Here is a 72,089-nt window from a genome sequence, read left to right on the forward strand (position 1 = left end):
TCAGTGTGTGTGTGTGTGTGTGTGTGTGTGTGTGTGTGTGTGTGTGTGTGTGTGTGTTACCTGGTTGTCTATCTTGATCTCAGTCAGTGTGTGTGTGTGTGTGTGTGTGTGTGTGTGTTGTGTGTCTTGTCTCAGTGTGTGTGTGTGTGTGTTACCTGGTTGTCTATCTTGATCTCAGTCAGTCAGTGTGTGTGTGTGTGTGGTTGTGATCTCAGTGTGTGTGTGTGTGTGTGTTGTGTGTGTGTGTGTGTGTGTGTGTGTGTGTTACCTGGTTGTCTATCTTGATCTCAGTCAGTGTGTGTGTGTGTGTGTGTGTGTGTGTGTGTGTGTGTGTGTGTGTGTGTGTGTGTGTGTGTGTGTGTGTGTGTGTGTGTGTGTGTGTGTGTGTGTGTGTGTGTTACCTGGTTGTCTATCTTGATCTCAGAGGAGAGGGTCAGAGTGGGCAAAACCTCGTTGTCTCGGAGACAGTCCACCAGAGCAGCAGCACCAGCGCTGGTGATGAAGTTAGACTCCAGGTTGAGACTCCGCAGCGACTTGTTCTCCTTCAGCATCTCACTCATCGCCTGGGAGGAGGGGGGGGGTAGTTAGGAGTGGGTTGGAGCAAAAACCTGCACACACTTCTTCCCCTACCCACAGACAGACAGACAGACAGACAGACAGACAGACAGACAGACAGACAGACAGACAGACAGACAGACAGACAGACAGACAGACAGACACCCACAGACAGACAGACAGACAGACACCCACAGACAGACAGACAGACAGACAGACAGAGACACCCACAGACAGACAGACAGACAGAGACAGACAGACCACAGACAGACAGACAGAGACACCCACAGACAGACAGACAGACAGACAGACAGACTGTCTGTCTGTCTGACTGTCTGTCTGTCTGACAGACAGACAGACAGTCTGTCTGTCTGTCTGTCTGTCTGTCTGTCTGTCTGTCTGTCTGTCTGTCTGTCTGTCTGTCTGACAGACAGACAGACAGACAGACAGACAGACAGACAGACAGACAGACAGACAGACAGACAGACAGACAGACAGACAGACAGACAGACAGACACCCACAGACAGACAGACAGACAGACAGACAGACAGACTTCTTGGCGTGTGTGTTCCTCTCACAGGACAGACGTGGGAGACAGACAGACAGACAGACAGACAGACTGTCTGTCTGTCTGTCTGACACCCACCACAGCGATGGGGTCGTTGCTCCGTGTGGCGGCGAGGCTGAACTTCTTGACGTGTGTGTTCCTCTCCATGGCCTTGGCAAACTCCTTCAGCGTGGGAATGGGAATGTTCTGGAACACCAGGAAAATACAGGATAATCACATCTTGTCTCATTGTGTGTGTGTCAGTGAGTTTATATATATATATATATATATAAATGTGTGTCTGCTGCAAGCGTGCGTGCGTGCGTGTGTGTCTGCGTGCGTGTCTGCTAGCGTGTGTGTCTGCGTGTGTGTGTGTGTTGCGTGCGAGTGTGTGTGTGTGTGTGTGTGTGTGTGTGTGTGTGTGTGTGTGTGTGTGTGTGTGTGTTTTTGTGTGTGTGTGTGGGGTTGTGGGGTTCATCTTTCCCCCTTTACCACGTGTGTGGAGGACTGTGTGTGTGTTATGTTGTGTATGTGTGTGTGTGTGTGTGTATGTGTGTGTGTGTGTGTTGTGTGCGTGTGAGTGTGTGTTACATTGAGTGTTATGGTTACATTGTTTTTGTGTTGTGGTTACATTTGATGTTGTTGTGTTGTTACACCTCCGTTGTGTTACATTGGTTGTGGTTACAGCGCAGCATTGTCGTTGTTTTTGTGGTCCTTGCGGTTGTGTTGTGCAGAGTGTTGTGGTTACGTTAGTGGGGTTTAGGCTCATCAAACACGGGGTTCATCTTCCCCTTCACCACGGTTGTGAAACATATTCATCTGTGTCCATCACACCTCATTTATATAGGAGGACTGGTGGTTACACCAAACAACCAGGTGGAACCAAGACCAAATATGACCCTGGTTATGTTGGGGTTAGTAGTTGTAGCGGTTACATGGTGGTAACTGTGTTTAAGTTGGGGTTGTGTTGAGGTTACATTGTGGTTGTGGTTACGTTTGTGTTGTGGTTACGTGTTGTGTTGTGGTTACACTGTGGTTGTGTTATGGTTACATTGTGTTTGTGTTGCGGTTGTGTTATGGTTACATTGTGGTTGTGTTGTGGTTACACTGTGGTTGTGTTATGGTTACATTGTTTTTGTGTTGTTGTTACATTGCGGTTGTGTTGTGGTTACATTGCGGTTGTGTTGTGGTTACATTGTGGTTGTGTTGTGGTTACACTGTGGTTGTGTTGTGGTTACATTGCGGTTGTGTTGTGGTTACATTGCGGTTGTGTTGTGGTTACATTGTGGTTGTGTTGTGGTTACACTGTGGTTGTGTTGTGGTTACATTGCGGTTGTGTTACATTGCGGTTGTGTTGTGGTTACATTGCGGTTGTGTTACATTGCGGTTGTGTTGTGGTTACATTGCGGTTGTGTTGTGGTTACATTGCGGTTGTGTTGTGGTTACATTGCGGTTGTGTTGTGGTTACATTGCGGTTGTGTTACATTGCGGTTGTGTTGTTACATTGTGTTACATTGCGGTTGTGTTGTGGTTACATTGTGGTTGTGTTGTGGTTACATTGTGGTTGTGTTATGGTTACATTGTGGTTGTGTTATGGTTACATTGTGTTGTGTTGTGGTTACATTGTGGTTGTGTTGTGGTTACATTGTGGTTGTGTTGTGGTTACATTGTGGTTGTGTTATGGTTACATTGGTTGTGTTGTGGTTACATTGCGGTTGTGTTGTGTGTTGTGTTGTGGTTACATTGTGGTTGTGTTATGGTTACATTGCGGTTGTGTTATGGTTACATTGTGGTTGTGTTGTGGTTACATTGTTTGTGTTATGGTTACATTGTGGTTGTGTACTGGTTACATTGTGGTTGTGTACTGGTTACATTGTGGTTGTGTTATGGTTACATTGTGGTTGTGTTATGGTTACATTGTGGTTGTGTTGTGGTTACATTGTGGTTGTGTTGTGGTTACATTGTGGTTGTGTTGTGGTTACATTGTGGTTGTGTACTCACTGTTGTATCCTCCGTCTTTACTGCTGGTTCCATCGTAGCTCTGGGTGCTGGTCACCAGGGTATGGACACCTAGGATGGCTGTGGACAAACACACAACAACAGGCTTAGTGTGTGTGTACCATGGGACAAGCCTGGCTGACAGTGAGTATGAAAGACTCCTGTATTTAGCATTTAGCAGTAAGTCCAGATCCTTCTAATGCAGAGAGAGAGAGACAGTAAGATACACAGATCCTTCTAATGCAGAGAGAGAGAGAGAGAGACAGGAGAGACTGGAGACAGTAAGATACACAGATCCTTCTAATGCAGAGAGAGAGAGAGAGAGATCCTTCTAATGCAGAGAGAGAGAGAGAGAGAGACAGTAAGATTCACAGATCTTTCTAATGCAGAGAGAGAGAGAGAGAGAGACAGAGAGAATGCAGAGAGAGAGAGAGAGAGAGAGAGAGAGACAGTAAGATTCACAGATCTTTCTAACGCAGAGAGAGAGACAGAGAGACAGAGAGAGAGAGAGAGAGGCTGTGTGCGTCTCTGTCCCTAAGAAGACAGCCTACCTACCCCCTCCCCCTTACCTGCCAGGTCACAGAGTTCAGTGTCGGTAGCACTGGACAGGGCCTCTTCTAGTTCCGGGTCAAGGGTCGTTACCTCTTCCTGACGAGACTCGATGGGCCGCTGCTTGGGAACAAATGCCTTGCCTACAGAGAGGCAGAGCGAGAGGGAAGATATGGGAGAGAGATGGGAGAGGGGGAAAGGGAGGAGATGGGAGAGAGAGAGAAGAGATGGGAGAGAGGGAAAGGGAGAGAGAGAGAGAGAGAGAGGAGATGGGAGAGAGGGAAAGGGAGAGAAGAGTGAGAACCTGACTAGGCAGATGTATCCAACTTCCTGTTGACCCTCTGGTCTCTTCTGTACAGGTCATTCCCCAGCTGACACAGGAAGGACCACAATGCACTGCAGAAGCGAAGGCGGTCAGCCAGAGATCCACTGTTTATTTTTCATGTCCAGAGAGACAGATAAACAATCACCCCTGCTAATAAACTCATCAATATAGTCAATACCGCATATGAAACAACAACCAATAAGTTAGTAGTAGCTGGAGTTGAAAGGGAGTCTGATGAACTCACTGATATCATTGTTATGTCTCCGCCCTGCAGTTTGAAGGAAGTTGCTAACTAGCGTTAGCACAATGACTGGAAGTCTATGGGTATCTGCCGCTGGTTAGCTCCAACTTCCTTCATACTGGACACAGAGACATAAAACTGGTATCCGCTAGTTACCCTGGGGACGTAGAAAAAAGGTCCTCGTTGTTAAAATCCCCAAGTAGCCCTTTAACGTGGAGATGGATCATTTTCTCCTCCCATCCTCAGCAGTGGTTCCAAAACTACTTGGGATGTTAAAACGCTTTCAGGGTAAACTAAAACTACTAAACCAAATGGATATATATATATATATTTTTAAATAGCCTATAATAACAATCATCTTTGAGGACTTCCAATTACCAAAATAAAAGCTAGACAATCAGACAGTCATTGAATTTGTTAATATGTTTGGAGCATAAGAACACAACATTAGCCATGTCAAAATGTGTAGAATTGTAGGAAATTAGCTTTAAAACCACTAAATGTTCTCGACCGCCAAGATGGGAGCCTCAAATATTCTTGCCCAGGGCCCTGGACAGAACTCAGCTGTACAGACGCCCCTTTTCTCTCTCTCTCTCGTTCCACCACCCTTTCTCACCCCAATTTCATCATATCCAATTCCCGATCTCGTGTCATCGCTGCAACTCCAAAACTGGTTCGGGAAAGGCAGGCAAAGCATTCATGCATCCTCCGAAACATGACTTGCCAAAATGAGCTTCATAACACCTGTCAGCTTAACCCAGCCGCACCAATGTGTCGGAGGAAACACCATTCAACTGACAATCGAAGTCAGCCTGCAGGTGCCCGGCCCGCCATAAGGAGTCGCTAGAGCACGATAAACCAGGCCTATGGGACTATGCCTATAGGACGCCAGGCCTATGGGACTCCTGGTCACGGTGAGTTGTGCGAGACAGCCTGGGATCAAACCCGGGTCTGTAGTGACACCTCAGACATTCCCTTAGACCACCGCACCACTGGGAGCCCCGAAGACCCTTTTTGCTCCAGAAACAAACTCGGCATTTTTACAAATAATGTCATAATAACACTCAATGTATAAAGAAATGGTCCCAATAGCCCATTCTCAAATCTACATTCAGTCTGATGTTTTGAAGAAGGGTTTTATTGATCTATTTTCTACTTAATCTTTAGTCTGTGTATATTCTTTCACCACATCTGGCCATAGGATGAAGGGGAAATGTTTGCAGTTTTTAATATGATATCTGAGTGAGACGAACTACCAAAAATCTAAATGGTACAGTGTGTCCTCCGGCCGGTAAGTCAACCATGATAACAAGTTTAGATAGCTGCCCGCAAAACTAGCTTAGCAGCGTAAACATGTGTGTTTGCTGACATGGGCTAATTGACTGACTATCAGTGAATGACATAAGCAGAAAAACTGCTTATGCACAACCACATTTAGAAATTGCAACTTGTGTATTCTACTTATCTAACTGTCAACAGTAAGTTGAGACCCCGACGGAGGGGTGAAATTGATCTGCCAGTTGCCCATCCCTACTTTAGAGTCTAGAGTTGCGAAACCCAAGTAACTTTCCCAAAATCCCACTTAAAAGATTCCAGGATTCAGGACCCATCTAGTGTTGAACACAGGGGAGATTCAGGACCCATCTAGTGTTGAACACAGGGAGATTCAGGACTCTACTAGTGTTGAACCCAGGGGAGATACAGGACTCTACTAGTGTTGAACCCAGGGGAGATACAGGACTCTACTAGTGTTGAACCCAGGGGAGATACAGGACTCTACTAGTGTTGAACCCAGGGGAGATACAGGACTCTACTAGTGTTGAACCCAGGGAGATACAGGACTCTACTAGTGTTGAACCCAGGGGAGATACAGGACTCTACTAGTGTTGAACCCAGGGGAGATACAGGACTCTACTAGTGTTGAACCCAGGGGAGACAGGACTCTACTAGTGTTGAACCCAGGGGAGATACAGGACTCTACTAGTGTTGAACCCAGGGGAGATACAGGACTCTACTAGTGTTGAACCCAGGGGAGATACAGGACTCTACTAGTGTTGAACCCAGGGGAGATACAGGACTCTACTAGTGTTGAACCCAGGGGAGATACAGGACTCTACTAGTGTTGAACCCAGGGGAGATACAGTGTTGAACCCAGGGGAGATTACTAGTGTTGAACCCAGGGGAGATACAGGACTCTACTAGTGTTGAACCCAGGGGAGATACAGGACTCTACTAGTGTTGAACCCAGGGGAGATACAGGACTCTACTAGTGTTGAACCCAGGGGAGATACAGGACTCTACTAGTGTTGAACCCAGGGGAGATTCAGGACTCTACTAGTGTTGAAGGGACAGATTGGCCGGATCCAGCCCGCGGGTCGTATGTTTGACACCCCTGCTCTAACCCTTCCTATCTGGACGGGTTATATTGTTCCTCTAGGAAGCACATCAACTGCTTAGCCCTGACTGTGTGTGTGTGTGTGTGTGTGTCTGTAATTGTATAATACAGCTATCATTATTCTCAATTATGTCTATTTGAACTAACACTACATTAGTCAATGTTTCATGTCTCTCTCTCTCACACACACACACACACACACACACACACACACACACACACACACACACACACACACACACACACACACACACACACACACACACACACACACACACACACACACACACACACACACACACACACACACACACACACACAGTATTCTATTTCCCATTACACACATTTTCCGTGCTCTCACTCTCTCTGCCTGCATATCTATACACCAGTCTGTAATTACTGTACCTAGGAATGACATCACCACCAGCGAACCAGAGCACACACCCCAGAACCCATATCTTACCGATGAACACACACAAGACATTTCCATTACTCATGTACTTGTCTTGTTTAGTTCATTTTCTCTGAGCTGTGTTGAGATTGATGTCATGATGTTTCTGCTCTGGGGTCTCTAGAGGTTGTTTTATCCATAATGCTAACTGCTAGCGGCTAATGTACATTAGCTGCTCAAAATCGTTCTGAGGTCGTTTTATCCATAATGCTAACTCCTAGCGGCTAATGTATATTAGCTGCTCCAACTCGTTCTGAGGTCATTTTATCCATAATGCTAACTCCTAGCGGCTAACGTATATTAGCTGCTCCAACTCATTCCGAGGTTGTTTTATCCACAATGCTAACTCCTAGCGGCTAATGTGTGTCTACTACAGCGGTCTTTAGAGAACACACCAACAGAGCCAGAGACAAGACACACAGAGAGAGAGAGGGCTAGAGAGAGAGGGAGGAGGGGGCTAGAGAGAGAGAAGAAGGGGCTAGAGAGAGAGAAGGAGGGGGCTAGAGAGAGCAAAGGAGGGGCTAGAGAGAGAGCGAGCGAGGGCTAGTACAATGTGTTCTACTGCAGGATGGACTGTATCTAAGTGGTAAATGTGTTCTACTGCAGGATGGACTGTATCTAAGTGGTACAATGTGTTCTACTGCAGGATGGACTGTAAGTGGTACAATGTGTTCTACTGCAGGATGGACTGTATCTAAGTGGTACAATGTGTTCTACTGCAGGATGGACTGTATCTAAGTGGTACAGTGTGTTCTACTGCAGGATGGACTGTATCTAAGTGGTACAATGTGTTCTACTGCAGGATGGACTGTATCTAAGTGGTACAATGTGTTCTACTGCAGGATGGACTGTATCTAAGCGGTACAGTGTGTTCTACTGCAGGATGGACTGTATCTAAGCGGTACAGGGTTCTACTGTGGACTGTATCTAAGTGGTACAGTGTGTTCAAGGATGGACTGTATCTAAGCAGGTACAGTGTGTTCTACTGCAGGATGGACTGTATCTAAGTGGTACAGTGTGTTCTACTGCAGGATGGACAGTATCTAAGTGGTACAGGGTGTTCTACTGCAGGATGGACTGTATCTAAGTGGTACAGTGTGTTCTACTGCAGGATGGACTGTATCTAAGTGGTATAGTGTGTTCTACTGCAGGATGGACTGTATCTAAGTGGTACAGTGTGTTCTACTGCAGGATGGACTGTATCTAAGTGGTATAGTGTGTTCTACTGCAGGATGGACTGTATCTAAGTGGTATAGTGTGTTCTACTGCAGGATGGACTGTATCTAAGTGGTACAGTGTGTTCTACTGCAGGATGGACTGTATCTAAGTGGTATAGTGTGTTCTACTGCAGGATGGACTGTATCTAAGTGGTACAGTGTGTTCTACTGAAGGATGGACTGACTGTATCTAAGTGGTACAGTGTGTTCTACTGCAGGATGGACAGTATCTAAGTGGTACAGTGTGTTCTACTGCAGGATGGACTGTATCTAAGTGGTACAGTGTGTTCTACTGCAGGATGGACTGTATCTAAGCGGTACAGTGTGTTCTACTGCAGGATAGTTGGACTGTATCTAAGTGGTACAGTGTGTTCTACTGCAGGATGGACTGTATCTAAGCGGTACAGTGTGTTCTACTGCAGGATAGATGGACTGTATCTAAGCGGTACAGTGTGTTCTACTGCAGGATAGATGGACTGTATCTAAGTGGTACAGTGTGTTCTACTGACGGATGGACTGACAGTATCTAAGTGGTACAGTGTGTTCTAATGCAGGATGGACTGTATCTAAGTGGTACAATGTGTTCTACTGCAGGATGGACTGACTGTATCTAAGTGGTACAGTGTGTTCTACTGCAGGATGGACTGTATCTAAGTGGTACAGTGTGTTCTACTGCAGGATGGACTGTATCTAAGTGGTACAGTGTGTTCTACTGCAGGATGGACTGTATCTAAGTGGTACAGTGTGTTCTACTGCAGGATGGACTGTATCTAAGCGGTACAGTGTGTTCTACTGCAGGATGGACTGTATCTAAGCGATACAGTGTGTTCTACTCTGCTCTGTCTAGTTGCTGCTATTTCTGTCCTGTGTACCGTCTACCCATGAACCCTTCTGCTTTGTCTTGGTGTGTGTGTGTGTGTGTGTGAGACAGAGAGCAGACATCTTTACATAACACAGCTGGAGATCTTCATCAGACTGAGGAGACAAGACAGTCTGCATCTCTCGCTCGTCTCGCTCTCTTTTCTCCCTCCCTCCCCGTCTCTCTCCCTCCTTCAGTCGGCCCCGGAGGCATTGCCATGGAAACCCAGCAGCAGCAGAAGGAAAGAGACAGGAAGTCACGGAACAGAGAGTAAAGTCTAAACTCCTCTATAGTGCTGCTGGGGGCAACTAACTTGTTGGCCAGACGTTACAACACACAGCTACATACAGAGGCTGCTATTCTCCCCAATCCCATCAGCACGTAATCCTTTACAGTTACCAGTCAACAGTCAACCAGTCAACGTCAACCAGTCAACAGTTTACCAGTCAACAGTTTACCAGTCAACAGTCTACCAGTCAACAGTCTACCAGTCAACAGTCTACCAGTCAACAGTCTACCAGTCAACAGTCTACCAGTCAACCAGTCAACCAGTCAGCAGTTTACCAGTCAGCAGTTTACCAGTCAACAGTTTACCAGTCAACAGTCAACCAGTCAACAGTCAACCAGTCAACAGTCAACCAGTCAACAGTCAACCAGTCAACAGTTTACCAGTCAACCAGTCAACAGTCAACCAGTCAACAGTTAACCAGTCAACAGTCAACCAGTCAACAGTCAACCAGTCAACAGTTTACCAGTCAACAGTTTCACCAACCAGTCAACAGTTTACCAGTCAACAGTTTACCAGTCAACAGTTTACCAGTCAACAGTTAACCAGTCAACAGTTACCAGTCAACAGTTACCAGTCAACAGTTTACCAGTCAACAGTTTACCAGTCAACAGTTAACCAGTCAACAGTTACCAGTCAACAGTTACCAGTCAACAGTTAGGACACACCTACTCATTCAAGGGTTTTTCTATATATTTTTGTTACTATTATCTAGATTGTAGAATAATAGTGAAGACATCAAAACTATGAAATAACACATATGGAATCATGTAGTAACCAACAAAAGTGTTAAACAATAAGAACAACAATATTTTATATTTTGTGTTATTTCATAGTTTATGTCTTCACTATTATTCTACAATGTAGAAAACAGCAAAAATAAAGAAAAGCCTTTAAATGAGTAGTGGTGTCCAAACGTTTGACTAGTACTGTATATGAAGTACTGTATATGAAGTACTGTATATGAAGTACTGTATATGAAGTACTGTATATGAAATACTGTATATGAAGTACTGTATATGAAATACAGTATATGAAATACAGTATATGAAGTACTGTATATGAAGTACTGTATATGAAGTACTGTATATAAAATACAGTATATGAAGTACTGTATATGAAGTACTGTATATGAAGTACTGTATATGAAGTACTGTATATGAAGTACTGTATATAAAATACAGTATATGAAGTACTGTATATAAAATACAGTATATGAAGTACTGTATATAAAATACAGTATATGAAGTACTGTATATAAAATACTGTATATGAAGTACTGTATATAAAATACAGTATATGAAGTACTGTATATAAAATACTGTATATGAAGTACTGTATATAAAATACTGTATATGAAATACTGTATATGAAGTACTGTATATGAAATACTGTATATTAAATACAGTACCAGACAACCCCATCAGTGCCCCTCCCCCTCAACACACTCTAAAAAAATATACAGTAGCCTTTTCCTTCAGTAGCCCTTCTCCCTCTTCTCCTGCCACACAACTCCCTCAAGGAGAATAACCTCTGTGCCTCTGTGCCCCCAACACCTTCACTTTACAGACAAGAAATGATAGTGACCCTTTCCTTCATGGGAATGTATTCAGTCACTACTAGAAGTGGCTCTGAATAACAGCGTCTGCTAAATGACTCAAACTTAAATCTAATTGTCCTTCGGTCCTCCCCTGCCGCCCCTCCGACAGAACACCCCCCGTGCGCCCCTACTCTCCAGTCTAAAAGGCGGTTTAGTCTCGAGGGGGCCTTGGCACTTCCTGAAAAGCCTCTAAACAGTAAATACAGCCATTACCCACAACACCCCACTTCCTGTGTCAGGCCCTCTGGAGAAGAGTCAGCTAACAGTTAGTCTACTATCCCCGGCACTTACAGCCACAGTCACAGCCTTCTTGTTAACACACAGTTCAACTGTCTCTGCATGACCTTCTCCTTTCCCTACAGGTGATATCCTACATGTCAAATATCTGCGAGGTTGTATGTACTACAGACACTCCAGGTGCAGCTTGGGTGCTTCTCTCTGTGTCTGTCTATAATGGGGGTAACTGAAACTGTTGTCCACAGGGACCGACACAGAATGGCCCTCTAAAGGCTCTTTCAGGAAGAGAAGCGCCAGAGAGAATGAGTGAGACAGAAACACACAGAGACAAAGAGAGAGAGAGAGGGAGACAGAGAGAAGAGAGAGAGAGAGCGAGAGACAGAGAGACAAAGCGAGAGACAGAGAGACAAAGACAGAGAGACAAGAGACAGAGAGACAAAGAGAGCAAGAGAGACAATGAGAGCAAGAGAGACAAAGAGAGCAAAGAGAGCAAGAGAGACAAAGAGAGAGACGAGAGAGAGAGGAGAGACAAAGAGAGAGAGACAGCGAGAGACAGAGAGACAGAGCGAGAGACAGAGAGAAAGCGAGAGACAGAGAGACAAAGAGAGCAAGAGACAATGAGAGCGAGAGAGACAAAGAGAGCAGAGACAAAGAGAGCAAGAGAGACAAGGAGAGCGAGAGAGAGAGACAGACAGAGACAAAGAGAGCAAGAGAGAGACAAAGAGAGAGAGACAATGAGAGAGCGAGAGAGACAAACAAAGAGAGCAAGAGAGAGAGACAGAAAGAGAAAGAGACAAAGAGAGAGCGAGAGAGACAAAGAGAGAGAGCGAGAGAGACAAAGAGAGCGAGAGAGAAAGAGAGCAATAGAGAGGGAGAACCACAGAGAGTCCAGTCATAGCCACATCTCAAACCCTCTACACTGTTTCTCAACTCTTTCCTGTAATTTCTCACCAGCTGTTACAGAATGGAGTCTCTCTACAGGCCGTTACAGAATGGAGTCTCTCTACAGGCCGTTACAGAATGGAGTCTCTCTACAGGCCGTTACAGAATGGAGTCTCTCTACAGGCCGTTACAGAATGGAGTCTCTCTACAGGCCGTTACAGAATGGAGTCTCTCTACAGGCCGTTACAGAATGGAGTCTCTCTACAGGCCGTTACAGAATGGAGTCTCTCTACAGGCCGTTACAGAATGGAGCCTCTCTACAGGCCGTTACAGAATGGAGCCTCTCTACAGGCCGTTACAGAATGGAGCCTCTCTACAGGCCGTTACAGAATGGAGTCTCTCTACAGGCCGTTACAGAATGGAGTCTCTCTACAGGCCGTTACAGAATGGAGTCTCTCTACAGGCCGTTACAGAATGGAGTCTCTCTACAGGCCGTTACAGAATGGAGTCTCTCTACAGGCCGTTACAGAATGGAGTCTCTCTACAGGCCGTTACAGAATGGAGTCTCTCTACAGGCCGTTACAGAATGGAGTCTCTCTACAGGCCGTTACAGAATGGAGTCTCTCTACAGGCCGTTACAGAATGGAGTCTCTCTACAGGCCGTTACAGAATGGAGTCTCTCTACAGGCCGTTACAGAATGGAGTCTCTCTACAGGCCGTTACAGAATGGAGTCTCTCTACAGGCCGTTACAGAATGGAGTCTCTCTACAGGCCGTTACAGAATGGAGTCTCTCTACAGGCCGTTACAGAATGGAGTCTCTCTACAGGCCGTTACAGAATGGAGTCTCTCTACAGGCCGTTACAGAATAGAGTCTCTCTACAGGCCGTTACAGAATAGAGTCTCTCTACAGGCCGTTACAGAATGGAGTCTCTCTACAGGCCGTTACAGAATAGAGTCTCTCTACAGGCCGTTACAGAATAGAGTCTCTCTACAGGCCGTTACAGAATGGAGCCTCTCTACAGGCCGTTACAGAATGGAGTCTCTCTACAGGCCGTTACAGAATGGAGTCTCTCTACAGGCCGTTACAGAATGGAGTCTCTCTACAGGCCGTTACAGAATGGAGCCTCTCTACAGGCCGTTACAGAATGGAGCCTCTCTACAGGCCTTTACAGAATGGAGCCTCTCTACAGGCCGTTACAGAATGGAGTCCTCTACAGGCCGTTACAGAATGGAGTCTCTCTACAGGCTGTTACAGAATGGGAGTCAGTCAGTGGATCACTGTTCATTTAGGCACACTTTAGATTTAGTCTCGACTGAAGTCACATTTTAGTCCTTTGAATAATGATTTACTGTAGTTATTGTCAAAATGAAGGAGACATTGGGCCATTTTAGAGAGGAAAAGAGAGAGCACAACAACAATACAATACATAGTGGTGGGTTATGGGTAATATCTTTTGAACGGTAAGGGCTTGAATCCAGACGTTTTCTCTGAGGAAGTGGGAGACTTGGCTACAGAACTTGGCTATGAAAACGCCGTGGGGAAAGTGGGAGGGTTGAATGAGACTACAACTGCACTACTTTTCTATACGAAAGGGGAGAGACAAACATAGTTAGACCGTTTTACTATTAAACTCACTGCTGCTATTGTTTTCAATTTTGTAAAGCAGCTTGTGTTTCATAAAGGGATACTTGGGGATTTTGGCAGTGAGGCCCTTTATCAACTTCCCCTGAGTCAGATGAACTCACTGATACCATTTGTATGTCTCTGTGTCCAGTATGAAGGAAGGTAGAGGTGGTTTTGCAAGCCAATGCTAACTAGCGTTAGCTCAATGATGAGGTCGAAGGGCCTCATTGGCAAAATCCTGAAGTATCCCTTTTCACCAGGCAAAGGGTAGCTAACCAGGCTGGTGGTGACTGGTTCACTACGGGAAGCCAGAGAGTCCCCTGTGTGATGTGTATAATCAGAGCCTGTCTTCACACTCATCGCTGGCTCCCCTGCAGCTCACCAGCTGATGTAGGCGGTGTGTGACGTGTCCTTCCCACTGCTGAACAGAACTGGGCTGCACATTTGTGGTGCTAATATTAATTGTGCTCATCACTGAAAAGCTCTCCAATCTCTCCAGAAACTCTTGTCCAGTCCACTTAGTCCGATTTTGGTGCCCATGGTGTGTTTATACAACAAGTAAAACACAAATCACTTTTAAGGTCTAATGGAATGTAAATTCCACGAGACTTATTAAAACAGCCCCCGCTGATAACAAGAGTTGATGCTATGGTCTGTCACCACACACACAGTGGGGTGAGGGAAGAGGAATGTGTGTGAGGTGATTCCAGACAGGCTTCCTCCCCGGAGATCAGGGGCCATGACATCATGGTTCTGGAATTCTACTGGAGGGGGGAACCCCAACCCTGATCTATATACATACTGGAGGTACCAACCCTAACCCTGCTCTATATACATACTGGAGGGAGGAACCCCAACCCTGCTCTATATACATACTGGAGGTACCAACCCTAACCCTGCTCTATATACATACTGGAGGTACCAACCCTAAGCCTGCTCTATATACATACTGGAGGTACCAACCCTAACCCTGCTCTATATACATACTGGAGGGTACCAACCCTAACCCTGCTCTATATACATACTGGAGGGTACAACCCTAACCCTGCTCTATATATATACTGGAGGGTACAACCCTAACCCTGCTCTATATACATACTGGAGGGAGGAACCCTAACCCTGCTCTATATACATACTGGAGGGAGGAACCCTAACCCTGCTCTATATACATACTGGAGGTAACAACCCTAACCCTGCTCTATATACATACTGGAGGTACCAACCCTAACCCTGCTCTATATACATACTGGAGGTACCAACCCTAAGCCTGCTCTATATACATACTGGAGGTACCAACCCTAACCCTGCTCTATATACATACTGGAGGGTACCAACCCTAACCCTGCTCTATATACATACTGGAGGGTACAACCCTAACCCTGCTCTATATATATACTGGAGGGTACAACCCTAACCCTGCTCTATATACATACTGGAGGTACCAACCCTAACCCTGCTCTATATACATACTGGAGATACCAACCCTAACCCTGCTCTATATACATACTGGAGGGTACCAACCCTAACCCTGCTCTATATACATACTGGAGGGGGGAACCCTAACCCTGCTCTATATACATACTGGAGGGGGGAACCCTAACCCTGCTCTATATACATACTGGAGGTACCAACCCTAACCCTGCTCTATATACATACTGGAGGTACCAACCCTAACCCTGCTCTATATACATACTGGAGATACCAACCCTGACCCTGCTCTATATACATACTGGAGGGTACCAACCCTAACCCTGCTCTATATACATACTGGAGGTACCAACCCTAACCCTGCTCTATATACATACTGGAGGGAGGAACCCTAACCCTGCTCTATATACATACTGGAGGTACCAACCCTAGCCCTGCTCTATATACATACTGGAGGGAGGAACCCCAACCCTGCTCTATATACATACTGGAGGTACCAACCCCAACCCTGCTCTATATACATACTGGAGGGAGGAACCCCAACCCTGCTCTATATACATACTGGAGGTACCAACCCCAACCCTGCTCTATATACATACTGGAGGGAGGAACCCCAACCCTGCTCTATATACACATACTGGAGGTAACAACCCCAACCCTGCTCTATATACATACTGGAGGTACCAACCCTAACCCTGCTCTATATACATACTGGAGGAACCAACCCGAACCCTGCTCTATATACATACTGGAGGTACCAACCCCAACCCTGCTCTATATACATACTGGAGGTACCAACCCTAACCCTGCTCTATATACATACTGGAGGTACCAACCCTAACCCTGCTCTATATACATACTGGAGGGAGGAACCCTAACCCTGCTCTATATACATACTGGAGGTACCAACCCTAGCCCTGCTCTATATACATACTGGAGGGAGGAACCCCAACCCTGCTCTATATACATACTGGAGGTAACAACCCCAACCCTGCTCTATATACATACTGGAGGTAACAACCCCAACCCTGCTCTATATACATACTGGAGGTACCAACCCCAACCCTGCTCTATATACATACTGGAGGGAGGAACCCCAACCCTGCTCTATATACAACCCTGCTCTACATGGAGGTAACAACCCCAACCCTGCTCTATATACATACTGGAGGTACCAACCCTAACCCTGCTCTATACCCCCTAACCCTGCTCTATATACATACTGGTACTGGAGGTACCAACCCCAACCCTGCTCTATATACATACTGGTACTGGAGGTACCAACCCCAACCCTGCTCTATATACATACTGGAGGGTACCAACCCTAACCCTGCTCTATATACATACTGGAGGGTACAACCCTAACCCTGCTCTATATACCCTAACCCTGCTCTATATACATACTGGAGGTAACAACCCTAACCCTGCTCTATATACATACTGGAGGTACCATCCCTAACCCTGCTCTATATAGATACTGGAGGTAACAAACCTAACCCTGCTCTATATACATACTGGAGGCAACAACCCTAACCCTGCTCTATATACATACTGGAGGAACCAACCCTAACCCTGCTCTATATACATACTGGAGGTACCAACCCTAACCCTGCTCTATATACATACTGGAGGGAGGAACACCAACCCTGCTCTATATACATACTGGAGGGAGGAACCCCAACCCTGCTCTATATACCCTGGAGGTAACAACCCCAACCCTGCTCTATATACATACTGGAGGGTACAACCCTAACCCTGCTCTATATACATACTGGAGGTACCAACCCCAACCCTGCTCTATATACATACTGGAGGTACCAACCCTAACCCTGCTCTATATACATACTGGAGGTACCAACCCTAACCCTGCTCTATATATACATACTGGAGGGTACCAACCCTAACCCTGCTCTATATACATACTGGAGGTACCAACCCTAACCCTGCTCTATATACATACTGGAGGTACCAACCCTAACCCTGCTCTATATACATACTGGAGGTACCAACCCTAACCCTGCTCTATATACATACTGGAGGTACCAACCCTAACCCTGCTCTATATACATACTGGAGGTACCAACCCTAACCCTGCTCTATACATACTGGAGGTACCAACCCTAACCCTGCTCTATATACATACTGGAGGGTACAACCCTAACCCTGCTCTATATACATACTGGAGGTACCAACCCTAACCCTGCTCTATATACATACTGGAGGGAGGAACCCTAACCCTGCTCTATATACATACTGGAGGTACCAACCCTAGCCCTGCTCTATATACATACTGGAGGGAGGAACCCCAACCCTGCTCTATATACATACTGGAGGTACCAACCCCAACCCTGCTCTATATACATACTGGAGGGAGGAACCCCAACCCTGCTCTATATACATACTGGAGGTAACAACCCCAACCCTGCTCTATATACATACTGGAGGTACCAACCCCAACCCTGCTCTATATACATACTGGAGGGAGGAACCCCAACCCTGCTCTATATACATACTGGAGGTACCAACCCTAGCCCTGCTCTATATACATACTGGAGGGAGGAACCCCAACCCTGCTCTATATACATACTGGAGGTAACAACCCTAACCCTGCTCTATATACATACTGGAGGTAACAACCCTAACCCTGCTCTATATACATACTGGAGGTACCAACCCTAACCCTGCTCTATATACATACTGAAGGTAACAACCCTAACCCTGCTCTATATACATACTGGTACTGGAGGTACCAACCCCAACCCTGCTCTATATACATACTGGTACTGGAGGTACCAACCCCAACCCTGCTCTATATACATACTGGAGGGTACCAACCCTAACCCTGCTCTATATACATACTGGAGGTACCAACCCTAACCCTGTTCTATATACATACTGGAGGTATCAACCCTAACCCTGCTCTATATACATACTGGAGGTAACATCCCTAACCCTGCTCTATATACATACTGGAGGTACCAACCCTAACCCTGCTCTATATAGATACTGGAGGTAACAAACCTAACCCTGCTCTATATACATACTGGAGGCAACAACCCTAACCCTGCTCTATATACATACTGGAGGAACCAACCCTAACCCTGCTCTATATACATACTGGAGGTACCAACCCTAGCCCTGCTCTATATACATACTGGAGGGAGGAACACCAACCCTGCTCTATATACATACTGGAGGGAGGAACCCCAACCCTGCTCTATATACACATACTGGAGGTAACAACCCTAACCCTGCAACCCTGCTCTATATACATACTGGAGGGTACAACCCTAACCCTGCTCTATATACATACTGGAGGTACCAACCCTAACCCTGCTCTATATACATACTGGAGGTACCAACCCTAACCCTGCTCTATATACATACTGGAGGTACCAAGGTACCAACCCTAACCCTGCTCTATATACATACTGGAGGTACCAACCCTAACCCTGCTCTATATACATACTGGAGGTACCAACCCTAACCCTGCTCTATATACATACTGGAGGTACCAACCCTAACCCTGCTCTATATACATACTGGAGGGAGGAAACCCTAACCCTGCTCTATATACATACTGGAGGTACCAACCCTAACCCTGCTCTATATACATACTGGAGGGAGGAACCCTAACCCTGCTCTATATACATACTGGAGGTACCAACCCCAACCCTGCTCTATATACATACTGGAGGGAGGAACCCCAACCCTGCTCTATATACATACTGGAGGTACCAACCCCAACCCTGCTCTATATACATACTGGAGGGAGGAACCCCAACCCTGCTCTATATACACATACTGGAGGTAACAACCCCAACCCTGCTCTATATACATACTGGAGGTACCAACCCCAACCCTGCTCTATATACATACTGGAGGGAGGAACCCCAACCCTGCTCTATATACATACTGGAGGTACCAACCCTAGCCCTGCTCTATATACATACTGGAGGGAGGAACCCCAACCCTGCTCTATATACATACTGGAGGTAACAACCCTAACCCTGCTCTATATACATACTGGAGGTAACAACCCTAACCCTGCTCTATATACATACTGGAGGTACCAACCCTAACCCTGCTCTATATACATACTGAAGGTAACAACCCTAACCCTGCTCTATATACATACTGGTACTGGAGGTACCAACCCCAACCCTGCTCTATATACATACTGGTACTGGAGGTACCAACCCCAACCCTGCTCTATATACATACTGGAGGGTACCAACCCTAACCCTGCTCTATATACATACTGGAGGTACCAACCCTAACCCTGTTCTATATACATACTGGAGGTATCAACCCTAACCCTGCTCTATATACATACTGGAGGTAACATCCCTAACCCTGCTCTATATACATACTGGAGGTACCATCCCTAACCCTGCTCTATATAGATACTGGAGGTAACAAACCTAACCCTGCTCTATATACATACTGGAGGCAACAACCCTAACCCTGCTCTATATACATACTGGAGGAACCAACCCTAACCCTGCTCTATATACATACTGGAGGTACCAACCCTAGCCCTGCTCTATATACATACTGGAGGGAGGAACACCAACCCTGCTCTATATACATACTGGAGGGAGGAACCCCAACCCTGCTCTATATACACATACTGGAGGTAACAACCCCAACCCTGCTCTATATATACATACTGGAGGGTACAACCCTAACCCTGCTCTATATACATACTGGAGGTACCAACCCTAACCCTGCTCTATATACATACTGGAGGTACCAACCCTAACCCTGCTCTATATACATACTGGAGGTACCAACCCTAACCCTGCTCTATATATACATACTGGAGGGTACCAACCCTAACCCTGCTCTATATACATACTGGAGGTACCAACCCTAACCCTGCTCTATATACATACTGGAGGTACCAACCCTAACCCTGCTCTATATACATACTGGAGGTACCAACCCTAACCCTGCTCTATATACATACTGGAGGTACCAACCCTAACCCTGCTCTATATACATACTGGAGGTACCAACCCTAACCCTGCTCTATATACATACTGGAGGTACCAACCCTAACCCTGCTCTATATACATACTGGAGGGTACAAACCTAACCCTGCTCTATATACATACTGGAGGTACCAACCCTAACCCTGCTCTATATACATACTGGAGGTACCAACCCTAACCCTGCTCTATATACAAATCAAATCAAATTTTATTTGTCACATACACATGGTTAGCAGATGTTAATGCGAGTGTAGCGAAATGCTTGTGCTTCTAGTTCCGACAATGCAGTAATAACCAACAAGTAATCTAACTAACAATTCCAAAACTACTGTCTAATACACAGTGTAAGGGGATAAAGAATATGTACATAAGGATATATGAATGAGTGATGGTACAGAGCAGCATACAGTAGATGGTATCGAGTACAGTATATACATGTGAGATGAGTATGTATAAGAATATGTTCTTAACTGACTTGCCTGGTTAAATAAAGGTAAAATAAAAAAAATAAAAAATGTAAACAAAATGGCATAGTTAAAGTGGCTAGTGATACATGTATTACATAAGGATGCAGTCGATGATGTAGAGTACAGTATATACGTATACATATGAGATGAGTAATGTAGGGTAAGTAACATTATATAAGGTAGCATTGTTTAAAGTGGCTAGTGATATATTTACATCCTTTCCCATCAATTCCCATTATTAAAGTGGCTGGAGTTGAGTCAGTGTCAGTGTGTTGGCAGCAGCCACTCAATGTTAGTGGTGGCTGTTTAACAGTCTGATGGCCTTGAGATTGAAGCTGTTTTTCAGTCTCTCGGTCCCAGCTTTGATGCACCTGTACTGACCTCGCCTTCTGGATGATAGCGGGGTGAACAGGCAGTGGCTCGGGTGGTTGATGTCCTTGATGATCTTTATGGCCTTCCTGTAACATTGGGTGGTGTAGGTGTCCTGGAGGGCAGGTAGTTTGCCCCCAGGTGATGCGTTGTGCAGTCCTCACTACCCTCTGGAGAGCCTTACGGTTGAGGGCGGAGCAGTTGCCGTACCAGGCGGTGATACAGCCTGCCAGGATGCTCTCGATTGTGCATCTGTAGAAGTTTGTGAGTGCTTTAGGTGACAAGCCGAATTTCTTCAGCCTCCTGAGGTTGAAGAGGCGCTGCTGCGCCTTCTTCACGATGCTGTCTGTGTGAGTGGACCAATTCAGTTTGTCTGTGATGTGTATGCCGAGGAACTTAAAACTTGCTACCCTCTCCACTACTGTTCCATCGATGTGGATAGGGGGGTGTTCCCTCTGCTGTTTCCTGAAGTCCACAATCATCTCCTTAGTTTTGTTGACGTTGAGTGTGAGGTTATTTTCCTGACACCACACTCCGAGGGCCCTCACCTCCTCCCTGTAGGCCGTCTCGTCGTTGTTGGTAATCAAGCCTACCACTGTTGTGTCGTCCGCAAACTTGATGATTGAGTTGGAGGCGTGCGTGGCCACGCAGCCGTGGGTGAACAGGGAGTACAGGAGATACATACTGGTACTTGAGGCTATGAAAGGCGTGTTCCTACCCAGAAGTGTGTGTGTGTGTGTGTGTGTGTGTGTGTGTGTGTGTGTGTGTGTGTGTGTCCAAGCCCAATGAAATCCCTCTGTAATGTAGTTGGACTGTACCACCATATTGCTTTTTTCTCCCTCACTATTCTTCTCCCCCAGCCCACACACGTCCTCCTCCTGCCCCAGCCCACACCCCTCCTCCTGCCCCAGCCCACACCCCTCCTCCTGCCCCAGCCCTCCCCACACCCCTCCCCTTCTCTCAGCTGTGTATTGTGTAAGACCAGAGTAGACATGCATTAGTAATACCTGCAGATGCAGTAGTGGACTGATTACAGCTGAGACCAATAACTCACACACACACACACACACACACACACACACACACACACACACACACACACACACACACACACACACACACACACACACACACACACACACACACACACACACACACACACACACACACACACACACACACACACACACACACACACACACACACACACACACACACACACACACACACACACGTCTGAAACAGAGCCTTCCCTTCAAGACCACAAACATCGCCCGCAACATCTAAACATCGCCCGCAACATCTAAACATCTAAACATCGGCCGCAACATCTAAACATCGCCCGCAACATCTAAACATCGCCCGCAACATCTAAACATCGCCCGCAACATCTAAACATCGCCCGCAACATCTAAACATCGCCCGCTGTTTATAGCTCCAACAGTGTAGTAATGCTGGTGTTTATAGCTCCAACAGTATAGTAATGCTGGTGTTTATAGCTCCAACAGTATAGTAATGCTGGTGTTTATAGCTCCAACAGTGTAGTAATGCTGGTGTTTATAGCTCCAACAGTATAGTAATGCTGGTGTTTATAGCTCCAACAGTGCAGTAATGCTGGTGTTTATAGCTCCAACAGTGTAGTAATGCTGGTGTTTATAGCTCCAACAGTATAGTAATGCTGGTGTTTATAGCTCCAACAGTATAGTAATGCTGGTGTTTATAGCTCCAACAGTGTAGTAATGCTGGTGTTTCTAGCTCCATCAGTGTAGTAATGCTGTTTTTGTGTTTCAACCTCCAACAGTGTAGTAATGCTGGTGTTTCTGTTTTAGTAATGGTGTTTCTAGCTCCAACAGTGTAGTAATGCTGGTGTTTATAGCTCCAACAGTATAGTAATGCTGGTGTTTCTGTCTCCAACAGTGTAGTAATGCTGGTGTTTCTAGCTCCAACAGTGCAGTAATGCTGGTGTTTCTAGCTCCAACAGTATAGTAATGCTGGTGTTTCTGTCTCCAACAGTGTAGTAATGCTGGTGTTTCTAGCTCCAACAGTGTAGTAATGCTGGTGTTTATAGCTCCAACAGTGTAGTAATGTTGGTGTTTCTAGCTCCAACAGTGCAGTAATGCTGGTGTTTCTAGCTCCAACAGTGTAGTAATGTTGGTGTTTCTAGCTCCAACAGTGTAGTAATGCTGGTGTTTCTAGCTCCAACAGTGTAGTAATGCTGGTGTTTATAGCTCCAACAGTATAGTAATGCTGGTGTTTATAGCTTCAACAGTACAGTAATGCTGGTGTTTATAGCTCCAACAGTGTAGTAATGCTGGTGTTTATAGCTCCAACAGTATAGTAATGCTGGTGTTTATAGCTCCATCAGTGTAGTAATGCTGGTGTTTATAGCTCCAACAGTGCAGTAATGCTGGTGTTTATAGCTCCAACAGTATAGTAATGCTGGTGTTTATAGCTCCAACAGTGCAGTAATGCTGGTGTTTATAGCTCCAACAGTGCAGTAATGCTGGTGTTTATAGCTCCAACAGTATAGTAATGCTGGTGTTTATAGCTCCAACAGTGCAGTAATGCTGGTGTTTATAGCTCCAACAGTGTAGTAATGCTGGTGTTTATAGCTCCAACAGTGCAGTAATGCTGGTGTTTATAGCTCCAACAGTGTAATAAGAATACCTAGCAATACACACATAAAACAAACAGCAAAAAACGAAAGCAATACCAGAAGGAGTGATGTCAGAGTAAATAAATATATAAATAATGGTGTATATATGATTCGCTTTTAAAGGGATAGAGCACATTTTTTGGGGCGGCAATTAATCCACTTTTCTACTGGGCCTCCTACCTTTCCTCTCTCCAGATAAAGACACTACATCATCTCTGTCTTTATATTCCAGGGCCTCCTACCTTTCCTCTCTCCAGAGAAAGACACAACATCATCTCTGTCTTTATACTCCAGGGCCTCCTACCTTTCCTCTCTCCAGAGAAAGAGACTACATCATCTCTGTCTTTATACTCCAGGGCCTCCTACCTTTCCTCTCTCCAGAGAAAGACACCACATCATCTCTGTCTTTATACTCCAGGGCCTCCTACATTTCCTCTCTCCAGAGAAAGACACCACATCATCTCTGTCTTTATACTCCAGGGCCTCCTACCTTTCCTCTCTCCAGAGAAAGAGACTACATCATCTCTGTCTTTATACTCCAGGGCCTCCTACCTTTCCTCTCTCCAGAGAAAGACACCACATCATCTCTGTCTTTATACTCCAGGGCCTCCTACCTTTCCTCTCTCCAGATAAAGACACTACATCATCTCTGTCTTTATATTCCAGGGCCTCCTACCTTTCCTCTCTCCAGAGAAAGACACCACATCATCTCTGTCTTTATACTCCAGGGCCTCCTACCTTTCCTCTCTCCAGATAAAGACACCACATCATCTCTGTCTTTATACTCCAGGGCCTCCTACCTTTCCTCTCTCCAGAGAAAGACACCACATCATCTCTGTCTTTATACTCCAGGGCCTCCTACCTTTCCTCTCTCCAGAGAAAGACACCACATCATCTCTGTCTTTATACTCCAGGGCCTCCTACCTTTCCTCTCTCCAGAGAAAGACACCACATCATCTCTGTCTTTATACTCCAGGGCCTCCTACCTTTCCTCTCTCCAGAGAAAGACACCATATCATGTCTGTCTTTATACGCCAGGGCCTCCTACCTTTCCTCTCTCCAGAGAAAGAGACTACATCATCTCTGTCTTTATACACCAGGGCCTCCTACCTTTCCTCTCTCCAGAGAAAGACACCACATCATCTCTGTCTTTATACTCCAGGGCCTCCTACCTTTCCTCTCTCCAGAGAAAGAGACTACATCATCTCTGTCTTTATACTCCAGGGCCTCCTACCTTTCCTCTCTCCAGAGAAAGAGACTACATCATCTCTGTCTTTATACTCCAGGGCCTCCTTCTCCAGAAAACTGAGTAGTTTCTCTCGGCTGTAGGGGCCGGTGGCTGCTTTCACTGTGTGGTCCTTCTGACGCATCGACGCTGGCAGCAATGCATTCTGGGGGGGAGAGACACAGAGGGGTGGATACATGGGTTTATTGACTGATTGATGAATTGGTCATTGGTGAATTCATGTGCCATGTTTAAAAACATTAGGGCTGCATTCGGTGCCGTGTTGTGTTGAGTGAAGTTCCTATGGTTGCCTAGTTAGTGGACTCATCTCCTTCATGCTGTGTATAAGTTAAAGACGAGAAGAATGTTTAAGATGTTCTCTACTTGAGATGTAACAACACATTGGCCTCGTCCCAATACTTCTGTTGAGGTGTATTGTGTAATATCACAAATAAATGGCTGTTGTAAATAAATGGCTTTTCTAGGGCCACACTCTGGCCCTAGAAAAGGAAAATTAACCTCACTAAGTCCTGGAAGGGTTTGACTACTCTGCTCCTCCTCTACTCTGCTGCACCTCCACTCCTCTGCTGCACCTCCTCTGCTGCACCTCCTCCTCCTCTGCTGCACCTCCTCCTCCTCCTCCTCCTCCTCTACTCTGCTGCACCTCCTCCTCCTCCCCCTCCCCTTCGACTCCTCCTCCTCTACTCTGCTGCACCTCCTCCTCTACTCCCCCTCCCCTACACTGCTGCGCCTCCTCCTCCTCTACTCTGCTGCGCCTCCTCCTCCTCTACTCTACTGCACCGCCTCCTCTACACTGCTGCGCCCTCCTCCTCCTCTACTCTGCTGCGCCTCCTCCTCCTCTACTCTACTGCCTCCTCCTCCTCTACTCTGCTGCGCCTCCTCCTCTACTCTGCCTCCTCCTCCTCTACTCTGCTGCGCCTCCTCCTCCTCCTCCTCTACTCTGCTGCACCGCCTCCTCTACACTGCTGCGCTTCCTCCTCCTCTACTGCACCTCCTCCTCTACTGCGCCTCCTCCTCCACTCTGCGTGCAAGTCAACATAGAAAAGCTTGGCAGACTGGGAGGTTAAAAGTTGATAAGAATGAGATGTCTGTCTGGCGAACAAGGAGAAAACACAAGGAAGACGGAAACAGACAGACTCTTCCCCCCTCCCCCCCCCCTCCATACCTCTGGGTCCATCTCCTCCAGGGCAGTCTCCAGTTGTTTGAGTTCCTGCTCTGACAGGTTGTTAAGGATCTCATCCTCGTCAATCTCCTTGTACTTCTCCAGGTCTTTCTTAAATGACAATGCCATGTTCTCGCTCTGCTACACCAACTGCAGACCGGGGTGTCTGTCTGTGTCCCTCTGGGTCCAAATGTCACGCCTAGAGGCAGCTAATCTGCTAGAGGGATGGAGGCAGAGAGGCAGAGAGGCAGAGAGACAGAGAGACAGAGAGACAGACAGGCAGACAGGCAGGCAGACAGAGGCAGGCAGGCAGACAGACAGAGAGGCAGACAGGCAGGCAGACAGGCAGACAGAGAGACAGAGAGGCAGGCAGGCAGACAGAGGGATGGAGACAGAGAGGCAGAGAGACAGACAGGCAGACAGAGGCAGAGAGAGAGAGAGGATGATAACATGTGAGTTAGTGGGATCAAAGTAGGTGATGTAATTAAGGCCAGTCAGACAGCGTCTGTCCTCCGGTCTTAAACATAAACTGGGTGGTTCCAGTCCTGGATGCGGATTGTCTGAAAGCTGTGGTATATCAGACCGTATGTCACGGGTACGACAAACAAATAGCTTTTAAACCTTTCTAATTATGTTGATAACCAGTTTATAATAACAATCAAGCACTTCTGGGATTTGTGTTATATGGCCAATATCGGTGTGTTGGACTAGTGACAGAAACGTTGCTGGACCGAATCCCCGAGCTGACAAGGTAAAAATCTGTCGTTCTGCCACTGAACAAGGCAGTTAACCTGCTGTGTTCCCCGGTAGGCCGTCACTGAAAATAAGAATTTGTTCTTAACTGATTCCCTTGTTAAATAAATGTTAAATAAAAGGAATCATGAAGCCCTTGACTAGTTGAATCAGTTTGTCTGGGACAACAACGTGCTGCTGGAGGCACAGGAGGACCGGAGTTGGGAAACATGGGTGTCAACTAAAGTTGAGTGGAGTTCAATCTTCCACGACCTCGGCACAGCGGTCATTTTATTCTTAATGCGCAGCAGTCTGGGTGGAGCTGTGTGGTTTAGAGGGAACATTGTTCTCTCTCTGTTCTGTTCTCTCTCCCACATCGTTCTCTCTCTCTGTTCTCTCTCTCCCACATCGTTCTCTCTCTCTGTTCTCTCTCCCACATCGTTCTCCCTCTCTCTCTGTTCTCTCTCCCTCATTCTGGTCTGTTCTCTGTTCTGTTCTCTCTCTTGTTCTCTCCCACATCGTTCTGTCTCTCTCTGTTCTGGTATCTCTCCCTGTTCTGTCTGTTCTCTCTCTGTTCTGGTCTCTCTCTCTCTCTGTTCTGTTCTCTCTCCCTCTGTTCTCTCTCTCCACATCGTTCTCTCTCTGTTCTGGTCTCTCTCCCTGTTCTGGTCTCTCTCTCTCTGTTCTGGTCTGTTCTCTCTCTCTGTTCTGGTCTGTTCTGTTCTCTCTCTCTGTTCTGGTCTGTTCTCTCTCTCTGTTTCTGGTCTCTCTCCCTGTTCTGGTCTCTCTCTCTCTCTGTTCTGGTCTGTTCCCTCTCTGTTCTGTTCTGGTCTGTTCTCTCTGTTCTGGTCTCTCTCTCTGTTCTGGTCTCTCTCTCTCTCTCTGTTCTGGTCTGTCTCTCTCTCTCTCTGTTCTGGTCTGTCTCTCTCTCTCTGTTCTGGTCTGTTCCTCTCTGTTCTGGTCTGGTCTCTCTCTCTGTTCTGGTCTGTTCCTCTCTGTTCTGTTCTGGTCTGTTCTCTCTCTGTTCTGGTCTCTCTCTCTGTTCTGGTCTGTTCTCTCTGTTCTCTCTCTCTCTGTTCTGGTCTCTCTCTCTCTCTCTCTGTTCTGGTCTGGTCTCTCTCTCTCTGTTCTGTTCTCTCTCTCTCTGTTCTGGTCTGGTCTGTTCTGTTCTGTTCTCTCTGTTCTGTTCTGGTCTGTTCTCTCTCTCTCTCTCTGTTCTGGTCTGTTCTGGTCTGTTCTCTCTCTCTCTGTTCTGTTCTCTCTCTCTCTCTCTGTTCTGGTCTGTTCTCTCTCTCTGTTCTCTCTGTTCTGGTCTGTTCTGTCTGTTCTCTCTCTCTCTGTTCTGGTTCTGGTCTGTTCTGTTCTCTCTCTCTCTCTGTTCTGGTCTGTTCTGTTCTCTCCCTCTCTCTGTTCTGGTCTGTTCTGTTCTCTCTCTCTCTCTGTTCTGGTCTGTTCTGTTCTCTCTCTCTCTGTTCTGGTCTGTTCTGTTCTCTCTCTCTCTCTGTTCTGTTCTCCCTCTCTCTCTGTTCTGGTCTGTTCTGGTCTGTTCTGTTCTCTCTCTCTCTGTTCTGGTCTGTTCTGTTCTCTCTCTCTCTCTCTGTTCTGGTCTGTTCTGTTCTCTCTCTCTCTCTCTGTTCTGGTCTGTTCTGTTTCTGGTCTCTCTCTCTGTTCTGTTCTGGTCTGGTCTCTCTCTCTCTGTTCTGGTCTGTTCTGTTCTCTCTCTCTCTTCTGTTCTGTTCTCTCTCTCTCTGGTCTCTCTCTCTCTCTGTTCTGGTCTGGTCTCTGGTCTCTCTCTCTCTGTTCTGTTCTGGTGTTCTCTCTCTCTCTGTTCTGTTCTGGTCTGGTCTCTCTCTGTTCTGTTCTGTTCTCTCTCTCTGTTCTGGTCTGTTCTCTCTCTGTTCTGGTCTCTCTCTCTGTTCTGGTCTGTTCTCTCTCTCTGTTCTGGTCTGTTCTCTCTCTCTCTGTTCTGGTCTGTTCTCTCTCTCTCTGTTCTGGTCTGTTCTCTCTCTCTCTGTTCTGGTCTGTTCTCTGTTCTGGTCTGTTCTCTCTGGTCTGTTCTGTTCTGGTCTGTTCTCTCTCTGTTCTGTTCTGGTCTCTCTGTTCTCTGTTCTGGTCTCTCTCTCTCTGTTCTGGTCTGTTCTCTCTCTCTGTTCTGGTCTGTTCTCTCTCTGTTCTGGTCTCTCTCTCTCTGTTCTGGTCTGTTCTCTCTCTCTCTCTGTTCTGGTCTGTTCTGTTCTCTCTCTGTTCTGGTCTGTTCTCTCTCTGTTTTGGTCTGTTCTCTCTCTCTCTGTTTTGGTCTGTTCTCTCTCTCTCTGTTCTGGTCTGTTCTCTCTCTCTCTGTTCTGGTCTGTTCTCTCTGTTCTGGTCTGTTCTCTCTCTCTCTGTTCTGGTCTGTTCTCTGTCTCTCTCTCTCTTCTGGTCTGTCTCTCTCTCTGTTCTGGTCTGTCTCTCTCTCTGTTCTGGTCTGTTCTCTCTCTCTGTTCTGGTCTGTTCTCTCTCTCTCTCTGTTCTGGTCTGTTCTCTCTCTCTCTGTTCTGGTCTGTTCTCTCTCTCTCTGTTCTGGTCTGTTCTCTCTCTCTCTGTTCTGGTCTGTTCTCTCTCTCTCTGTTCTGGTCTCTCTCTCTCTGTTCTGGTCTGTTCTGGTCTGTTCTGTTCTCTCTCTCTCTCTGTTCTGGTTCTGTTCTGTTCTCTCTCTCTGTTCTGGTCTGTTCTGGTCTGTTCTGGTCTCTCTCTCTCTCTCTGTTCTGGTCTGTTCTGTTCTCTCTCTCTCTGTTCTGGTCTGTTCTGTTCTCTCTGGTCTCTCTGTTCTGGTCTGTTCTGTTCTCTCTCTCTGGTCTGGTCTGTTCTGGTCTGTTCTGGTCTCTGTTCTCTCTCTCTCTCTGTTCTGGTCTGTTCTGGTCTGTTCTGTTCTCTCTCTCTCTCTGTTCTGGTCTGTTCTGTTCTCTGTTCTCTGTTCTCTGTTCTGTTCTCTCTCTGTTCTGGTCTGTTCTGTTCTCTCCCTCTCTCTGTTCTGGTCTGTTCTGTTCTCTCTCTCTCTCTGTTCTGGTCTGTTCTGTTCTCTCTCTGTTCTGTTCTCTCTCTCTCTGTTCTGGTCTGGTCTCTCTCTCTCTCTGTTCTGTTCTGGTCTCTCTCTCTCTCTCTGTTCTGGTCTGTTCTGTTCTCTCCCTCTCTCTGTTCTGGTCTGTTCTGTTCTCTCTCTCTCTCTGTTCTGGTCTGTTCTGTTCTCTCTCTGTTCTGTTCTCTCTCTCTCTGTTCTGGTCTGGTCTCTCTCTCTCTCTCTGTTCTGGTCTGTTCTCTCTCTCTCTCTGTTCTGGTCTGGTCTCTCTCTCTCTCTGTTCTGTTCTGTTCTCTCTCTGTTCTGGTCTGTTCTCTCTCTCTGTTCTGGTCTCTCTCTCTCTGTTCTGGTCTCTCTCTCTCTGTTCTGGTCTGGTCTCTCTCTCTCTGTTCTGGTCTGTTCTCTCTCTCTCTCTGTTCTGGTCTGTTCTGTTCTCTCTCTCTGTTCTGGTCTCTCTCTCTCTCTCTGTTCTGGTCTGTTCTCTCTCTCTCTCTCTCTCTGTTCTGGTCTGTTCTCTCTCTCTCTGTTCTGGTCTGTTCTGTTCTCTCTCTGTTCTGGTCTGTTCTGTTCTCTCTCTGTTTTGGTCTGTTCTCTCTCTCTCTGTTTTGGTCTGTTCTCTCTCTCTCTGTTCTGGTCTGTTCTCTCTCTCTCTCTGTTCTGGTCTGTTCTCTCTGTTCTGGTCTGTTCTCTCTGTTCTGGTCTGTTCTCTCTCTCTCTGTTCTGGTCTGGTCTCTCTCTCTGTTCTGGTCTGTTCTCTCTCTCTCTCTCTCTGTTCTGGTCTGTTCTCTCTCTCTGTTCTGTTCTCTCTCTCTCTGTTCTGGTCTGTTCTCTCTCTCTCTCTGTTCTGGTCTGTTCTCTCTCTCTCTGTTCTGGTCTGTTCTCTCTCTCTGTTCTGGTCTGTTCTCTCTCTCTGTTCTGGTCTGTTCTGTCTCTCTCTCTGTTCTGGTCTGTTCTCTCTCTCTCTGTTCTGGTCTGTTCTCTCTCTCTGTTCTGGTCTGTTCTGTTCTGTTCTGGTCTGTTCTCTCTCTCTGTTCTGGTCTGTTCTCTCTCTCTGTGTCTGGTCTGTTCTCTCTCTCTCTGTTCTGGTCTGTTCTGTTCTCTCTCTCTCTGGTCTGTTCTGTTCTCTCTCTCTCTCTGTTCTGGTCTGTTCTCTCTCTCTCTCTGTTCTGGTCTGTTCTCTCTCTCTTCTGGTCTGTTCTCTGTTCTGGTCTGGTCTCTCTCTCTCTGTTCTGTTCTGTTCTCTCTCTCTCTGTTCTGTCTCTCTCTCTCTCTGTTCTGGTCTGTTCTCTCTCTCTCTGTTCTGTTCTGTTCTCTCTCTCTCTGTTCTGGTCTGTTCTCTCTCTCTCTCTTCTGTCTCTTCTCTCTCTCTGTTCTGGTCTGTTCTCTCTCTCTCTGTTCTGGTCTGTTCTCTCTCTCTCTTTCTGGTCTGTTCTCTCTCTCTCTGTTCTGTTCTCTCTCTCTGTTCTGTTCTCTCTCTCTCTCTGTTCTGGTCTGTTCTCTCTCTCTCTGTTTGGTCTGTTCTCTCTCTCTCTGTTCTGTTCTGTTCTCTCTCTCTCTGTTCTGGTCTGTTCTCTCTGTTCTGGTCTGTTCTGTTCTGTTCTCTCTGTTCTGGTCTGGTCTCTCTCTCTGTTCTGGTCTGGTCTCTCTCTCTCTGTTCTGGTCTGTTCTCTCTCTCTCTCTGTTCTGGTCTGTTCTCTCTCTCTCTTCTGTTCTGGTCTGTTCTGTTCTGGTCTCTCTCTCTCTGTTCTGGTCTGTTCTCTCTCTCTCTCTGTTCTGGTCTGTTCTTCTCTCTCTCTGTTCTGGTCTGTCTCTCTCTCTCTGTTCTGGTCTGTTCTGGTCTGTTCTCTCTCTCTCTGTTCTGGTCTGGTCTCTCTCTCTCTCTGTTCTGGTCTGTTCTCTCTCTCTCTGTTCTGGTCTGTTCTCTCTCTTCTCTCTGTTCTGGTCTGTTCTGTCTGTCTCTCTCTGTTCTGGTCTGTTCTCTCTCTCTCTGTTCTGGTCTGTTCTCTCTCTCTCTCTCTCTGTTCTGTTCTGGTCTCTCTCTCTGTTCTCTGTTCTCTCTCTCTGTTCTGGTCTCTTCTCTCTCTGTTCTGGTCTGTTCTCTCTCTGGTCTGTTCTCTCTGTTCTGGTCTGTTCTCTCTGTTCTGGTCTGTTCTCTCTTCTGTTCTGGTCTGTTCTCTCTCTCTCTGTTCTGGTCTGTTCTCTCTCTCTGGTCTGTTCTGGTTCTGTTCTGTTCTCTCTCTGTTCTGTTCTGTTCTCTCTCTCTCTGTTCTGGTCTGTTCTCTCTCTCTCTGTTCTTGTCTGTTCTCTCTCTCTCTGTTCTGTTCTCTCTCTCTCTGTTCTGGTCTGTTCTCTCTCTCTGGTCTGTTCTGGTCTGTTCTCTCTCTCTGTTCTGGTCTGTTCTCTCTCTCTCTCTGTTCTGGTCTGTTCTCTCTCTCTGTTCTGTTCTCTCTCTGTTCTGGTCTGTTCTCTCTCTCTCTGTTCTGGTCTGTTCTCTCTCTCTCTCTCTGTTCTGGTCTGTTCTCTCTCTCTCTCTGTTCTGGTCTGTTCTGTTCTCTCTCTCTGTTCTGGTCTCTGTTCTGGTCTGTTCTGTTCTCTCTCTCTGTTCTGGTCTGTTCTGTTCTCTGGTCTGTTCTCTCTCTGTTCTGTTCTCTGTTCTCTCTCTCTCTTCTGGTCTGTTCTGGTCTGTTCTGTTCTCTCTCTCTGTTCTGGTCTGTTCTGTTCTCTGTTCTCTCTCTGTTCTGGTCTCTCTCTCTCTCTGTTCTGGTCTGTTCTCTCTCTCTCTCTGTTCTGTTCCTCTCTCTGTTCTGGTCTGTTCTGTTCTCTCTCTCTCTCTCTGTTCTGGTCTGTTCTGTTCTCTCTGTTCTGGTCTGTTCTGTTCTCTCTCTCTCTGTTCTGGTCTGTTCTCTCTCTCTCTGGTCTGTTCTGTTCTGGTCTCTCTCTCTCTCTCTGTTCTGGTCTGTTCTCTCTCTCTGTTCTGGTCTCTCCTCTCTCTGTTCTGGTCTGTTCTGTTCTCTCTCTCTCTCTCTCTGTTCTGGTCTGTTCTCTTCTCTCTCTGTTCTGTTCTCTCTCTCTCTGTTCTGGTCTGTCTCTCTCTCTCTCTGTTCTGGTCTGTTCTCTCTCTCTCTCTGTTCTGGTCTGTTCTCTCTCTCTCTGTTCTGTTCTGTTCTGTTCTCTCTCTGTTCTGGTCTGTTCTCTCTCTCTCTGTTCTGTTCTCTCTCTCTCTGTTCTGGTCTCTCTCTCTCTCTGTTCTGGTCTGTTCTCTCTCTCTCTCTGTTCTGGTCTGTTCTGTTCTCTCTTTCTCTCTGTTCTGGTCTCTCTCTCTCTCTCTGTTCTGGTCTGTTCTCTCTCTCTCTCTCTCTCTGTTCTGGTCTGTTCTCTCTCTCTCTGTTCTGGTCTGTTCTGTTCTCTCTCTGTTCTGGTCTGTTCTGTTCTCTCTCTGTTTTGGTCTGTTCTCTCTCTCTGTTTTGGTCTGTTCTCTCTCTCTCTGTTCTGGTCTGTTCTCTCTCTCTCTCTGTTCTGGTCTGTTCTCTCTCTCTCTCTGTTCTGGTCTGTTCTCTCTGTTCTGGTCTGTTCTCTCTCTCTGTTCTGTTCTGTTCTGTTCTGTCTGTTCTGGTCTGTTCTCTCTCTCTTCTGTTCTGTTCTGTTCTGTTCTCTCTCTCTGTTCTGGTCTGTTCTCTCTCTCTGTTCTGGTCTGTTCTCTCTCTCTGTTCTGGTCTGTTCTGGTCTCTCTCTCTGTTCTGGTCTGTTCTCTCTCTCTGTTCTGGTCTGTTCTCTCTCTCTCTGTTCTGTTCTCTCTCTCTCTGTTCTGGTCTGTTCTCTCTCTCTGTTCTGGTCTGTTCTGTTCTCTCTCTCTCTGTTCTGGTCTGTTCTCTCTCTCTCTGTTCTGGTCTGTTCTCCTCTCTCTGTTCTGGTCTGTTCTCTCTCTCTCTGTTGTTCTGGTCTGTTCTCTCTCTCTCTGTTCTGGTCTGGTCTCTCTCTCTCTCTCTGTTCTGGTCTGTTCTCTCTCTCTGTTCTGTTCTCTCTCTCTCTGTTCTGGTCTGTTCTCTCTCTCTGTTCTGGTCTGTTCTCTCTCTCTCTCTGGTCTGTTCTGTTCTCTCTCTCTCTCTGTTCTGGTCTGTTCTCTCTCTCCCTCTGTTCTGTTCTGTTCTCTCTCTGTTCTGGTCTGTTCTCTCTCTCTCTGTTCTGGTCTGTTCTCTCTCTCTCTGTTCTGTTCTCTCTCTCTCTCTCTGTTCTGTTCTCTCTCTCTCTGTTCTGGTCTGTTCTCTCTCTCTCTGTTCTGTTCTCTCTCTCTCTGTTCTGGTCTGTTCTCTCTCTCTCTGTTCTGGTCTGTTCTCTCTCTCTCTGTTCTGGTCTGGTCTGTTCTCTCTCTCTCTGTTCTGGTCTGTTCTGTTCTCTCTCTCTGTTCTGGTCTGTTCTCTCTCTCTCTGTTCTGGTCTGTTCTCTCTCTCTCTGGTCTGTTCTGTTCTGTCTCTCTCTCTGGGTCTGTTCTGTTCTCTCTCTCTCTCTGTTCTGGTCTGTTCTCTCTCTCTGTCTGTCTGTTCTGTTCTCTCTCTCTGTTCTGGTCTGTTCTCTCTCTCTGGTCTGGTCTCTCTCTCTGTTCTGGTCTGGTCTCTCTCTCTCTGGTCTGTTCTGGTCTGGTCTCTCTCTCTCTGTTCTGGTCTGTCTCTCTCTCTCTGTTCTGGTCTGTTCTCTCTCTCTGTTCTGGTCTGTTCTCTCTCTCTCTGTTCTGGTCTGTTCTCTCTCTCTCTCTCTCTGTTCTGGTCTGTTCTGTTCTCTCTCTGTTCTGTTCTGTTCTCTCTCTCTCTCTCTGTTCTGGTCTGTTCTCTCTCTCTCTCTGTTCTTGTCTGTTCTCTCTCTCTCTGTTCTGGTCTGTTCTCTCTCTCTCTGGTCTGGTCTGTTCTCTCTCTTCTGTTCTGGTCTGTTCTGTTCTCTCTCTCTCTGTTCTGGTCTGTTCTCTCTCTCTGTTCTGGTCTGTTCTCTCTCTCTCTCTGGTCTGTTCTCTCTCTCTGTTCTGTTCTTCTTCTCTCTGTTCTGGTCTGTTCTCTCTCTCTCTGGTCTGTTCTGTTCTCTCTCTCTCTGTTCTGGTCTGTTCTCTCTCTCTGTTCTGGTCTGTTCTCTCTCTCTCTCTCTCTGTTCTGGTCTGTTCTCTCTCTCTCTGTTCTGGTCTGTTCTCTCTCTCTGTTCTGGTCTGTTCTCTCTCTCTCTCTCTCTGGTCTGGTCTGTTCTCTCTCTCTGTTCTGGTCTGTTCTCTCTCTCTCTCTGTTCTGGTCTGTTCTCTCTCTCTGTTCTGGTCTGTTCTCTCTGTTCTGGTCTGTTCTCTCTGTTCTGTTCTCTCTCTCTCTCTGTTCTGGTCTGTTCTGTTCTCTCTCTCTGTTCTGGTCTGTTCTGTTCTCTCTCTCTCTGTTCTGGTCTGTTCTCTCTCTCTCTGTTCTGGTCTGTTCTCTCTCTCTCTGTTCTGGTCTGTTCTGTTCTCTCTCTCTCTGTTCTGGTCTGTTCTCTCTCTCTCTGTTCTGGTCTGGTCTCTCTCTCTGTTCTGTTCTCTCTCTCTCTGTTCTGGTCTGTTCTCTCTCTCTCTGTTCTGGTCTGTTCTCTCTCTCTCTGTTCTGGTCTGTTCTCTCTCTCTCTGTTCTGTTCTGGTTCTGGTCTGTTCTCTCTCTCTGTTCTGGTCTGTTCTCTCTCTCTCTGGTCTGTTCTGGTTCTGTTCTGTCTCTCTCTCTGTTCTGGTCTGTTCTCTCTCTCTGGTCTGTTCTCTCTCTCTTCTGGTCTGTTCTGTTCTCTCTCTCTCTCTTCTGGTCTGTTCTCTCTCTCTCTGTTCTGGTCTGTTCTCTCTCTCTGTTCTGGTCTGTTCTCTCTCTCTCTGTTCTGGTCTGTTCTGTTCTCTCTCTCTGTTCTGGTCTGTTCTCTCTCTCTCTGTTCTGGTCTGTTCTCTCTGTTCTGGTCTGTTCTGCTCTCTCTCTGTTCTGGTCTGTTCTCTCTCTCTCTGTTCTCTCTCTCTGTTCTGGTCTGTTCTCTCTCTCTCTCTGTTCTGGTCTGTTCTCTCTCTCTCTCTCTGTTCTGGTCTGTTCTCTCTCTCTCTGTTCTGGTCTGTTCTCTCTCTCTCTGTTCTGGTCTGTCTCTCTCTCTCTCTGTTCTGGTCTGTTCTGGTCTCTTCTCTCTCTCTCTCTGTTCTGGTCTGTTCTCTCTCTCTCTGTTCTGGTCTGTTCTCTCTCTCTGTTCTGTTCTGTTCTCTCTCTCTGTTCTGGTCTGTTCTCTCTCTCTCTGTTCTGGTCTGTTCTCTCTCTCTCTGTTCTGGTCTGTTCTCTCTCTCTCTGTTCTGGTCTGTTCTCTCTCTCTCTGTTCTGGTCTGTTCTCTCTCTCTCTGGTCTGTTCTCTCTCTCTCTTCTGGTCTGTTCTCTCTCTCTCTGTTCTGTTCTGTTCTCTCTCTCTCTGTTCTGTTCTGTTCTCTCTCTCTGTTCTGGTCTGTTCTCTCTCTCTCTGTTCTGGTCTGTTCTCTCTCTCTCTCTGTTCTGGTCTGTTCTCTCTCTCTCTGTTCTGGTCTGTTCTCTCTCTCTCTCTCTCTGTTCTGGTCTGTTCTCTCTCTCTCTCTCTCTGTTCTGGTCTGTTCTCTCTCTCTCTCTGTTCTGGTCTGTTCTGTTCTCTCTCTCTCTCTGTTCTGGTCTGTTCTCTCTCTCTCTGTTCTGGTCTGTTCTGTTCTCTCTCTGTTCTGGTCTGTTCTGTTCTCTCTCTGTTCTGGTCTGTTCTGTTCTCTGTTCTCTCTGTTCTGGTCTGTTCTGTTCTCTCTCTGTTCTGGTCTGTTCTGTTCTCTCTCTCTCTGTTCTGGTCTGTTCTCTCTCTCTCTCTGTTCTGTTCTGTTCTCTCTCTCTGTTCTGGTCTGTTCTCTCTCTCTCTGTTCTGGTCTGTTCTCTCTCTCTCCTGTTCTGTTCTCTCTGTCTGTTGTTCTCTCTCTCTCTCTGTTCTGGTCTGTTCTTTCTCTCTGTTCTGGTCTGTTCTCTCTCTCTGTTCTGGTCTGTTCTCTCTCTCTGTTCTGGTCTGTTCTCTCTCTCTGTTCTGGTCTGTTCTCTCTCTCTCTGTTCTGGTCTGTTCTCTCTCTCTGTTCTGGTCTGTTCTGTTCTGTTCTGTTCTCTCTCTCTGTTCTGGTCTGTTCTCTCTCTCTCTGTTCTGGTCTGTTCTCTCTCTCTCTGTTCTGGTCTGTTCTCTCTCTCTGTTCTGGTCTGTTCTCTCTCTCTGTTCTGGTCTGTTCTCTCTCTCTCTGTTCTGGTCTGTTCTCTCTCTCTCTGTTCTGGTCTGTTCTCTCTCTCTCTGTTCTGGTCTGTTCTCTCTCTCTCTGTTCTGGTCTGTTCTCTCTCTCTGGTCTGTTCTGGTTCTGTTCTCTCTCTCTCTGTTCTGGTCTGTTCTCTCTCTCTGTTCTGGTCTGTTCTCTCTCTCTCTCTCTGTTCTGGTCTGTTCTCTCTCTCTCTGTTCTGGTCTGTTCTCTCTCTCTCTGTTCTGGTCTGTTCTCTCTCTCTGTTCTGGTCTGTTCTCTCTCTCTCTGTTCTGGTCTGTTCTCTCTCTCTGTTCTGGTCTGTTCTCTCTCTCTGTTCTGGTCTGTTCTCTCAAGAATTAGAGGTTTACTGTCCACTCCGCCATGAAGGAATCAAACACCACACTAACAGAGCAACAGCCTGGAATAAAGTACCACAGTGTGTGAATCATAATACCCAGAAAACCTAGCGGTCAAACAGGGAAATGGTTCCAGACGTTTTTCCATCATTCATTTTTCCTGTAGGGGATTTTTTTTAGAAACACGTAAAATAAGGTATATTATATATATATATAATATACCTTATATATTATTATATATTATTATTATATTATTATATATTATAAATAAGGTCTGTGTTTTGTGTCGGCTTCCCCTGGGGCGATGGTTTGTGTCGGCTTCCCCTGGGGCGACGGTTTGTGTCGGCTTCCCCTGGGGCGACGGTTTGTGTCGGCTTCCCCTGGGGCGAAGGTTTGGCTTCCCCTGGGGCGGCGGTTTGTGCTTCCCCTGGGGCGGCGGTTTGTGTCGGCTTCCCCTGGGGCGGCGGTTTGTGTCGGCTTCCCGACGGTGGGGCTTCCCCTTGGGTGACGGTTTGTGTCGGCTTCCCGACGGTTTGGGGCTGACGGCTTCCCCTGGGGCGGCGGTTTGTCGGCTTCCCTGGGGCGACGGTTGGGGCTGACGGTTTGTGTCGGCTTCCCCTGGGGACGGTTTGTGTCGGCTTCCCCTGGGGCGATGCGGTTTATTACCGTGTAAATCTCTCTCAGACAAAGTGACTTGGCCTGTATTTACCTCCCCAAAATGAAATGCTAATTAGCTGCTAATGTGGCTATCATAAAGAACTACAAATACCATGATGATCTGGACCAGACTGACAAATCGAGGCAAAGATAGGAATCCCGGGATTAACTATCTAAATGGATTCATGAATAAACTGTCTACATTTCTTTCAAATTGACACAATACCTGTTAGTAAAGGTGTCAGATAGAGATGACCTACAGGATCTATACCTGTTAGTAAAGGTGTCAGATAGAGATGACCTACAGGATCTATACCTGTTAGTAAAGGTGTCAGATAGAGATGACCTACAGGATCTATACCTGTTAGTAAAGGTGTCAGATAGAGATGACCTGCAGGATCTATACCTGTTAGTAAAGGTGTCAGATAGAGATGACCTGCAGGATCTATACCTGTTAGTAAAGGTGTCAGATAGAGATGACCTACAGGATCTATACCTGTTAGTAAAGGTGTCAGATAGAGATGACCTACAGGATCTATACCTGTTAGTAAAGGTGTCAGATAGAGATGACCTACAGGATCTATACCTGTTAGTAAAGGTGTCAGATAGAGATGACCTACAGGATCTATACCTGTTAGTAAAGGTGTCGGATAGAGATGACCTGCAGGATCTATACCTGTTAGTAAAGGTGTCAGATAGAGATGACCTGCAGGATCTATACCTGTTAGTAAAGGTGTCAGATCCTGTAGGTGATCTCAGGATCTATACCTGTTAGTAAAGGTGTCAGATAGAGATGACCTGCAGGATCTATACCTGTTAGTAAAGGTGTCAGATAGAGATGACCTGCAGGATCTATACCTGTTAGTAAAGGTGTCAGAGATGACCTGCAGGATCTATACCTGTTAGTAAAGGTGTCAGATCCTGATAGAGATGAGGTCATCTCTATACCTGTTAGTAAAGGTGTCAGATAGAGATGACCTGCAGGATCTATACCTGTTAGTAAAGGTGTCAGATAGAGATGACCTACAGGATCTATACCTGTTAGTAAAGGTGTCAGATAGAGATGACCTACAGGATCTATACCTGTTAGTAAAGGTGTCAGATAGAGATGACCTACAGGATCTATACCTGTTAGTAAAGGTGTCAGATAGAGATGACCTACAGGATCTATACCTGTTAGTAAAGGTGTCAGATAGAGATGACCTACAGGATCTATACCTGTTAGTAAAGGTGTCAGATAGAGATGACCTACAGGATCTATACCTGTTAGTAAAGGTGTCAGATAGAGATGACCTACAGGATCTATACCTGTTAGTAAAGGTGTCAGAGATGACCTGCAGGATCTATACCTGTTAGTAAAGGTGTCAGATCCTGTAGGTCATCTCTATACCTGTTAGTGAAGGTGTCAGATAGAGATGACCTACAGGATCTATACCTGTTAGTAAAGGTGTCAGATAGAGATGACCTGCAGGATCTATACCTGTTAGTAAAGGTGTCAGATAGAGATGACCTACAGGATCTATACCTGTTAGTAAAGGTGTCAGATAGAGATGACCTACAGGATCTATACCTGTTAGTAAAGGTGTCGGATAGAGATGACCTGCAGGATCTATACCTGTTAGTAAAGGTGTCAGATAGAGATGACCTACAGGATCTATACCTGTTAGTAAAGGTGTCAGATAGAGATGACCTACAGGATCTATACCTGTTAGTAAAGGTGTCGGATAGAGATGACCTACAGGATCTATACCTGTTAGTAAAGGTGTCAGATAGAGATGACCTACAGGATCTATACCTGTTAGTGAAGGTGTCAGATAGAGATGACCTGCAGGATCTATACCTGTTAGTAAAGGTGTCAGATAGAGATGACCTACAGGATCTATACCTGTTAGTAAAGGTGTCAGATAGAGATGACCTACAGGATCTATACCTGTTAGTGAAGGTGTCAGATAGAGATGACCTGCAGGATCTATACCTGTTAGTGAAGGTGTCAGATAGAGATGACCTGCAGGATCTATACCTGTTAGTAAAGGTGTCAGCTAGAGATGACCTGCAGGATCTATACCTGTTAGTAAAGGTGTCAGAGATGACCTGCAGGATCTATACCTGTTAGTAAAGGTGTCAGATAGAGATGACCTGCAGGATCTATACCTGTTAGTAAAGGTGTCAGCTAGAGATGACCTACAGGAGCATGCTGGGATTTGTAGTTTTGCACAATGTCTACTTTAATACTAATTAGCAATTCAGAATCGGAGAGTAAATAGAGTCGAACATATTGATAAAATACACTTTTTAAACGAATTGTAGAAAAACAATTGGAAAAATTTCCCTGTTTGACCGTTAGGTTTTATGGGTATTATGACACCCCCACTGTGGGGCTCTATAGCAGGGGGTTAACAGGGGAATAACAGGTTCACTCTGCCCTAACGGAAAGTACATGAGACCAGATGAAATGTCAGCATTCATGATGATAGTAATGTTGATCCCATCCATCGCTGGCTATTGATGATGCGAATCAGGTTCTGAAGACTGGGATTAACGCGGGTCACGTCCGAGTCCAGTCCACAGCCTGATAATACCAGACCAGATAGGACTCCCTCCTGAATAAGTTCCAGACGATGTAGTCCATTCTAATAGGTTATAGGCCGTGTTTAAATCTAGCGTAGGTCTAACTAAGCCCTGAACCAGGAGTTAAATATCCATGATGGTAAAAGCCAACGATCTGCAGACAGTTTATCTGTGGGATAATAACATGTGTTTCAGTCCCCTGTTGGAACGACCACCAGCCTTCAAGGTCTAGAAAAACCCTTTCTGACAGAAAACATTCTGACATTGTAGAGCCAAATCCACAACACAGACACACCCGTCATCATCTAAACCACCTGACTGTTAACCTCCGAGTTCCATTAGCTGAGACTGGAAGACAGAGTGGCCAGAGAGGTTTGACTGGAGACCACAGACTTGTAGACTAATCCACACACACGTCATTCTCTTACCACAATGTCAACTCAGCTCTTACGTCATCTATCTACTTTCTCTGTGTAGTCAACACCACCTTCACACAGGTTATAAAGCCCCACCACCTTCACACTTAACCACCTTCACACAGGTTATAAAACCCCACCACCTTCACACAGGTTATAAAACCCCACCACCTTCACACAGGTTATAAAACCCATACTAACGGCTGTTCTTCTGTCTCCTCCAGGACCCTCCAGGTGATTAGGTGGAGTAGACAGTCCAGACAGGAGTAATGGAGCACGGAAGGGAGGTAATGGTGGTAATGGTCTGGGAGGATCCATTAGTAGTCTGATTGATTCCATTCTCCGAGCTCTACTAATCATCCTAGACAACAGCAGATAACACAGAGCCAATAACACCACCACAACACACTACAACCAGCCTCTCTAGTTATAGATGTACAGTACACAGAGCCAATAACACCCCCACAACACACTACAACCAGCCTCTCTAGTTATAGATGTACAGTACACAGAGCCAATAACACCACCACAACACACTACAACCAGCCTCTCTAGTTATAGATGTACAGTACACAGAGCCAATAACACCACCACAACACACTACAACCAGCCTCTCTAGTTATAGATGTACAGTACACAGAGCCAATAACACCCCCACAACACACTACAACCAGCCTCTCTAGTTATAGATGTACAGAGCCAATAACACCCCCACAACACACTACAACCAGCCTCTAGTTATAGATGTACAGTACACAGAGCCAATAACACCACCACAACACACTACAACCAGCCTCTAGTTATAGATGTACAGTACACAGAGCCAATAACACCCCCACAACACACTACAACCAGCCTCTCTAGTTATAGATGTACAGAGCCAATAACACCCCCACAACACACTACAACCAGCCTCTCTAGTTATAGATGTACAGTACACAGAGCCAATAACACCCCCACAACATACTACAACCAGCCTCTCTAGTTATAGATGTACAGTACACAGAGCCAATAACACCCCCACAACACACTACAACCAGCCTCTCTAGTTATAGATGTACAGAGCCAATAACACCCCCACAACACACTACAACCAGCCTCTCTAGTTATAGATGTACAGTACAGAGCCAATAACACCCCCACAACATACTACAACCAGCCTCTCTAGTTATAGATGTACAGTACACAGAGCCAATAACACCCCCACAACACACTACAACCAGCCTCTCTAGTTATAGATGTACAGAGAGCCAATAACACCCCACAACACACTACAACCAGCCTCTCTAGTTATAGATGTACAGTACACAGAGCCAATAACACCCCCACAGCACACTACAACCAGCCTCTCTAGTTATAGATGTACAGTACACAGAGCCAATAACACCACCACAACCAGCCTCTCTAGTTATAGATGTACAGAGCCAATAACACCCCCACAACATACTACAACCAGCCTCTCTAGTTATAGATGTACAGTACACAGAGCCAATAACACCCCCACAACACACTACAACCAGCCTCTCTAGTTATAGATGTACAGAGCCAATAACACCCTCACAACACACTACAACCAGCCTCTCTAGTTATAGATGTACAGAGCCAATAACACCCCCACAACACACTACAACCAGCCTCTCTAGTTATAGATGTACAGTACACAGAGCCAATAACACCCCCACAACATACTACAACCAGCCTCTCTAGTTATAGATGTACAGTACACAGAGCCAATAACACCCCCACAGCACACTACAACCAGCCTCTCTAGTTATAGATGTACAGTACACAGAGCCAATAACACCACCACAACATACTACAACCAGCCTCTAGTTATAGATGTACAGAGCCAATAACACCCCCACAACATACTACAACCAGCCTCTCTAGTTATAGATGTACAGTACACAGAGCCAATAACACCCCCACATAACACTACAACCAGCCTCTCTAGTTATAGATGTACAGAGCCAATAACACCCCCACAACATACTACAACCAGCCTCTCTAGTTATAGATGTACAGTACTCAGAGCCAATAACACCCCCACAACACACTACAACCAGCCTCTCTAGTTATAGATGTACAGTACACAGAGCCAATAACACCCCCACAACACACTACAACCAGCCTCTCTAGTTATAGATGTACAGTACACAGAGCCAATAACACCCCCACAACACACTACAACCAGCCTCTCTAGTTATAGATGTACAGAGCCAATAACACCCCCACAACACACTACAACCAGCCTCTCTAGTTATAGATGTACAGTACACAGAGCCAATAACACCCCCACAACACACTACAACCAGCCTCTCTAGTTATAGATGTACAGAGCCAATAACACCCCACAACACACTACAACCAGCCTCTCTAGTTATAGATGTACAGAGCCAATAACACCCCCACAACACACTACAACCAGCCTCTCTAGTTATAGATGTACAGTACACAGAGCCAATAACACCCCCACAACACACTACAACCAGCCTCTCTAGTTATAGATGTACAGAGCCAATAACACCCCCACAACATACTACAACCAGCCTCTCTAGTTATAGATGTACAGTACACAGAGCCAATAACACCCCCACAACACACTACAACCAGCCTCTCTAGTTATAGATGTACAGAGCCAATAACACCCCCACAACACACTACAACCAGCCTCTCTAGTTATAGATGTACAGAGCCAATAACACCCCCACAACACACTACAACCAGCCTCTCTAGTTATAGATGTACAGAGCCAATAACACCCCCACAACACACTACAACCAGCCTCTCTAGTTATAGATGTACAGTACACAGAGCCAATAACACCCCCACAACACACTACAACCAGCCTCTCTAGTTATAGATGTACAGAGCCAATAACACCCCCACAACACACTACAACCAGCCTCTCTAGTTATAGATGTACAGAGCCAATAACACCCCACAACACACTACAACCAGCCTCTCTAGTTATAGATGTACAGAGCCAATAACACCCCCACAACACTACAACCAGCCTCTCTAGTTATAGATGTACAGAGCCAATAACACCCCACAACACACTACAACCAGCCTCTCTAGTTATAGATGTACAGTACACAGAGCCAATAACACCCCCACACAACATACTACAACCAGCCTCTCTAGTTATAGATGTACAGTACACAGAGCCAATAACACCCCCACAACACACTACAACCAGCCTCTCTAGTTATAGATGTACAGTACACAGAGCCAATAACACCCCCAAAACATACTACAACCAGCCTCTCTAGTTATAGATGTACAGTACACAGAGCCAATAACACCCCCAAAACATACTACAACCAGCCTCTCTAGTTATAGATGTACAGTACACAGAGCCAATAACACCACCACAACATACTACAACCAGCCTCTCTAGTTATAGATGTACAGTACACAGAGCCAATAACACCCCCACAACACACTACAACCAGCCTCTCTAGTTATAGATGTACAGAGCCAATAACACCCCCACAACACACTACAACCAGCCTCTCTAGTTATAGATGTACAGTACACAGAGCCAATAACACCCCCACAACACACTACAACCAGCCTCTCTAGTTATAGATGTACAGAGCCAATAACACCCCCACAACATACTACAACCAGCCTCTCTAGTTATAGATGTACAGTACACAGAGCCAATAACACCACCACAACACACTACAACCAGCCTCTCTAGTTATAGATGTACAGTACACAGAGCCAATAACACCCCCACAACACACTACAACCAGCCGCTCTAGTTATAGATGTACAGTACACAGAGCCAATAACACCCCCACAACACACTACAACCAGCCTCTCTAGTTATAGATGTACAGTACACACACCACTACCCCCCTCCCCATCCACACACACCACTACCCCCCCCCCCATCCACACACACCACTACTCAGACTCCCCACAAATTAAAACATGACACATACCTTTGAGGGAAAAGTCACATGATCTGGCTGTATGCAAAGTCATGCTCACCTCAGTCACCTGTGTTTACTGCAGAAACTGTCCAGATGTACAGGGACTCCACAAGGTCAGGAGAAACTGTCCAGATGTACAGGGACAGGGACTCCACGAGGTCAGGAGAAACTGTCCAGATATACAGGGACAGGGACTCCACAAGGTCAGGAGAAACTGTCCAGATATACAGGGACTCCACAAGGCCAGGAGAAACTGTCCAGATGTACAGGGACAGGGACTCCACAAGGCCAGGAGAAACTGTCCAGATGTACAGGGACAGGGACTCCACAAGGTCAGGAGAAACTGTCCAGATATACAGGGACTCCACAAGGCCAGGAGAAACTGTCCAGATATACAGGGACTCCACAAGGCCAGGAGAAACTGTCCAGATGTACAGGGACTCCACAAGGCCAGGAGAAACTGTCCAGATGTACAGGGACTTCACAAGGTCAGGAGAAACTGTCCAGATGTACAGGGACAGGGACTCCACAAGGTCAGGAGAAACTGTCCAGATGTACAGGGACAGGGACTCCACAAGGTCAGGAGAAACTGTCCAGATGTACAGGGACAGGGACTTCACAAGGTCAGGAGAAACTGTCCAGATGTACAGGGACTTCACAAGGTCAGGAGAAACTGTCCAGATGGACAGGGACTCCACAAGGTCAGGAGAAACTGTCCAGATGTACAGGGACTCCACAAGGTCAGGAGAAACTGTCCAGATGTACAGGGACAGGGACTCCACAAGGTCAGGAGAAACTGTCCAGATATACAGGGACTCCACAAGGTCAGGAGAAACTGTCCAGATGTACAGGGACAGGGACTCCACAAGGTCAGGAGAAACTGTCCAGATGTACAGGGACAGGGACTCCACAAGGTCAGGAGAAACTGTCCAGATGTACAGGGACTTCACAAGGTCAGGAATAAGGGGTTGCTGTATAAAGACTAGACCGATTTCTCCCTCTAGACTGAAACAAGCGTACATGCATCTAAATCTAGTCCCATTGAAGAAAACAAAAATAAATAAATATCTATAAATATAATTGCCACAACCTAACAATCCAATGACCAGCTTTAGCTTCAAACCGGTGTCCAAACATACCACTGTAAACACAGTCGAGGTCGACCGATTAATCAGAATGGCCCATCAACTTTTCATAACAATCGGTAATCAGCATTTCTGAATGCCGATTATGGCTGATTACATTGCGATCCACGAGGAAACTGCATGGCAGGCTGACCACCTGTTACGTTGATCTCCACGAGGAAACTGCATGGCAGGCTGACCACCTGTTACGCTCACGAGTGCAGCAAGGAGCCAAGGTAAGGTGCTAGCTAGAATTAAACTTATCTTGTCAAAAAACAATCAATCTTAACATAAATCACTAGTTAACTACACATGGTTGATGATATTACTAGTTTATCTAGCTTGTCCTGCGTTGCATATATAATATATTATATATATATATAATCAATGCGGTGCCTGAAACTGTGTCCCGTTCTGTGCAAGCAGAGTCAGGGTATATGTAGCAGAGTCAGGGTATACGTAGCAGAGTCAGGGTATATGTAGCAGAGTCAGGGTATACGTAGCAGAGTCAGGGTATATGTAGCAGAGTCAGGGTAGCAGAGTCAGGGTATATGTAGCAGAGTCAGGGTATATGTAGCAGAGTCAGGGTATATGTAGCAGAGTCAGGGTATATGTAGCAGAGTCAGGGTATATGTAGCAAAGTCAGGGTATATGCAACAGAGTCAGGGTATATGCAGCAGAGTCAGGGTATATGCAGCAGAGTCAGGGTATATGCAGCAGAGTCAGGGTATATGTAGCAGAGTCAGGGTATATGTAGCAGAGTCAGGGTATATGTAGCAGAGTCAGGGTATATGTAGCAGAGTCAGGGTATATGTAGCAGAGTCAGGGTATATGTAGCAGAGTCAGGGTATATGCAGCAGAGTCAGGGTATATGCAGCAGAGTCAGGGTATATGTAGCAGAGTCAGGGTATATGTAGAGGAGTCAGGGTATATGCAGCAGAGTCAGGGTATATGTAGCAGAGTCAGGGTATATGTAGAGGAGTCAGGGTATATGTAGCAGAGTCAGGGTATATGTAGAGGAGTCAGGGTATATGTAGAGGAGTCAGGGTATATGTAGAGGAGTCAGGGTATATGTAGAGGAGTCAGGGTATATGTAGAGGAGTCAGGGTATATGTAGAGGAGTCAGGGTATATGTAGAGGAGTCAGGGTATATGTAGAGGAGTCAGGGTATATGTAGAGGAGTCAGGGTATATGTAGCAAAGTCAGGGTATATGTAGCAGAGTCAGGGTATATGTAGCAGAGTCAGGGTATATGTAGAGGAGTCAGGGTATATGTAGAGGAGTCAGGGTATATGTAGCAGAGTCAGGGTATATGTAGCAGAGTCAGGGTATATGTAGCAGAGTCAGGGTATATGTAGCAGAGTCAGGGTATATGTAGCAGAGTCAGGGTATATGTAGCAGAGTCAGGGTATATGTAGCAAAGTCAGGGTATATGTAGCAGAGTCAGGGTATATGTAGCAGAGTCAGGGTATATGTAGCAGAGTCAGGGTATATGTAGCAGAGTCAGGGTATATGTAGCAGAGTCAGGGTATATGTAGCAGAGTCAGGGTATATGCAGCAGAGTCAGGGTATATGCAGCAGAGTCAGGGTATATGTAGCAGAGTCAGGGTATATGTAGCAGAGTCAGGGTATATGTAGCAGAGTCAGGGTATATGTAGCAGAGTCAGGGTATATGTAGCAGAGTCAGGGTATATGTAGCAGAGTCAGGGTATATGCAGCAGAGTCAGGGTATATGCAGCAGAGTCAGGGTATATGTAGCAGAGTCAGGGTATATGTAGCAGAGTCAGGGTATATGTAGCAGAGTCAGGGTATATGTAGCAGAGTCAGGGTATATGCAGCAGAGTCAGGGTATATGCAGCAGAGTCAGGGTATATGTAGCAGAGTCAGGGTATATGTAGCAGAGTCAGGGTATATGTAGCAGAGTCAGGGTATATGTAGCAGAGTCAGGGTATATGTAGCAGAGTCAGGGTATATGCAGAGTCAGGGTATATGCAGCAGAGTCAGGGTATATGTAGAGAGTCAGGGTATATGTAGAGGAGTCAGGGTATATGTAGAGGAGTCAGGGTATATGTAGAGGAGTCAGGGTATATGTAGCAGAGTCAGGGTATATGTAGCAGAGTCAGGGTATAGCAGAGTCAGGGTATATGTAGCAGAGTCAGGGTATATGTAGAGGAGTCAGGGTATATGTAGAGGAGTCAGGGTATATGTAGAGGAGTCAGGGTATATGTAGAGGAGTCAGGGTATATGTAGAGGAGTCAGGGTATATGTAGAGGAGTCAGGGTATATGTAGAGGAGTCAGGGTATATGTAGAGGAGTCAGGGTATATGTAGCAGAGTCAGGGTACATGTAGAGGAGTCAGGGTACATGTAGAGGAGTCAGGGTATATGTAGAGGAGTCAGGGTATATGTAGAGGAGTCAGGGTATATGTAGCAGAGTCAGGGTAGCAGAGTCAGGGTATATGCAGCAGAGTCAGGGTAGCAGAGTCAGGGTATACGCAGCAGAGTCAGGGTATATGTAACAGAGTCAGGGTACATGTAGCAGAGTCAGGGTACATGTAGCAGAGTCAGGGTACATGTAGCAGAGTCAGGGTACATGTAGCAGAGTCAGGGTACATGTAGCAGAGTCAGGGTACATGTAGCAGAGTCAGGGTATATGCAGCAGAGTCAGGGTATATGCAGCAGAGTCAGGGTATACGCAGCAGAGTCAGGGTATATGTAACAGAGTCAGGGTATATGCAGCAGAGTCAGGGTATATGCAGCAGAGTCAGGGTATATGTAGCAGAGTCAGGGTATATGTAGCAGAGTCAGGGTATATGTAACAGAGTCAGGGTATACGTAGCAGAGTCAGGGTAGCAGAGTCAGGGTATATGCAGCAGAGTCAGGGTATATGTAGCAGAGTCAGGGTATATGCAGCAGAGTCAGGGTAGCAGAGTCAGGGTATATGCAGCAGAGTCAGGGTATATGCAGCAGAGTCAGGGTATATGTAGCAGAGTCAGGGTATATGTAGCAGAGTCAGGGTATATGTAACAGAGTCAGGGTATATGCAGCAGAGTCAGGGTATATGCAGCAGAGTCAGGGTATATGTAGCAGAGTCAGGGTATATGTAGCAGAGTCAGGGTATATGTAGCAGAGTCAGGGTATATGTAGCAGAGTCAGGGTATATGCAGCAGAGTCAGGGTAGCAGAGTCAGGGTATATGCAGCAGAGTCAGGGTATATGTAGCAGAATCAGGGTATATGTAGCAGAGTCAGGGTATATGTAGCAGAGTCAGGGTATATGTAGCAGAGTCAGGGTATATGCAGCAGAGTTAGGGTAGCAGAGTCAGGGTATATGCAGCAGAGTCAGGGTACATGTAACAGTGTCAGGGTATATGTAGCAGAGTCAGGGTATATGCAGCAGAGTCAGGGTATATGTAGCAGAGTCAGGGTATATGCAGCAGAGTCAGGGTATATGCAGCAGAGTCAGGGTATATGCAGCAGAGTCAGGGTATATGCAGCAGAGTCAGGGCATATGCAGCAGAGTCAGGGTATATGCAGCAGAGTCAGGGTAGCAGAGTCAGGGTATATGCAGCAGAGTCAGGGTAGCAGAGTCAGGGTATATGTAGCAGAGTCAGGGCATATGTAGCAGAGTCAGGGTAGCAGATTCAGGGTATATGCAGCAGAGTCAGGGTATATGTAGCAGAGTCAGGGTACATGTAGCAGAGTCAGGGTACATGTAGCAGAGTCAGGGTACATGTAGCAGAGTCAGGGTATATGTAGCAGAGTAAGGGTATATGTAGCAGAGTAAGGGTATACTCAGCAGAGTCAGGGTATACTCAGCAGAGTCAGGGTATACTCAGCAGAGTCAGGGCATATGCAGCAGACTCAGGGTAGCAGAGTCAGGGTATATGCAGCAGACTCAGGGTAGCAGAGTCAGGGCATATGTAGCAGACTCAGGGTAGCAGAGTCAGGGTATATGCAGCAGACTCAGGGTAGCAGAGTCAGGGCATATGCAGCAGACTCAGGGTAGCAGAGTCAGGGCATATGCAGCAGACTCAGGGTAGCAGAGTCAGGGTATATGCAGCAGAGTCAGGGTATATGTAGCAGAGTCAGGGTATATGTAGCAGAGTCAGGGTATATGTAGCAGAGTCAGGGTATATGTAGCAGAGTCAGGGTATATGCAGCAGAGTCAGGGTATACGCAGCAGAGTCAGGGTATATGTAGCAGAGTCAGGGTATATGTAGCAGAGTCAGGGTATATGTAGCAGAGTCAGGGTATATGTAGCAGAGTCAGGGTATATGTAGCAGAGTCAGGGCAACTACACATTTATCTCTCTCATCAGAGTTATACAGCAAAGTACTGTTTTAGGATCTGTAAACATCAGTAAACATGTATTTTCAGAGATCTCCCATATCCCCTCATATCATCTCTCCCATATCCCCTCATATCATCTCTCCCATATCCCCTCATATCTCTACTTATCATCTCTCCCATATCCCCTCATATCTCTCCTTATCCCCTCATATCTCTCCCATATCCCCTCATATCTCTCCTTATCATCTCTCCCATATCCCCTCATATCTCTCCTTATCATCTCTCCCATGTCCCCTCATATCTCTCCCATGTCCCCTCATATCTCTCCTTATCCCCTCATATCTCTCCTTATCCCCTCATATCTCTCCTTATCATCTCTCCCATATCCCCTCATATCTCTCCTTATCATCTCTCCCATATCCCCTCATATCTCTCCTTATCATCTCTCCCATGTCCCCTCATATCTCTCCTTATCCCCTCATATCTCTCCTTATCCCCTCATATCTCTCCCATATCCCCTCATATCTCTCCTTATCATCTCTCCCATATCCCCTCATATCTCTCCTTATCATCTCTCCCATATCCCCTCATATCTCTCCTTATCATCTCTCCCATATCCCCTCATATCTCTCCTTATCATCTCTCCCATATCCCCTCATATCTCTCCTTATCATCTCTCCCATATCCCCTCATATCTCTCCTTATCATCTCTCCCATGTCCCCTCATATCTCTCCTTATCCCCTCATATCTCTCCCATATCCCCTCATATCTCTCCTTATCATCTCTCCCATATCCCCTCATATCTCTCCTTATCATCTCTCCCATATCCCCTCATATCTCTCCTTATCATCTCTCCCATATCCCCTCATATCTCTCCTTATCATCTCTCCCATATCCCCTCATATCTCTCCTTATCATCTCTCCCATATCCCCTCATATCTCTCCTTATCATCTCTCCCATGTCCCCTCATATCTCTCCCATATCCCCTCATATCTCTCCTTATTATCTCTCCCATATCCCCTCATATCTCTCCTTATCATCTCTCCCATATCCCCTCATATCTCTCCTTATCATCTCTCCCATATCTCTCCCATATCCCCTCATATCTCTCCTTATCATCTCTCCCATGTCCCCTCATATCTCTCCTTATCCCCTCATATCTCTCCCATATCCCCTCATATCTCTCCCATATCCCCTCATATCTCTCCTTATCATCTCTCCCATATCTCTCCTTATCCCCTCATATCTCTCCTTATCATCTCTCCCATCTCTCTCCTTATCATCTCTCCTCCTCATCTCTCCCATATCCCCTCATATCTCTCCTCCTCATCTCTCCCATATCCCCTCATATCTCTCCTTATCATCTCTCCCATATCCCCTCATATCTCTCCCATCTCTCTCCTTATCATCTCTCCCATATCCCCTCATATCTCTCCTCCAATCACTCCTCCGTCCTGTTCTCTTCTTTCCCTCCCTCCTCCGTCCTGCTCTCTTCTCTCTTCTCCCAACCTCCTCCGTCCTGCTCTCTTCTCTACTTTCCCTCCCTCCCTCCCTCCCTCCGTCCTGCTCTCTTCTCTCTTCTCTTCTTTCCCTCCCTCCTCCGTCCTGTTCTCTTCTTTCCCTCCCTCCTCCATCCTGCTCTCTTCTCTCTTCTCTTCTTTCCCTCCCTCCTCCGTCCTGCTCTCTTCTCTCTTCTCTACTTTCCCTCCCTCCATCCTCCGTCCTGCTCTCTTCTCTTCTTTCCCTCCCTCCTCCGTCCTGTTCTCTTCTTTCCCTCCCTCCTCCGTCCTGTTCTCTTCTCTCTTCTCTTCTTTCCCTCCCTCCTCCGTCCTGCTCTCTTCTCTCTTCTCTACTTTCCCTCCCTCCTCCGTCCTGCTCTCTTCTTTCCCTCCCTCCTCCGTCCTGCTCTCTTCTCTTCTTCCCCTCCCTCCTCCGTCCTGCTCTCTTCTCTCTTCTCTACTTTCCCTCCCTCCTCCGTCCTGCTCTCTTCTTTCCCTCCCTCCTCCGTCCTGCTCTCTTCTCTTCTTTCCCTCCCTCCTCCGTCCTGCTCTCTTCTCTTCTTCCCCTCCGTCCTGCTCTCTTCTCTTCTTTCCCTCCCTCCTCCATCCTGCTCTCTTCTCTTCTTCCCCTCCATCCTGCTCTCTTCTCTGTTCTCTTCTTTCCCTCCCTCCTCCGTCCTGCTCTCTTCTCTGTTCTCTTCTTTCCCTCCCTCCTCCGTCCTGCTCTCTTCTCTGTTCTCTTCTTTCCCTCCCTCCTCCGTCCTGCTCTCTTCTCTGTTCTCTTCTTTCCCTCCCTCCTCCGTCCTGCTCTCTTCTCTGTTCTCTTCTTTCCCTCCCTCCTCCGTCCTGCTCTCTTCTCTGTTCTCTTCTTTCCCTCCCTCCTCCGTCCTGCTCTCTTCTCTGTTCTCTTCTTTCCCTCCCTCCTCCGTCCTGCTCTCTTCTCTGTTCTCTTCTTTCCCTCCCTCCTCCGTCCTGCTCTCTTCTCTGTTCTCTTCTTTCCCTCCCTCCTCCGTCCTGCTCTCTTCTCTGTTCTCTTCTTTCCCTCCCTCCTCCGTCCTGCTCTCTTCTCTGTTCTCTTCTTTCCCTCCCTCCTCCATCCTGCTCTCTTCTCTGTTCTCTTCTTTCCCTCCCTCCTCCTTCCTGCTCTCCTCTTCTTTCCCTCCCTCTTCCGTCCTGCTCTCTTCTCTTCTTTCCCTCCCTCCTCCGTCCTGCTCTCTTCTCTGTTCTCCTCTGCTGGTGTGGGACACTCCCTTCTAGAGTGGCTGGAGAAAGGCACAGCCTGATGAAAAACAGATGGAGCAGAGGAGAGAGGCAAGGAGGAAGAGAGAGGAGAGAGGCAAGGAGGAATAGAGAGAGAGTGAGGTAAAGAGGGAGGAATGGAAGGATGAGATGCTGACAGGGAAGTCACTGCAGTGGTAAAACAACAAACATGAAATGAAAAGTGGATTGAGGGAGGTACAGAGGAAGAGAGAGAGAGGGTGGGGTTGGAGGAGGTACAGAGGAAGAGAGAGAGAGGGTGGGGTTGGAGGAGGTACAGAGGAAGAGAGAGAGAGGGTGGGGTTGGAGGAGGTACAGAGGAAGAGAGAGAGAGGGTGGGGTTGGAGGAGGTACAGAGGAAGAGAGAGAGAGAGGGTGGGGTTGGAGGAGGTACAGAGGAAGAGAGAGAGAGGGTGGGGTTGGAGGAGGTACAGAGGAAGAGAGAGAGAGGGTGGGGTTGGAGGAGGTACAGAGGAAGAGAGAGAGAGGGTGGGGTTGGAGGAGCTACAGAGGAAGAGAGAGAGAGGGTGGGGTTGGAGGATGTACAAAGTGGTACTTTAAAAAAGCAGCAGCTTGCCCTGTCTGTCTGCCTCTCTCTCTCTCTCCCCTTCGTCTCCCTCTACCCCTCCTCGTCTGTCTGCCTCTCTCTCTCCTACGTCTCCCTCTACCCCTCCTCGTCTGTCTGCCTCTCTCTCTCCTACGTCTCCCTCTACCCCTCCTCGTCTGTCTGCCTCTCTCTCTACCCCTCCTCGTCTGTCTGCCTCTCTCTCTACCCCTCCTCGTCTGTCTGCCTCTCTCTCTACCCCTCCTCGTCTGTCTGCCTCTCTCTCTACCCCTCCTCGTCTGTCTGCCTCTCTCTCTACCCCTCCTCGTCTGTCTGCCTCTCTCTCTACCCCTCCTTGTCTGTCTGCCTCTCCCTCTCTCTCCTTGTCTGTCTGCCTCTCCCTCTCTCTCCTACGTCTCCCTCTACCCCTCCTCGTCTGTCTGCCGCACTCTCTCCTAAGTCTCCCTCTACCCCTCGTCTGTCTGCCTCTCTCTCTACCCCTCCTCGTCTGTCTGCCTCTCTCTCTACCCCTCCTCGTCTGGCTGTCTCTCTCTCTACCCCTCCTCGTCTGGCTGTCTCTCTCTCTCCTACGTCTCCCTCTACCCCTCCTCGTCTGGCTGTCTCTCTCTCTCTCTCCTAAGTCTCCCTCTACCCCTCCTCGTCTGTCTGCCTCTCTCTCTACCCCTCCTCGTCTGTCTGCCTCTCTCTCTACCCCTCCTCGTCTGTCTGCCTCCCTCTCCTACGTCTCCCTCTACCCCTCCTCGTCTGTCTGCCTCTCTCTCTACCCCTCCTCGTCTGTCTGCCTCTCTCTCTACCCCTCCTTGTCTGTCTGCCTCTCCCTCTCTCTCCTACGTCTCCCTCTACCCCTCCTCGTCTGTCTGCCGCACTCTCTCCTAAGTCTCCCAGGACTGGGCAGAGTGACAGAACTGTCCCTCAGGACTGGGCGGAGTGACAGAACTGTCCCTCAGGACTGGGCGGAGTGACAGAACTGTCCCTCAGGACTGGGCGGAGTGACAGAACTGTCCCTCAGGACTGGGCGGAGTGACAGAACTGTCCCTCAGGACTGGGCGGAGTGACAGAACTGTCCCTCAGGACTGGGCGGAGTGACAGAACTGTCCCTCAGGACTGGGCGGAGTGACAGAACTGTCCCTCAGGACTGGGCGGAGTGACAGAACTGTCCCTCAGGACTGGGCGGAGTGACAGAACTGTCCCTCAGGACTGGGCGGAGTGACAGAACTGTCCTCAGGACTGGGCGGAGTGACAGAACTGTCCTCAGGACTGGGCGGAGTGACAGAACTGTCCCTCAGGACTGGGCGGAGTGACAGAACTGTCCCTCAGGACTGGGCGGAGTGACAGAACTGTCCCTCAGGACTGGGCGGAGTGACAGAACTGTCCCTCAGGACTGGGCGGAGTGACAGAACTGTCCCTCAGGACTGGGCGGAGTGACAGAACTGTCCCTCAGGACTGGGCGGAGTGACAGAACTGTCCCTCAGGACTGGGCGGAGTGACAGAACTGTCCCTCAGGACTGGGCGGAGTGACAGAACTGTCCCTCAGGACTGTCCCTCAAGTTAGTGTTTTTCTCTTTAACAGTAAAGCTTAGGGTCTGGAGGGGATATGCTGATTGTAGATCTGTGCCTGTGATCAACTTCACACCTGGGCTAACTCACACGTTTCCTTATAAAGGCTTTCCTCGACGGCTTGGGCCACACCCTGCATTCAGAACAAAGCCTGTTGTGACCACATAAGAGATGCAGTCTTTCAGGTGGCAGATAAGGATTGGAAGCTACTAAATAAGCACCTTTTGTGGAGGGCTGCTGAACCTGGGGTGTATCACAGGACAGGAGGCATTGTGCACACACACATCGCATTTGCTATTTTTCTTTCTCTCACACACACACACACACACACACACACACACACACACACACACACACACACACACACACACACACACACCTTGTTTACATGGTAAACAGTCTGAAATGCATGACAACCATGCCGATTTGAGTTGAGCAAGACCCACGTTTAACTGAGTCACCTCTGTAAAACCTTATAGTTAAGATGGGCAGCTAGCTTGGTTTGTTGTTCTGACAACGACAGACTATACCTGTTGTCCTCGGCGCATGTGACAAATAAACTGTGATTTGACAGACAGGCGCGGCCCTGTTGCGACAGGGAGGTGGCGTACTGTGGTTCACAGGTCCTGTAGCGATGCTGTAGGACCCTGATCAACAACAACAAATACTAACTTGGCAAAGCCCTAAAACATACAAGCTGTAACATTAGTAAGTACATTAATTCACACTAGCTAGCTAGTATAATAACAACATTTATTTAGTTCACCAGTTTTCTATATCATTCTGATTCAGTAGCTACGGACTATTTGGTCGAAATAAATGATGATTTGTCTGTAAAGCTCGTGGATCACAGATAATATAACTAGGTAACTAACTGTCTGATAATATAACTAGGTAACTAAATGTCTGATAATATAACTAGGTAACTAACTGTCTGATAATATAACTAGGTAACGAACTGTGTCTGTCTGATAATATAACTAGGTAACTAACTGTCTGATAATATAACTAGGTAACTGTCTGTCTGTCTGATAATATAACTAGGTAACTAACTGTCTGATAATATAACTAGGTAACTAACTGTCTGTCTGATAATATAACTAGGTAACTAACTGTCTGTCTGTCTGATAATATAACTAGGTAACTGTCTGTCTGATAATATAACTAGGTAACTGTCTGTCTGTCTGATAATATAACTAGGTAACGGTCTGTCTGTCTGATAATATAACTAGGTAACTGTCTGTCTGTCTGATAATATAACTAGGTAACTGTCTGTCTGTCTGATAATATAACTAGGTAACTGTCTGTCTGTCTGATAATATAACTAGGTAACTAACTGTGTCTGTCTGATAATATAACTAGGTAACTGTCTGTCTGTCTGTCTGATAATATAACTAGGTAACTGTCTGTCTGATAATATAACTAGGTAACTGTCTGTCTGTCTGATAATATAACTAGGTAACTGTCTGGCTGTCTGATAATATAACTAGGTACCTGTCTGTCTGTCTGATAATATAACTAGGTAACTGTCTGTCTGTCTGATAATATAACTAGGTAACTAACTGTCTGTCTGTCTGATAATATAACTAGGTAACTGTCTGTCTGTCTGTCTGATAATATAACTAGGTAACTGTCTGTCTGTCTGATAATATAACTAGGTAACTGTCTGTCTGTCTGATAATATAACTAGGTAACGGTCTGTCTGTCTGATAATATAACTAGGTAACTGTCTGTCTGTCTGTCTGATAATATAACTAGGTAACTGTCTGTCTGTCTGATAATATAACTAGGTAACTGTCTGGCTGTCTGATAATATAACTAGGTAACGGTCTGGCTGTCTGATAATATAACTAGGTAACGGTCTGTCTGTCTGATAATATAACTAGGTAACTGTCTGTCTGTCTGATAATATAACTAGGTAACTGTCTGTCTGTCTGATAATATAACTAGGTAACTGTCTGTCTGATAATATAACTAGGTAACTGTCTGTCTGATAATATAACTAGGTAACTGTCTGTCTGTCTGATAATATAACTAGGTAACTGTCTGTCTGTCTGATAATATAACTAGGTAACTGTCTGTCTGATAATATAACTAGGTAACTGTCTGTCTGATAATATAACTAGGTAACACACTTAGCTGATTAGCTAACTAGAGATGAGGAACAGAGCTAAGAGGGCAATGGTGACAAAGTTATTACCAAAGACATTTGGAGATAAGAGGAGAGAGCAAGAAAACGTACACTAGGGCGTATTCATTACGCCCATTCCGTTGCAAAACGTTTCCTAAACGGAAGCAAATCGAACGAATAGAAACTCCCGTCTTGTTCTGTTAAACGGTAAACAGTTTCCGCAACGAATACGCCCCTGAACTGCCTACACACAGTCCAACATCATCCCATAACTAGCTGGCTAACTACAGCTTTCAGTCACACATTTATCCGCATCGGATCATTAGGTAGTTACCAAATCTGTCAACACAAACACCAAGCTTGTATCTCTCACTGGCAGACCCGAGAAGCACGAAACGTCAGCTAACGTAGCATAGCCAGATAGCTAACTGGCTAGCGACATAGTGAAATGGCCACACGATTGTTGTATCTAACGTTAGATAGCGGGGCAAAAAAACGATTCACAAATGTGTAACCTCGATGGATGCTCACCTGAAACTACAGCGACGGGGCAAATTCAATCCGCACGTCTTCAGTTCACTCCAGAAGGCGCAAGCGATCAAATGACAGTAGCTATAGTTACTTACTGTACTGCTCCAATGAATACGAAGGCTTCACTGCTACTCACTTTCTATCTCACCCCAAGGGCGGTAACACAGGAAGAGAGACACTGCACACAGTACCCAATGAACGGCTGGGTCTCCAGCTCTGAAAGCCGACTCAGCCAATAGACGGAGAGGAGATCTACCACTGACCAATGAGCTTTCTCCATTTCTACGAGTCAGCCCACCTCTGATAAGCAAAGGACCAATCAGCAGCGGTTTCAGTGTAGGACGCGCGCAAAGGTATGTGGGACAAGCGGTAAGCACTGAGGTAATAATAAGAAGAGTAACGTATGAAGTTGTCCTAGAAAACACTGATCTAAGGTCTGTTGTGTCTCTCCTACGTGGTTATGGTAAGGATTTGGGGAGAGTAAACTGATCCTTGAAGTCACGTAGATGGATTCATTACTCTCTTTTTATTTCTAAAGCTCTCTTACATAAACTTCTGCCAGAACTAACATCATGAATAAACTGTAGATGTAGGAATGACCAAACCCGGTCTCAGGGATGGCTAACTGGAGATTCCTTCAGGCTACACACATTTGGGTAAATCATATTTTGGTTTCTTTGCACCCCATGAATGGAACAACTAAATCTACTTGTTTTATTTATTTATTTATTTATTTATTTTCACCTTTATTTAACCAGGTAGGCTAGTTGAGAACAAGTTCTCATTTGCAACTGCGACCTGGCCAAGATAAAGCATAGCAGTGTGAACAGACAACACAGTTACACATGGAGTAAACAATTAACAAGTCAATAACACAGTAGAAAAAAAGGGGGAGTCTATATACAATGTGTGCAAAAGGCATTAGGTAGGCGAATAATTACAATTTTGCAGATTAACACTGGAGTGATAAATGATCAGATGGTCATGTACAGGTAGAGATATTGGTGTGCAAAAGAGCAGAAAAGTAAATAAATAAAACAGTATGGGGATGAGGTAGGTGAAAATGGGTGGGCTATTTACCAATAGACTATGTACAGCTGCAGCGATCGGTTAGCTGCTCAGATAGCTGATGTTTGAAGTTGGTGAGGGAGATAAAAGTCTCCAACTTCAGCGATTTTTGCAATTCGTTCCAGTCACAGGCAGCAGAGTACTGGAATGAAAGGCGGCCAAATGAGGTGTTGTATTTAGGGATGATCAGTGAGATACACCTGCTGGAGCGCGTGCTACGGATGGGTGTTGCCATCGTGACCAGTGAACTGAGATAAGGCGGAGCTTTACCTAGCATGGACTTGTAGATGACCTGGAGCCAGTGGGTCTGGCGACGAATATGTAGCGAGGGCCAGCCGACTAGAGCATACAAGTCGCAGTGGTGGGTGGTATAAGGTGCTTTAGTGACAAAACGGATGGCACTGTGATAGACTGCATCCAGTTTGCTGAGAAGAGTGTTGGAAGCCATTTTGTAGATGACATCGCCGAAGTCGAGGATCGGTAGGATAGTCAGTTTTACTAGGGTAAGCTTGGCGGCGTGAGTGAAGGAGGCTTTGTTGCGGAATAGAAAGCCGACTCTTGATTTGATTTTCGATTGGAGATGTTTGATATGAGTCTGGAAGGAGAGTTTGCAGTCTAGCCAGATACCTAGGTACTTATAGATGTCCACATATTCAAGGTCGGAACCATCCAGGGTGGTGATGCTAGTCGGGCATGCGGGTGCAGGCAGCGATCGGTTGAAAAGCATGCATTTGGTTTTACTCGCGTTTAAGAGCAGTTGGAGGCCACGGAAGGAGTGTTGTATGGCATTGAAGCTCGATTGGAGGTTAGATAGCACAGTGTCCAGTGACGGGCCGAAAGTGTATACAATGGTGTCGTCTGCGTAGAGGTGGATCAGGGAATCGCCCGCAGCAAGAGCAACATCATTGATATATACAGAGAAAAGAGTCGGCCCGAGAATTGAACCCTGTGGCACCCCCATAGAGACTGCCAGAGGACCGGACAGCATGCCCTCCGATTTGACACACTGAACTCTGTCTGCAAAGTAATTGGTGAACCAGGCAAGGCAGTCATCCGAAAAACCGAGGCTACTGAGTCTGCCGAGTGTGCCTCTTGGACTGTTCACATTGTTGATCAGGAACCTCTTTGCTGAAGAATGTGATCGTTTCTCTTGTCTTGACTTGACTATATTCTGTAATCTTGTATATTTGCGTGATGTTGTGTTTATAAATGGTCTAAATGCAGGGCTCCCTTGTAAAAGAGAAATACACCTCAATGGGACTTTAAAGGTGAAATGCAACAATACAACACAATCCCAGATCAGTTGTCAGGGCTTCTGGTTTCCATGGTTTCCATGGTCAACATCTGTATAAAGAACCGTCATGTAAGTGAACAACTATGTGATTGTACCTACCGATGCATCCATTGATATCTTGTGACTGTTGGCTGTTTAGACTTTAGAGTGTCTCTCTGTCTCTCTGTCTCTCTGTCTCTCTCTCTCTCTCTCTCTCTCTTTCTTTCTGTCTCTGTCTCTCTGTCTCTCTGTCTCTCTGTCTCTCTGTCTCTCTGTCTGTCTGTCTGTCTGTCTGTCTGTCTGTCTGTCTGTCTGTCTGTCTGTCTGTCTGTCTGTCTGTCTGTCTCTCTCTCTGTCTCTCTCTCTCTCTCTCTCTCTATGTGTGTCTCTCTCTCTCTATCTCTCAACCCTGTAACAGTAGACTGTTCTGGCAATATAACTGGTCTCGGAAGTTGCAGATGCTTGGTGACAAAGACACTAAAGCTGACTGACTGACTGGAGGTTAGAGGTTACATTTACAGCTGGAAATACAGAACTCCACTGTTTCCCCCCATTTACATAGTCATAGTTATTGCATTATTAGTGTGTAGTGTGTGTGTTCACTTGTGCTTGTGTATTTGTGTGTGTTTGCATACTGGGTGTGAATTTGTGTGAGCGTACGTGCGTCTGATTGTGCGCACACCTGTCTGTGTGTGTGTGTGTGTGTGTGTGTGTGTGTGTGTGTGTGTGTGTGTGTGTGTGTGTGTGTGTGTGTGTGTGTGTGTGTGTGTGTGTGTGTGTGTGTGTGTGTGTGTGTGTGTGTGTGTGTGTGTGTGTGTGTGTGTGTGTGTGTGTGTGTCAACCACAGGAGGTTGGTGGCACCGGGGAGGACAGGCTCCTGATAATGTCTGGAGAGGAATAGGATGGAATGGTGTCAAATACATCAACCACATGGTTTCCATGGTTTCCATGGTTTCCATGGTTTCCCTGACTTTGATGCCATTCCATTCGCTCCGTTCCAGACATTATTATGAGCCGTCCTCCCCTCAGCAGCCTCCCCTGGTGAGTGTGTGCGTGCGCGTGTGTGATGGTGTCATAACATCTTGTCCATTTCCACTCCCTCCTGAGAGCCATCTGGTCCTGCAGAGTGAACCTCATCCTCTTAGTGATCTGACTGATGGGGACTTTATCATGACATACACTATGACAGTTAGCATTACAGTACAGACTGACTGTTACTGTAGATCTACAGACTGACTGACTGTGTTACTGACAGACGGACTGTGTTACAGTAGGGCTACCGACTCTACAATCACCAGCTGTCATTCAAACCAAACCAGGGTCAGTTATAGTCTCCTCTGTTCTCCTCTATGTCCCTGTAACAGGGATGCTTCATAGCGGTCTGTACGGTCGGTACTGAGAACAGGCTCCTCCAACCACAGAATTATGTTCTATGACTACATGAGTCATTTCATACAATCTCTGTGCCTCTAACTTTGTCCTGCTTGAATACCGACACCTTCCAGAATAGATGCTCTATAATACACACCCTGAGGCAGTAACATTAAAGTGGGCATAAAGTGGATTGGGTCACCTTTTACATACCACTTCCAGTACGGGTGGTGTGATGAAGCAAACAGTGGATCATGTTTTGTAGAAACCACATCTCCTGAGGAGAGAGACTCTAACTACATTTAACATGAAGATCAAACCACATCTCCTGAGGAGAGAGACTCTAACCACATCTCCTGAGGAGAGAGACTCTAACCACATTTATCATGCAGATCAAACCACATCTCCTGAGGAGAGAGACTCTAACCACATTTATCATGCAGATCAAACCACATCTCCTGAGGAGAGAGACTCTAACCACATTTATCATGCAGATCAAACCACATCTCCTGAGGAGAGAGACTCTAACCACATCTCCTGAGGAGAGAGACTCTAACCACATTTATCATGCAGATCAAACCACATCTCCTGAGGAGAGAGACTCTAACCACATTTATCATGAAGACAAACCACATCTCCTGAGGAGAGAGACTCTAACCACATTTATCATGCAGATCAAACCACATCTCCTGAGGAGAGAGACTCTAACCACATTTAACATGAAGATCAAACCATATCTCCTGAGGAGAGAGACTCTAACCACATCTCCTGAGGAGAGAGACTCTAACCACATTTATCATGCAGATCAAACCACATCTCCTGAGGAGAGAGACTCTAACCACATTTATCATGCAGATCAAACCACATCTCCTGAGGAGAGAGACTCTAACCACATTTATCATGCAGATCAAACCACATCTCCTGAGGAGAGAGACTCTAACCACATCTCCTGAGGAGAGAGACTCTAACCACATTTATCATGCAGATCAAACCACATCTCCTGAGGAGAGAGACTCTAACCACATTTATCATGCAGATCAAACCACATCTCCTGAGGAGAGAGACTCTAACCACATTTATCATGCAGATCAAACCACATCTCCTGAGGAGAGAGACTCTAACCACATTTATCATGCAGATCAAACCACATCTCCTGAGGAGAGAGACTCTAACCACATTTATCATGAAGATCAAACCACATCTCCTGAGGAGAGAGACTCTAACCACATTTATCATGAAGATCAAACCACATCTCCTGAGGAGAGAGACTCTAACCACATGTAGTGGCTTCCTTTCGTCTTTACCATAGCCACTGCCCAAGCCTGAAGCGGGGTTGTTTGGTACGCATACAGTCCACACTCAAGGTTTCCAAACGGCCAAACATTCCATGACATCCAGGGATATGGTGCAACAAAAATGTTTATTCTTCTTATATCTAACAAATAAATGAGTCTCCAATCAACTTAAAGCACAAAATACTTGATATGGAAAATACATATTATGACCTGTATGTCTGTATGTCTGTATGTCTGTATGTCTGTATGTCTGTATGGTCAAAAAACTATACCGCTCCCGCGTCTAGCAAGGACTCCCTCTCCCGAAGGCCCAACTTCCTGCCTTTATCCTAACAAAATTAACACAATACAATGAACAGGCAAGAGGGGGGGCCAAATGTCCGAGTTACACTAACAACAAATTAATATATCTCAATCGGGTAAATATAAATCATAAAGGTACGTACCTAATATTTCATCATTTACATTCATATTTAATATATTTACACAAATATACATGGAGCTCCATATGTTCGGTCTTTTATACAAATATGTCCAAATCGGCTCTAACACCACATTTATCATGAAGATCAAACCACATCTCCTGAGGAGAGAGGATGATGTCACCTAACAGAGCAGACAGGGATTCATCTACGTACCGTACATCTGCATCACAAATGGCTCCTGGTCTAAAGTAGTGCACTACTGTATAGGGAATAGGATGCCATTTGGGATATAGGCTTCCAATAGTTTCTCAGTGCCAGTGCTGTGGGTCTGAATGGGTCTTTGTAGTGTTTATGAGAGGCAGTACTGTAGTAGTGTAGTAGTACTGTCTCCAAGACTTGGTAGGAGTCTGTTGTGTTCCCATGCCAAGCAGAGAGGAGAGGAGCACCCTGTGGTTTGTCAATGGCATGCCAGCACAGCACACTAAGCCAGGCCTGGTGCTCTCTCTCTCTCTCTCTCTCATTCAATTCAAGGGGCTTTATTGTCAGGGGAAACATGTGTTAACATTACCAAAGCAAGTGAGGTAGATATAAAAAAGTAAACAATACAAATTAACAGTAAACATTACACATGCAGAAGTTTCAAAACAATAAAGACATTACAGATGTCATATTATATATATATATACAGTGTTTTAACAATGTACAAATGGTTAAGGTATACAAGGGTAAATAAATAAGCATAAATATGGGTTGTATTTACAATGGTGTTTGTTCTTCACTGGTTGCCGTTTCCTTGTGGCAACAGGTCACAAATCTTGCTGCTGTGATGCACACTGTGGTATTTCACCCAATAGATATGGGAGTTTATCAAAATTGGGTTTGTTTTCAAATTCTTTGTGGGTCTGTGTAATCTGAGGGAAATATGTGTCTCTAATATGGTCATACATTGGACAGGAGGTTAGGAAGTGCAGCTCAGTTTCCACCTCATTTTGTGGGCAGTGAGCACATAGCCTGTCTTCTCTGGAGAGCCATGTCTGCGTTCGGCAACCTTTCTCAATAGCAAGGCTATGCTCACTGAGTCTGTACATAGTCAAAGCTTTCCTTAATTTTGGGTCAGTCACAGTGGTCAGGTATTCTGCCGCTGTGTACTCTCTGTTTAGGGCCAAATAGCATTCTAGTTTGCTCTGTTTTTTGTTAATTCTTTCCAATGTGTCAAGTAATTATCTTTTGTTTTCTCATGATTTGGTTGAGTCTAATTGTGTTGCTGTCCTGGGGATCTGTGGGGTGTGTTTGTGTTTGTGAACAGAGCCCCAGGACCAGCTTGCTTAGGAGACTCTTCTCCAGGTTCATCTCTCTGTAGGTGATGGATTTGTTATGGAAGGTTTGGGAATCACTTCCTTTTAGGTGGTTATAGAAGTTAACTTCTCTTTTCTGGATTTTGATAATTAGTGGGTATCATCCTAATTCTGCTCTGCAGGCATTATTTGGTGTTTTACGTTGTACACAGAGGATATTTTTACAGAATTCTGCATGCAGTCTCAATTTGGTGTTTGTCCCATTTTGTGAAGTCTTGGTTGGTGAGCGGACCCCAGACCTCACAACCATAAAGGGCAATGGGTTCTATAACTGATTCAAGTAATTTTAGCCAGATCCTAATTGGTATGTTAAATCTTATGTTCCTTTTGATGGCATAGAAGGTCCTTCTTGCCTTGTCTCTCAGATCGTTCACGGCTTTGTGGAAGTTACCTGTGGTGCTGATGTTTAGGCCGAGATATGTATAGTTTTTTGTGTGCTCTAGGGCAACGGTGTCTAGATGGAATTTGTATTTTTGGTCCTGGCGACTGGACCTTTTTTGGAACACCATTATTTTGGTCTTACTGAGATTTACTGTCAGGGTCCAAGTCTGACAGAATCTGTGCAGAATATCTAGGTGCTGCTGTAGGCCCTCCTTGGTTGGTGACAGAAGCACCAGATCATCAGTAAACAGTAGACATTTGACTTCAGATTATAGTAGGGTGAGGCCAGGTGCTGCAGACTGTTCTAGTGCCCTCATCAATTCGTTGGTATATACTGTATGTTGAAGAGGTTGGGGCTTAAGCTGCATCCCTGTCTCACCCCACGGCCCTGTGGAAAGAAATGTGTGTTTTTTGCCCATTTTAACCTCACACTTGTTGTTTGTGTACATGGATTTTATAAGCATGAGAATACTTTGCCTTTGTTTTGGTTGGCTTGTTTGTCAATTAAGGTTGCAGGGTGAATGCGTGTTCTGTCGTACGGTCATTTGGTAAAAAGCCAATTTGACATTTGCTCAGTACATTGTTTTCACTGAGGAAATGTACGAGTCTGCTGTTAATGATAATGCAGAGGATTTTCCCAAGGTTGCTGTTAATGATAATGCAGAGGATTTTCCCAAGGTTGCTGTTGATGCATATTGGGGTTCAATTTGCTCTACTTTTGTGGATTGGGGTGATCAGTCCTTGGTTCTTAATATTGGGGAAGATGCCAGTGCTGAGGATGATGTTAAAGAGTTTTAATATAGCCAATTGGAATTTGTGGTCTGTATATTTGATCATTTCATTGAGGATACCATCGACACCACAAGCCTTTTTGGGTTGGAGGGTTTGTGTTTTGTCCTGCAGCTCATTCCATGTAATTGGATAATCCAGTGGGTTCTGGGAGTCTTTAATAGTTGATTGTAACTTTGTATTTGATCGTGTATATGTTTTTGCTGTTTGTTCTTTGTTATAGAGCCAAACAGATTGGGGAAGTGGTTTACCCATACATCTCCATACATCTCTGTGTTGGATAGATAATTATTTGTGTTGTTGTCTGTTTAGTGTTTTCTAATTTTCCCAGAAGTGGTTAGAGGGATGTCTGACGAGCTGTTCCTTCTTTTTCCGTAGTGTATTTCTGTATTGTTTTAGTGATTCGCCATAGTAAAAGCGTAGGCTCAGGTTTTCTGGGTCTCTATGTTTTTGATTGGACAGGTTTCTCCATTTCTTTCTTAGGTTTTTGCATTCTTCATCAAACCATTTGTCATTGTTGTTCATTTTCTTTGGTTTTCTATTTGAGATTTTTAGATTTGATAGTGAAGCTGAGAGGTCAAATATACTGTTAAGATGTTCTACTGCCAAGTTTACACCTTCACTATTACAGTGAAACATTTTACTCAGGAAATTGTCTACAAGGGATTGAATTTGTTGTTGCCTAATTGTTTTTTGGTAGGTTTCCAAACTGCATTCCTTCCATCTATAGCATTTCTTAATGTTACTCAGCTTACCCTTTGGCTTTTCATGCCTGATTGAGTCTTGCTCTGTTTAAGTAGACTGTGATTTTGCTGTGGTCTGATAGGGGTGTCAGTGGGCTGACTGTGAACGCTGTGAGAGACTGGGTTGAGGTCAGTGATAAAGTAGTCTACAGTACTACTGCCAAGAGATGAGCTATAGGTGTACCTACCATAGGAGTCCCCTCGAAGCCTACCATTGACTATGTACATACCCAGCGTGCGACAGAGCTGCAGGAGTTGTGACCTGTTTCTGTTGGTTATGTTGTCATAGTTGTGCCTAGGGGGGCATAACGGGGAGGGAATGCTGTCACCTCCAGGCAGGTGTTTGTCCCCCTGTGTGCTGAGGGTGTCAGGTTCTTGTCCAGTTCTGGCATTTAGGTCGCCACAGACTAGTACATGTCCCTGGACCTGGAAATGATTGATTTCCCCCTCCAGGATGGAGAAGCTGTCTCCATTAAAGTGTGGGGATATAAGTAGCACACAGGAGGACATCATTTCCTTTTGGATTTCTAGCCAAATGTAAAATGTTCCTGTTTTGATTCATTTAATAGAGTGAGTTAGGTCTGCTCTATACCAAATGAGCATTCCCTTCTCTGTTTCACACCTGGTATTTTGGTGGATGGGACTACCAGCTCTCTGTAACCTAGAGGGCAACCAGTGGGTCCGTCTCCTCTATACCATGTTTCTTGTAGGATGATAATGTCTGTATTACCGATTTCTTTGAGGAAGTCCAGGTTCCTGCTCTTTAGGCCAAAGGCAGATGACCTCAGGCCTTGGATATTCCAGGATGAGATGGTGAAGGCTTTGTATTCCATAAAGTGTCCAATATTGTTAGTTGTGTGGTTTGGCCACAGGTCAGTAAGTGTGAGCAGAGCCTGCTGAGCATCTGGTACATGCCATTGGCTTGGGCGAGTGTAAGAGTGGGGGTTGGGCCTGTTTGCCTGCTCACGGCCTGGGCGTATGTGTGACTTTCATGTTGAGGCCCTCTTTGCGGGAGTGGAGTGTATGGGGTGGTCAGGAGGGGCATAGGTCAGATGTAGGTCCTCCCGGCGTGGGAGGGGGAGGGGGTCCCGCAGGTCTGGCAGAGTGTCTTGCTGGCCTGGGCGGGGTGTCTATTGATCTGCTGCTCCTGTGTGAAGTGTTGGGGCTGCGTTTGAGGGCGATGTCCTTTAGGGTCCGAGCGAAGGTGGGCACTGCTGTCTTGTAGAGGTGGACCTGGTCATAAGAGGCTGTTCAAGTCCAGGTTGGAGTGGTGGGCCAGATAAACATTTGGTTTTGAGGCACAGTCACAAGAAATACTTGCGTTTACTCTCTGTATGGAAGCAGGGTGGAAGTCTTTTCATGGTAGCAAGGTAGAGATAACCACATCTCTCTCACTTTTTCTCTCTCTGAGAGATGACTGTGTCCCCAATAACACCATATTGCTTATACAGTGGACTCCTTTATACCAGGACCCATTGGGCTCTGGTCAAATGTAATGTGTCCTTTCAGAGTGGTCTTCTTCTATATGTCTCAGCAGACTGTGGAGTGTCCCAACAGAGTGGTCTTCTTCTATATGTCTCAGCAGACTGTGGAGTGTCCCAACAGAGTGGTCTTCTTCTATATGTCTCAGCAGACTGTAGAGTGTCCCAACAGAGTGGTCTTCTTCTATATGTCTCAGCAGACTGTAGAGTGTCCCAACAGAGTGGTCTTCTTCTATATGTCTCAGCAGACTGTGGAGTGTCCCAACAGAGTGGTCTTCTTCTATATGTCTCAGCAGACTGTAGAGTGTCCCAACAGAGTGGTCTTCTTCTATATGTCTCAGCAGACTGTGGAGTGTCCCAACAGAGTGGTCTTCTTCTATATGTCTCAGCAGACTGTGGAGTGTCCCAACAGAGTGGTCTTCTTCTATATGTCTCAGCAGACTGTAGAGTGTCCCAACAGAGTGGTCTTCTTCTATATGTCTCAGCAGACTGTAGAGTGTCCCAACAGAGTGGTCTTCTTCTATATGTCTCAGCAGACTGTGGAGTGTCCCAACAGAGTGGTCTTCTTCTATATGTCTCAGCAGACTGTAGAGTGTCCCAACAGAGTGGTCTTCTTCTATATGTCTCAGCAGACTGTAGAGTGTCCCAACAGAGTGGTCTTCTTCTATATGTCTCAGCAGACTGTAGAGTGTCCCAACAGAGTGGTCTTCTTCTATATGTCTCAGCAGACTGTAGAGTGTCCCAACAGAGTGGTCTTCTTCTATATGTCTCAGCAGACTAGATCTTCAGAATTGGGCTGCCTGTGTAAATGCAGCATTAAATGTCCATCTTCTAACAGGCAGACTAAAACAGATGTCTGTAATATTCCTCCCTCAACCCAGAATCCTGCTCTGTAGTTTTATGTGAGTTTTAACAGTGGCCTGGTAACGTTTAGAGTTCTTTCTAAAAATGAGTCCAGTGTATTAGGATGGATCTGGCCTGTTAAACATCAGACAGCGTGTGTCTGTTCAGAGAAACGACCAGATGAATCTACCGTCTGTTTCTAGAGAAATATTTAGAAAAAGGATGTTAGGCGAGACTCTCTCTCTCTCACACAGCACCGTTAATAATTACATATCGTTTTTATGTTCGAGTGTTTGTGTGTGGTGACTGTATATGCGAGTAACGCTGTAGGAGTAAAGTTGGTCAGTATCGCCACCTGCTGTCAGGAACAAGAACAGCAGAGGTGAGAATTAGTAAGAGATTATCAACGAGAGGCTATTAAAAATAATGAACGATTTGTTTATTTTTTATTTCACATGTATTTAACCAGGTAGGCTAGTTGAGAACAAGTTCTCATTTACAACTGTGACATGGCCAAGATAAAGCAAAGCAGTTCGACACTTACAACAACACAGAGTTACACATGGAGTAAAACAAACATACAGTCAATAATACAATAGAAAATATATAACAAAAAGTCTATATACAGTGAGTGCAAATGAGGTAAGATAAGGCAATAAATAGGCCATGGTGGCGAAGTAATTACACTATAGCAATTAAACACTGGAATGGTGGATCGGCAGAAGATGAATGTGCAAGTAGAGATACTGGGGTGCAAAGGAGCAAGATAAATAAGAGATGTGTGTCCCACGACGTGCTAGCGGAGGGGAACTGACCTTCCACGGAGTTACATCCTTTTCCAGAGAACACATCGAGCCCAGAGTTGATTATCCTTTTAATACCATGGCTATAATTAAACACATTTGCCGCAAGATATGTGTTAATTTTACCGGTAGAAATGTGTTCAACATCCACTGAAGTAGCTAGCAAGTTTACTAGATAGCTGCAGTAGATGCATTGGTAACCAAACAAACAAGACGTTTAGCTAACTAAACCACCCGTCCTAGTTTACCAGTATGAACATCGAATTCAACAATTCCAATAATGTTTTAAATTCGACTTTTGCTTTTAAAAAGCAGCTTCAACATAGAACATGGAAGAATGAACTATAGTCATTGAATTCTACCATGCAAATATACCGTGCGTTATTTAAGCAATAAGGCCAGAGGAGGTGTGGTATATGGTCAATATACCACAGCTAAGGACTGTTCTTATGCATCACGCAACGCAGAGCGTCTGGATACAACCCTTAGCCTTGGTATATTGGCCAGAGGAGGTGTGGTATATGGTCAATATACCACGGCTAAGGACTGTTCTTATACATCACGCAACGCGGAGCGCCTGGATACAACCCTTAGTCGTGGTATATTGGCCAGAGGAGCCGTATTGCTATTATAAACTGGTTAGCAACGTAATTAGGGCAGTGAAACTAAACGTTTTGTCATACGGCAGGGTAGCCTAGTGGTTAGAGCTTTGGACTAGTAACCTGAGCTGACAAGGTACAAATCTGTCGTTTTGCCCCTGAACAAGGCAGTTAACCCACTGTTCCTAGACCGTCATTGAAAATAATAATTTGTTTTTAACTGACTTGCCTAGTTAAATAAAGGTCAAATAAAAAATAAATAAAATACCCGCAGTATACGTTCTGATATGCCATGACTTTCAGCCAATCAGAATTCAGGGCTCAAACCACACAGTTTCTAACAGTATATAACCAACAGGGGTCAGGAGAGGCTAAGGGAGACCCAGTAGGCTGACTGGAGATAGAGAAGCGTTTAAGGATATAACATGTATAAATGTTTAATGAACTTAGTTAAACTGTCGTAACCCATCAGAACACAAAACACAAGCTTGTTTTACTCCAATGTTGGTAAACAAACATGTAAACAAACACTGTAGCCTCAAAACACGGTTAAAAATATATAATTGAAGGTCAAGCCTTGCATCCAAAGCATGTTGTATTAATGTTCGAGTGGTTACATTTCTCGAGCCCCACATCCCTAAACCTTTTACCAAACCAGGGGTGGCTGTCTGCTTTGTTCTTGTTTCAACAGCAGATTGTTTCTTTACAAATCATCCTCCAAATCTCAACTTATTGATGATGACAACAATGTCCTTTATTATTTATAATACCACTGATGATTTTAGATGGGAGAAGAAGATTATCTCTGAGAGATTTAAGGAACAGCTTTACTTATTGATGATGACAACAATGTCCTTTATTATTTATAATACCACTGATGATTTTAGATGGGAGAAGAAGATTATCTCTGAGAGATTTAAGGAACAGCTTTACTTATTGATGATGACAACAATGTCCTTTATTATTTATAATACCACTGATGATTTTAGATGGGAGAAGAAGATTATCTCTGAGAGATTTAAGGAACAGCTTTACTTATTGATGATGACAACAATGTCCTTTATTATTTATAATACCACTGATGATTTTAGATGGGAGAAGAAGATTATCTCTGAGAGATTTAAGGAACAGCTTTACTTATTGATGATGACAACAATGTCCTTTATTATTTATAATACCACTGATGATTTTAGATGGGAGAAGAAGATTATCTCTGAGAGATTTAAGGAACAGCTTTACTTATTGATGATGACAACAATGTCCTTTATTATTTATAATACCACTGATGATTTTAGATGGGAGAAGAAGATTATCTCTGAGAGATTTAAGGAACAGCTTTACTTATTGATGATGACAACAATGTCCTTTATTATTTATAATACCACTGATGATTTTAGATGGGAGAAGAAGATTATCTCTGAGAGATTTAAGGAACAGCTTTACTTATTGATGATGACAACAATGTCCTTTATTATTTATAATACCACTGATGATTTTAGATGGGAGAAGAAGATTATCTCTGAGAGATTTAAGGAACAGCTTTACTTATTGATGATGACAACAATGTCCTTTATTATTTATAATACCACTGATGATTTTAGATGGGAGAAGAAGATTATCTCTGAGAGATTTAAGGAACAG

At 45.8% G+C, this 72,089-nt stretch overlaps 1 protein-coding gene across 2 annotated transcripts; it reads right to left on the minus strand.

Annotated features, from left to right (window-relative positions):
• Positions 1–3,058: 3,058 nt before the first annotated feature.
• On the minus strand, positions 3,059–58,150 carry LOC124023142 (tropomodulin-3-like). Of its 2 annotated transcripts, none has more exons than XM_046337672.1 (5): positions 58,023–58,150; positions 26,097–26,307; positions 24,920–25,076; positions 3,671–3,793; positions 3,059–3,182 (listed from the first exon to the last, which is right to left on the minus strand). In XM_046337672.1, exons 2-5 carry the CDS (start codon positions 26,220–26,222, stop codon positions 3,082–3,084), a joined length of 507 nt encoding a protein of 168 aa, XP_046193628.1. In that variant the 5' UTR covers positions 26,223–26,307; positions 58,023–58,150; the 3' UTR covers positions 3,059–3,081. The 2 variants fall into 2 exon arrangements, with proteins under 2 accessions (XP_046193628.1, XP_046193627.1); XM_046337671.1 differs by having other exon boundaries at positions 26,097–26,310; positions 58,023–58,143.
• Positions 58,151–72,089: the final 13,939 nt, after the last annotated feature.

The sequence above is a fragment of the Oncorhynchus gorbuscha genome, unplaced genomic scaffold (genome assembly GCF_021184085.1).
Source record: "Oncorhynchus gorbuscha isolate QuinsamMale2020 ecotype Even-year unplaced genomic scaffold, OgorEven_v1.0 Un_scaffold_1505, whole genome shotgun sequence".
Taxonomy (NCBI): domain Eukaryota; kingdom Metazoa; phylum Chordata; class Actinopteri; order Salmoniformes; family Salmonidae; genus Oncorhynchus; species Oncorhynchus gorbuscha.

Coding starts and splice junctions, on each gene's coding strand:
- LOC124023142 (XM_046337672.1), bottom strand. CDS start 26,222: ATGGCATTGTCATTTAAGAAAGACCTGGAGAAGTACAAGGAGATTGAC. Junction 25,077..26,096: donor TGGAGGAGATGGACCCAGAG/GTATGGAGGGGG, acceptor TCTCCCCCCCAG/AATGCATTGCTGCCAGCGTC. Junction 3,794..24,919: donor TTTCTCTGGAGAGAGGAAAG/GTAGGAGGCCCT, acceptor GCCTCTCTGTAG/GCAAGGCATTTGTTCCCAAG.